The 67,093-nt window shown below is 28.1% G+C and overlaps 1 protein-coding gene across 7 annotated transcripts; it reads left to right on the plus strand.

The window, feature by feature from the left end:
* The first annotated feature begins 34,452 nt into the window (after positions 1-34,452).
* Positions 34,453-60,608, plus strand: LOC107439989 (5'-nucleotidase). 7 transcript variants are annotated; one of them, XR_011636955.2, is made up of 16 exons: positions 34,467-34,600; positions 34,772-34,832; positions 36,523-36,734; positions 38,447-38,533; positions 41,297-41,436; positions 41,835-41,960; positions 44,187-44,312; positions 49,184-49,349; positions 50,800-50,895; positions 52,227-52,394; positions 53,691-53,863; positions 54,062-54,139; positions 54,243-54,370; positions 55,484-55,691; positions 59,187-59,359; positions 59,712-60,608. XR_011636955.2 is itself a non-coding variant. In XM_071182061.2 (15 exons), exons 5-15 carry the CDS (start codon positions 41,317-41,319, stop codon positions 59,271-59,273), a joined length of 1,476 nt encoding a protein of 491 aa, XP_071038162.1. In that variant the 5' UTR covers positions 34,453-34,600; positions 34,772-34,832; positions 36,523-36,734; positions 38,447-38,533; positions 41,258-41,316; the 3' UTR covers positions 59,274-60,608. The 7 variants fall into 7 exon arrangements, 4 of the variants coding, with proteins under 4 accessions (XP_071038162.1, XP_042896714.1, XP_042896715.1 ...); XM_071182061.2 differs by having other exon boundaries at positions 34,453-34,600; positions 41,258-41,436; positions 59,187-60,608; XM_043040780.3 differs by having other exon boundaries at positions 34,453-34,600; positions 59,187-60,608.
* The last annotated feature ends 6,485 nt before the right edge of the window (positions 60,609-67,093 follow it).

Genomic DNA, 67,093 nt, shown 5'->3' on the forward strand with positions numbered 1-67,093 from the left:
TTTTCTGCTCTAGAAGAATCGTTTGAGTTAACGCGCGAACGTAAGTTTTCTATTTTGGTCGTAGAACAACCAAAACAAAACTGTCTTTGTTGACAAAGCGTAAAACGAGGTCAAAATCTCTGGCGAGCGACGCGCTGTCTGCGGAGGTCTTTCCCCGGGAGTGACGTCAAAAGAAAGAGGCGGGGCTTGGATCGATTCCAACCGGTTCGAACGAGTTGAGGGCGCGAATAAAGCAATACAGGATGTGTGTGGAGTTTACGCTTTTCAACAATGGGGTCGAACTTTAGTGGAGTTCACTCGTTTTATTTTTGTTTTATTTTCTAGGAAGTTACTTTTTCTTCAGGAAATACAATACTCATTGTTAGTTAGCCGCCTTCAGTCTTTCTAACTGTATAAAATCATAAAATCTGTTTCGTTTCTTTTTCTAAATAAACTAGCTTTTAGCGTTAGTTATAAAAACTACATGATTTTAGTATTAAGAACTTCCATTATTATTAATATTTTTCCTATATTATAATATATTTCTTACTATTATCAGTATTTTATTTTATTATTTATTATAATTTTATGAAACATTTGCAGTATAGTGGTAAGTCAGACATTTTCCAAAGGTGACATTTTTACATCAAACTATATCTTATTTTTTGTTTACAAATTGGTATTTCACAAATTTCTTTAAGATCTACTAGATGAACTCACTAGATATTGCTTACATAAAAATCGCGATGTTTTTTTTTTCTAACTAAAAATGCCAATCTTCTAAGAAATTTAAAGGCGTAACTTATTATATTACTTCAAAACCTTTAATTTATAATATCTTCAAGAAAATTCGCAACATTTGACCTTATCAAAAAAAATTATAATTTTTGAAATTTGCTTTTTTGTTTCAAAGCTTTATTTAGTTTCTATGTAGCATAAAATAAATACATCTAAGTACTTGAGGATAATTTTTACAAATGTCAGGGGGAAAATTGCAATTTACGATCTGAGATTAGCAATCAATTAAAGTGTCTATGATGAATTGAATTGTCGAAAAAGGAGAAAAAAAACTCCCAAACATAAAAATATACCAGGTAGATATTTTCTGACCAGAAGACAAATTCCTTAAATAGTGCTGAAATGTCACCGGTTACCGGTGACATTTCAGTGATAGGTCCAACATAACGACATACACATAAAAATTAAGAATTTTCCAGGGTGGTGTCACCTTGACGACACTATGACTAAAATTTGTTATTTCCTGGTCAGAAACTAAATAAAAATTAACCGAAACAAGCTTGATTATTTATAAAGACAATCATTGAAAATTTGATTTGAATTCATTGAAAATTCGGGAATATTAAGAGAGCCTTAATTTAAATTTTTTTAGAGTTTCTAGGATTTTTTTTTTTTTTTTAAATAGACGGGGATGGGAAAGGCAACATAAGTTGAGCGTTTTTCGCACGAATTCCTAGTTTCAAAATTTTGAAGGAAAATTACCTAAAAATCAAATGTTTAGTTTATTATTTTTCTTGCTAAAAAAAAATATTACAATATTTTTTGTTTAACAGGACTCAGGTCCCACGCTAAGGATTTCAAATTATTGGCCAGTAAATTAAACAAATATCAGAAGTATTCGCTACTTTTCGAAAGTCTTCGCCAAAGGCAAATCTTAATTTTTTATAAAGATTTTTTTATTTCCAGTGGAAAAAAATCATTCGCCAAAACAAAATTTTATTCGCCAAATTTACTATTTTATAGCATTTGGCGAGATGGCGAATGTTTAGCACTGGCCCTTTAGGAATTATTTATGATTAGTTTTAAAATATGATTGGAAAAATTTTTTTAGCGTCATGAACTTTAACTCGTGGGTCACTAGACAAAGAAGAACGCAATTCTAATGACCCAGAAACAATTTCGATTACAAATACAAAGAACATTTTCACTAAAAAGAAACACCTCTATGCTATAAAAATAAAATATTTTTATATAATTTAGTTATAGAAACACGTAAAAACAAATAGTTCTAAATATTTAATTCACTCACAGTGAAACTACTGTAGTTGCTACTTTTCTTTGCTAATTTGTAGAGTAGTATCTTACTTTATTAAAAAGTAGTGTAGTGTGATACAAAAATAAATTAATTATTTAATTAAATTTAAAAAAATATTAAACTATTAAATAGCAAAAAAATTGTGATCGCTTTATTACAATCACTGGCTGCCCACTGGTCAAATGACTTTTTTTTCTGATTTGACTCTGATAAAATCCACAACATTTCAAATCATCGGTTTCAAAAACTGTCTGAATTGATGTTTGTCGTCGGATTGGTTTTCAAATCCTGGCTATACACGCGTTTTAAGACGTCACAGAATACTTTTCCTTCTTCGGTATTCATATCTATATTATATAAAACGCTAATACGTATGTATCAATAAAACCGATGATATTTCTTTTCTCGCGTTGGCAACAGTTTTCATTTTTAACTGATAGGCTTCGGCGCGCAAGAGTACGTAGTGAGCATCATATGGCTAATCTATATTATGTAAAACGCTAATACGTTTTAATTGATAGGCTTCGGAGTGCAAGAGCACGTAGTGAGCATATCATATGTCTAATCGGGTGAATTCTCACCGAATTATCAAAAAAATTCTCACAAAATTATCGAAGCCGATGCTTTGCATCCGGCGTTCAGTACTATTTCATATTGTTTTACAACACATGGTTTGAGCCCTCTGGTGGGAAAGACTTTAAAACAAAACTTGCAACAGTTACTTTTCTCAACAACTGAAATTTAGAATAGTGTGATTAAGAAAAATATGTGAACTATTTGCAATTTCAAATTAATATTGAAATGCACAGGTTTAGAATTTTCTACAGTGAAAAGTTTTCGGAACTTCAGTGTTCAAAAAAGTATACAAAAGCTAGACGTTAAGTACGTATCCAATGAGCGAGCATCAGATTGCGAAGCAATCCGAAATGAACTACGAAAGCAGTTCCGGGGGTTGGCGAGGGCCAGTGAGCAGGGGGAGAAGCCTCCTAGTTTATATTAAAATCACCGTCAAGAATGTAATTATAAGTTAATAATAAAAAGAATACGAAAATACTTTAAATTATTGTTATGTAAATACGTTAAAAATGACTGATGGTGAAAATAAAAAGAAAAAATGAAATCTAAAAGAATTATCGAACAGCAGCGGTCGCCATAGCAACGTATACAATGACGCCGCATACGCAGTGTTTACTATTACTCTTGAACAGATTTGAAAAGCGTGATGACGTCTGAATAAAGTGCGCACGCCATCAAACCCAAAACAGCACCCATTTTGCCAACGGGTTAAAAAATTTTTTTTAAGTAAAACAGTAGTTTAAAGTGATTTCTGGCAACTACTTTTAACCGTTTGTGAAGTAACAATTTTTTGTATTTGATAGATGCAAACCTTCACGGGACAGTCAATGGATGCAATAAAAATGACCCAATAGCTGTAGCTGGGCGTTAATAGAATTTACGTGTTTGAAATCACGTATAACTAACGTATATTTAAAGTAGCCAATCCGAAAAATTGAAAATTTATCACTTTTGTCAAACGTACTTTTGCGGCGCATTTTCATTGTACTTAATTTCTTAGAGGAAACAAAAGAGCATTAAACAATTAAAAAATTGCAAGCATTTGATAATTTCGCATTTTTTAAATGAAATATTCGAAGTAGAAAAAATCTTAAAAAGTTGAAGGTCAAATGAGCGAATTCTTAAAAAAAATGTTTTGGAATAACATACTGGCTCATGTAGAAATTTTTTTTAATTATTCCCTTACATTTAACATAAGCCAATTTCTTATTCAAAACCATTTTGAACATAAGTGTAAATTAAGTTCCTCTACTTAAAGTAGTGAAGTAGTTACTAAATTCCAAAGTAGTTTGTAGTCACTACTACTACATTTTTAAAAAAAGTTGTTGCAGTAAACTATATTTGTTGCAAAATAGTTGCAGTTGTAATAAACCACAAAAATTATGAAGTTTTTTCAATCACTGCTTTAGATAAGTTTCTAGAAACAGTGTTCTTCATTCTCGTATTTATGATAACTTCTTCATTCTTCAATTGGTACTCATAAAAATTTCACAGCTTACAGAATTTTGTTTTTAAATTTATATTTATGTTACCGTTAAAGTATGAAATCCGTTATTTTATGGAATACCTAGTTATTCCATGAAATAACTAATCGTATCCGTTAAAGTGTAAAACTCTCTTGTATTTCATGGTTTAACTAGTTATTTCATAGAATAGCGATCTGCAACCCGTTAAAGTGTAAAATAATCTATATCATATATCTCATTCTGACGCATCTGTGGGGTTTCCCAGTGCCTGAAGTTGACAGAGGAAAAGGTGATGCCAAATCTGTTTTAGCTATCAACATAAAAATAACCGAAGAAGGATTTTTCCAATTGGGCACAAGAAATGGCCGCATAAAACAATTATATTCCCGATCCCAGTTCAGTGTCTGCGAACAAAAATTAATTAAAATCGAAGAAGTACCGGATGTAGAAATATCGCTCCGGTCGGTTGCTACAGTTCAAAGTTTAGGTACTGGTCAGGGATTTAAAAAATGTTCGTGTAAAACCCAGTGTGTCAACAAAAAAAAATGTTTTTGTTTTAGAAATAATGTTCTTTGTAATTCCCAGTGTCATTTTAGTAATCCTTGTTGTAACAAATGATTTTATGGTACGTTTTCATAAATACCATTTTCACGCTGCATAAATTAGATAAATTGCTTCTTTTTCATTTTAATTGTCTATCATTAGTTTATTTATAGAATACCTAGTTATTTCCTTTTAGATAAATTGTTTATTTTACACTTTAACTGTCTCTCATTAGTTAATTTATAGAATACCTAGTTATTTCATAGAATAACTAGTTGCAGTGTCAAATTAATACCATATTACACACTTTAACGGACACGATCAGTTATTTCATGGAATAACTAGTTATTCTATGAAATAACTGCATTATATACTTTAACGGTAATATTTATACTTTTTGATTACGGTAAGTGATAAAACCACTTTTAGAATATTTTTTTATTCAATATACCGTCCAGTGGAAGCGATAACAAGTCGATTACGGCTGTTAAATCTTGAAGCTAATCGGATAAATTATCGTGTCTAAGAGTAGGAAGAAGTATTACATTATTAATGCAACGAAATTTAAGTATGAGCTAAAACATACTTTGTTTTACTATTAGCTTGTCGTTGTATATTAAAAATTTTCAGTTTTTATCCTTCTCTTTACATCTATCATTATCAATTTTGAAAAGAAAATTAATAATGATTTATTTATTAGGTCTAATTCAAACGAATTAAAGTGTATTTGCAACTAAAGTTGTGCAAAATTAATAAATTATAATGACGTGAAAGAATAGTTTTTGCAAAAATAAATAATATCAAAGAAACATATTATGCCAGACATAAAACTGTATCAGATTTCAACTTTAATTTTGCAACCATTAATCAAACAGAATAGAAAGAACACGACTTTTGTTTCCGAATTGTTCAGATAGGCTATGTTACAAAAACTGTTGGAGATAGTCCAAAAATGTGCAGGCTTAAAATGTACGAGTGTCCTCATGAAAGAGGTCATTTATACATGCAATATAAAAATTGTGCGTTCTAATTACTTAATCGTGCTGCATTAAGAGCCGATCTGTGATTTTATCCTTGTTTGATTATATGATTTTATCTCCTTTTAATTTTTTGTAATAGCTTTGAAATTAAATATAATAAAAACTACTATTTTATAGAAATTATACAAACAAATAATTGCACCGCTTTTATGATAATGAAAATAATTATCTACACTATTTATATTAACTTAAACTAAAGGGCTTAAAAGTTAATATCATTATAAACCACTCTTCTTTTTAAAAATAACATTCTTGTTTCTTAACATTGTTTTGAAGTAGATTCTTAAAATTTTAGAATGCACAACGACACAATACATAAAATATTCCATTATTTACTCTACATAGAAATGGTGGTGTTTTTCATCAAGCTTGCTCTTCGAATAAACAACTTAAAAATGTAACTCATCTGTGCTTAGTCCAAAGCACTTTATATTTTTTACTTACTAAATAAGATTGCAAATTTTTATTAGATGTTCCAGTTGTGTAGATTGCCACTAATATAATTAATTATACTGCGATTAGTAGTATATCTATTAAAAAAAGTAAATGAACATTGAATATGTTTTGATGAAATGATCAGAGAAAAAGTATTTTAGTGTGAAAGTTTGTAATTAAGTTCAGAATTATAAACACTAATTAAGCAGTTAATCTTAAACTGGCTCTTACAATAATAAAAAGTGCTATGTATTGAAAATGTACTGTGAAATTCGATCATCTAAATTTTCTTTGTCTGGCTATTCAATATTTTGTGATACATGCTGGTCCATACGGTGGCGATATAAGTAGTAAGTCAATACCATAAAAATTAAAAGCTACTCTATAATTTTTATATGATTGCAATATAATTCAATTATCGTTAATTATATTTTGAAAAATGTACCCGTTAAGGGGAGATTGTAGGGCATGTATCAATAAAGCTAAAACTAACCTTTTTCTATGTACCTTTTCGAAGAAACTTCTCACGATATCGCTATGGAATTTTTGGGGGATATTTGAGATTATACCAGTTGTATGTTGAGATAATGTTTTAGTGTTAACAGGAATACTTTTTGAGTTATGGAAGACTTTTGTTCAAAAATGATGAAACTTTTTAAAAAATTCACCGTTTTCAATTTTTTTTTAAAAATTTCTGCCAAAGATATGTATTAATCGTTACCACAGTGTAAATATGTATGTGTAAATATTCATTCTGTAATAAATCTTGTTTAGATGTTGAGAAAAGGTGCATCGAAAAAGATCAGTTTTAGCATTATTGATATATGGCCTAATCACTCCCCTTAAAGTTTCACATATGTATCATGAAATTGCATAATCAATTAATGATACAATTTGTATCATTCCTTACTCCCCCCTCCATCTTTTTGAAAAAAGAAATGAGAATTTGTTTTGGAAGCAAGAATTGTGAAAATGCATTTATCACATTTTGTTCCGAACAGGGTCAATGAAAACCCTTGAGGCACTCTCCTGACTATATGACAGCCAGCTAATTACTTTTTACCATAGAGGTTCGCAAAAGTTGATTAAAGTTTACCAGATGCTAGTATAATAACAGTTTAATCTATTTAAATGTGCATAAAATCAACCATTAAATGCTCATTTGAGTTGAAATGGTACTATGGATCGAGTACTAGCTTCTAGCATAGATTTGGACCAAAATTCTGTTTATGTACAGATGGTTTGTATACTACTCCCAAGTAAGCATTAAAGACATATATCCCCATTGGCAGACGAATCTTGTTCCTGATGCTGTTGGAACTATGGATGATTCAGCAGTTTTTCCTGTCTTATAACATAATTTGGGGTTAGTTTCTCTCAAAATGTTCTCCACTGTACCACACAAATAAGCGGTATAGTTTGTCTACGGTAAGAACTCCTCCTGCCACAAAATCTCAGGTCGTCTGTTGCTCTGGAAACAAGAATAACCCATTTCAGGGAGGGTAGATTCTTTTCATTCTAGGGCTAGCACAGTTGACAGAATAAAAAAATTCTCTTTCTCTGGCCGATACGAGCCAAAAACTGTCCTAAACAATGATCCCACACACCTTCTGGAAATAGTTAAACCTCGTTACCATAGTCACCGCCACGAGGACAGACGAATGGCCAGGGGAGTTTTTACTTTAGACAAACTATGATTTCCCTTCAAAGCATTCTCCGAGGAAACAAGTATTTACCAATACTGGATTCAAAAACCTATAATAGGTGCCGGCACCAAAGATTTGAACCCCAGCAATATTCTTCAGGAAAGGATTTAGTCAATTTCAATAAGAGCATGGGAAGTCCAATAAGGAATTAGATTGTCTACAATCCATTACTTGGATTGGCGGTCAACGACGGCAGTTAAAAATACACGTTTACATTCTACATAAAATATTTGAAAACATTTCTTTGTCTTTCGTAATTTAGTTGTCATCGTGTAATAAAAATATTGTGCTTCTTCTCTTATGATGAGAACAATTAAAATAATATATTAAAATCCTTACATGAAATGGCAAAGAAAACAATCAAGTACTAGAAAGTTCAGAAATATTTGATAATGCCGCGAGTAGGTGTAAGATAGGGAAAGAATAGCTTGCATCATGCGACCTTCAAAAATGGCGTCTCTATTTTTACATTTAGCTTTAGGCTCTGTTATACCTATATCTTACCGTTAATAAGAATGTGTATTGTGATAAGTTTTTTTTTTTATATCTTCAGTTCCTTAAACCTTCTTACCTATATTGTGTGTAAATGAGCAATCATGTCCGACTTAACAGTACTCTCTATTTCTATTCCGTGTCATCTGCCGTTTTAACTAAATCAGTAACTAACTTATTCTTACTGAGGTTTCTCTCAGATGTGAATATGAATTTGTACTAACTTTATAAGAAGCCCAAGTTCAAAGATCATTTAGGAGAGAATGTGAATTGAAATGAGCAAAAAAAAAAAAAAAGAAAAATCCTTTACCCCTAAGTAAAAAAATTATTTATTAGTCATTTTTACACAAAAAAATAGATGAGCAAGCAAAACTTATATAAATAAATAAAAACTTTTAATAAATATATAATTTTTTGATAATTATTCAATAATTTTTATAATTTAACTTGACCTTGCTTGCAAAATAGCATTGTTGACAAACCTCTAGTTCCCGGCAAGGTTGTGGTGTTCTATTCTGAAACTTAGTCTGTACCCAAAAGCAGTCAAAATGACTGGATTGTAAATGAATAAATAATGTGTAGAAAAATTTGTTAAAAATTAATTTTTAATATTTTTTATATTATTTACAGTTATATGACAAGTTTTTAGTAAATATTAACACTAAAAAAATTATATGTTGTAGAAAATTCTAAGAAATTGTGTCATCATACACATCATTGTTTTACTAATTGAAATTAAAAGCAGTCAAAATGACTTCCTTAGGCAATCTAGTGATAAATTTTAAATATTCAGTAGGGGTAAAAAAGCAACTCTAAAACAAGGTTTGCATACGTGTGGTTGAAATAATAAGAGAAAAAATCGTTGTCATGTCCAAGAATACTTTAGGTCTTTATAGATTATACACATACGTATAGACTATATACTAGAATACTCTAGGTATGACTCTAAAATTCTATTTTTTTTTTAAGGAGAAAAATAATGTTTAAAAAAAAACGAAGGTGATACCGGTTATTAATTTTTCTCTTTAAAAAGTTACAAAAGTAAACGAAAAAAAAAATAGATAAAAACAAACAAAAAAAGAGATATTCGGTGATAATTTAAAAAAAGTAATATTAAAAAAAAATTATAATTCTTAAACTGTTTTCCATTGAAGTCAATAAATAAATAACAATACCACGGTGGTTAATCGAATAAATTATTTTTGTCTGAGCATAATACAGAAAAAAAAGTACTATAACATAACACATTTTAACGTAGTCACAAAATAGAATAGTGTCAATACATATGCGCAACAGCTGTAACTATGTTATAGTATAAAAGATTTTATCGGTCCAATTCCTAACCTAAATCAGAAAGAATAGTATAATGACGTCATAACTTTTAGAGTCGATACAAGTGCGCAACATCATGTTTTACAATAAGATATTTTATCGAGCCTAATAATTATTCCAAAACATGATAAGAAAAAGCAGTGTTATGACGCTGTAAATATTATAAGTAGTTGAGATTAGATGTCTCGATATCGATAAATATGCGCAATTAGGAGATTTAATCAATCGATATTTTTTTTAACACCATACAGAAAGTGCAGTGTTACAACGCTAAGAATAATATAGAGTAACAGATTATTAGTAAATAATACTTAATAAGGCGCATATGTATTAGCAGAGTACTCGTTTGTACACAAGTGCGTTATGAGATTTATATAGTTAAAAAGTGTTGATACATATGCGTAATATTTTATATTATACATTGTAGATTTTATGATGCCCTTGAAGGTTATCTTTTTGATCTAAATTTAAGGATATATTAAATTTCTATTTATAAAATATTGATGACAAGTTATACGTAATCAATATAACTCAGCGATTCTTAAATTGTGTTCTGCGGAACCTTGGGGTTCCGTGGAAGAGTCAAAAGGGTTCCGAAAGTTTTTAAAGTCAAATCAGTAATGATTTCAGCAATGAAAATTTTTGAAAATCAGTAATAATTTTTGAAACTTCTAATTATATTTATATCAAAATAATAAACCCTAACTTCATTAATAGTTTGGTTATTTTATGAAATCATTTGGGTAAAATTTCAGTAAAAAAAGAAATGGCAAAATTTATAATAAACTGTAATTCAAAATAAAATGACCAGAGTCAAAAATAACGAATTATGCTTCGCTGATAACTATTCTCAACGATTAGAAGAGTTATTTTTCGAAAACTATAATTCAGCTTATTTTATTTATTTTCAGCAAATGTATGCACCAAAAACAATGAATGCAAAAGTCAGAACTAAAATAGTTACTACTCTAAGTCTGCGATTTCAAGTGTTTGCTACAAAGTCTATTAATTAATTTTAAGATTATTAATAAAACGATTATTGAAAAAAAATATTTCATTCCTCACATTTTATTTTATTTTATAACAGCCGACCCAATTTTGGGTTTACGACAACTAATGTTCAACTCCGTAGCCTTGCAGTTTTGAACCAATCCAAAAGACAAGGAAACTCCTGGATCAGTACTCCCGGAGGTATGATTTGTTATGGGCATGGAGGATTTTGAGACTCGACAGATTTAACGTGCATCAGTCACCATTTACTACACGGGGAATCTTCGGTCGGCGGGGATCGAACCCGCGACCTCTTGAACATTGTCCCAGTGTCCTACCAACCAGGCTATCCCGACCCCTCCATTTCTCACATTAAATATTATCAAATTAATAAGTACTCTCTTTTTGGTTCATATGTCCACGGCTGTTATGAATTCTATTTTTATGTTTGGGATTCCGCCAAAAAATGCTCATTCATTTAGAGTTCCGTAGCTGTACAAAATTGAAAACTGTTAATGTAACTTATTTATAAACTTCCCTCAAAATTAAAGTTTAACATATTTTTACGAGACATTAATAAACCTTTCAAATATTAGTCTATCAAATTGTAGAAATAGTAGTAACATACAACTAAATTTTTTTTCTCTAAAAATTAAAAAAAAAAAAACATTATTAGAAAAAGTTTTTAAAAATAATAATCTTTATTAAATCTTCATTTATTTATAGCACAACATTAATCCTCATTCAATTCTATGCTACAACAATCCTTCTTGGATAAATTTCAAAAACATGAGAGACAATTTATTATGTGAAAAGAATCTTCCGTCTGGGAGAGAAGATGCTTGTACATTCGATCAATATTTTTCATTCCCAGAACTTTCTCCCTTCCAGACATGTACAATAAAGTAAATAAAACCTACTTAATAACCTCTGAATCTAAAACGAAATTTTATCAATGTTCGGTTAGTTTAAAAATCGATTCAATACAATGAATTTTATTTTAAGTAAACAGTTTTAGATACACTACTAACACGATAATGTATTAGTTTTTAATTAGTTTCTTACTTTGAATTTTTCATTTTTAAATTTCTATTTAAATGAACCGAACATTATTAAATATTCAAATACCACTAAAATGCAATCTTTATTGTATCTCAAATACCATTAAAATGCAATGCTAATCATTGTTCGGTTGGTTTTAAAATCGATACAATACACTAAAGATACTTTTAAGTATGCAGTTTTCGATACATTTTTAACACGATAAGATATTTGTTTTTAATTAGTTTCTTACTTTAAATTTATCATTTTTAAATTTCAATTTAAATCAACCAAACATTATTGAATATTCAAATACCACTAAAATGTAATCTTTATGTATCTTTAATACCATTAAAATGCAATGTTAATCATTGTTCGTTTAGTTTTAAAATCGATACAATACATTAAAGATGTTTTTAAGTTGACAGTTTTGGATACATTACTAATACACTATAATGTATTAGTTTTTAATTAGTTTCTTACTTTAAATTTATCATTTTTAAATTTCTATTTAAATGAACCAAATATTATTAAATATTCAAATACCACTAACATGCAATCTTTACGTCTTTAATACCACTTTAATGCAATCTTTATGTCTTTTATACCAATATAATGCAATCTTTATCAATGTACTGTTGGTTTTAAAGTCATTCAATATACACCGAAGATTCTTATAAGTAAACAGTTTGAAATACACTACGAACACAATAATGTATTTGTTTTTAAATAGTTTCTTACTTTAAATTTATCATTTTTAAATTTCTATTTAAATGAACCAAACAGTATTAAAGATTTAAATACCACTAAAATGCAATCTTTATGTAAGGGATAAGTTATTATAGCTATTCCATTGCTATGGTCTAGAAAAATTTTAAAAAGTGATAGGAAAAGTTGGAGAAAATAAAAATATATTAAGTAATTGCTACCGTCCAAAAAATGTTTTCAACGTAAAAGATATGTGCATCGATGTTTAAATTAGCAAACTGAGAACCTAAAAAAATAAAGCTGAATTCAAACTTATGACTGCTACAGAAAATATTTATTAATAGTTACAGAGATGCCAACAGCTCCGGACACGCCAAAATAATTAAAAAAAACGGTAAATAACTACAAAGAAAATTTTGCAAATATTTGACTATTTTTGCTTGCTTTTTAAAATGTATAAGCATGACATATGTACTGTAAAGTGGAGAATTATATAAGCCTACAAATTATTTAGAAATAGTGGTGGATAACAATCTACTAAATTGAATTTATTAAACCAAGAATCACAATTGATAAACTACCACTTTAAAATATGTATATATTTGCTGTCCGGAGCAAGTTGGCATCTCTGTAGTTATTTTTATTTATTTTTTCTTCCAGACCGTAGGGACCCGATATTAACTTTTTTTTTATTTCCATAATTAGTTTTCAGTAATCTCTAGTATTTGCATACAATGATGTATTTGAACTTATTTAGCATAAATTACTAACAACACGATATCATTATTATATGATTTGTAATAAAAAGGGGGGATATTTAAAAACCTTAAAATTATGATTGTTTTTCTTTGAAATAAAATAAAATATGTCCCTTTACAGAAATTTAAGGTATTTTCGATGTCGTTTTAAGGTATCAAGGTTGATTTGAGGTTTATTCGAAGTTGATTTCAAAAACAACCTTGAAAGATCAACCTCCCAAGGTGTATGATGTTGTTTTATTCACACTTGAGGTTGATGGAAACCTACTTCACAGAAACCCAGCTTAGAGAGGTTGTTTTTGAGGTGTACTGATTATTTTTTTTTACACTTCAATCAAATAATTCAAGCAAGATTTGAGGTGTGAATACTTTCACTCGATCTAAACTAAATTATTGCTAAGTTATATATGAGGTTGGTTTTGTGAGATGTAAATGAGGTTGAAATTGAGGTTCATTAATGAGATCATTTTTGGTACAAAACATAATTTCTTTTTCTACCTAAGGTGTATTTTTTTACAATCTGTAAACCTCAAAAACACATTTTTTTTGCAAGGGATATTATTCCTGTAATCATCGCTAACATCGTATGGAGTAGATACAACCACGTAATTTCGATTAGCATTAAAACGTAAATAAACTAATGAAGATATCCACAATTTCCCAGATTCTCAAGAAAATTGAGAAATCACATTTTTTAATTTGTTTTGTGAAACAGTGGTTTGCAAGAATAATTATAAAACCTTCAAAACTCTGTTTATTTAACAGACGGCGGGAGTTTTGTCAAAATACTCAGACAATAATTGATCCTAGAGTTTGTTAGCGTTAGTCATATTATGATATATTTTCCAAAGATGTTATCAATATTTCCCTCTATTTTCGACTATTAAACAATGAATAAATCCGTAAGCATAGAAGATAAATAATGATAGCCAAAAAAAAAAAAAAAAAGCTTAAATACAGAAAATAACTCTGTTTACATAATATGGTGGCCTCGTATAAGAGGAAAACTGAGTTGTTGTTGGTCTATCCGCGTTTACGTGACACAATACACGCTGCCTACCGGCATAGAGATTTTTTTTCGTGATAGGGAAGGAATGTTTTTAGGTTAAGTAAACAATGTCTGAGTTCATGTTACAAACATAGGAAAAATTGAAATATGTTAGCGTTGTTTTCAAACTAGATTAAAATATAAAATCGATTATTGCTCAATATTTTACATTACAAAGAGTCCCAGTGGACGCGAATTATTAAATAAATAATCCTAAGAAATCTAAGCGGTAAGATATTACTTGATTAAAAAAACTTCACTTGCTACCAAAAATATACAAATCGGGAAAAACAGCCGGCATGTTTCAAAAGCTCAAAAACAGGCGCCCATTTTCAAAACTTGCCAGACGTGAATGAGATTAAACAAAAGTGATTTGATATATAAAACATAAAGTTGTCAACGAAAAAATAAAAGTGAGAAACAAAACTAAAGAAACCACAGTAGCCGAGTGGGAATAGATACGGCCATTATCAAGAATTAAAAAAAAAAAATCATCTACTGCTTCAATTTAATTTCGACAATACCAAAATTATTTTCAACCCATTCACATCAACTCATCTTGATATCCTGGAATCTTGCTTCATTCATATGAATGAAACAAGAGCGACATTAGTTGACAAAATCCACATAAGTCGATCACCGTTCCTCCATAGCAAGTGGAAATGCATTTTACCCTGATCTGCCCATTTCGACCTTTGTGGTTTTTCTTGTTCGATTTCTATCCTTTTTTCCCCTCTCGGCTACTGCGGTTTTTCCAGTTTTGTTTCTCAACTTCGTTTTTCCGTCGGCAACTTTACTTTTTGCATTTCATCTCACTTTTGTTTCTTCTCATTCAAGTCTTAAAAATGGGCGTCTGTTTTGGAGCGCTTGAAATATGTCGACTGGTATTTCTAATTTGTATATTTTTGAAGCGAATGAACTTTTTAATCAAGTAGTCCTAGCGGAGCTAAATGTAGATTTAACAGCGTCATAGGAAAACCTAGAAGGAAAAAAAATGGTAGTAAAATACCTTAAATGACATTTGAAAACCTATCACTTTACCTTTCTAAGTTTTCGAATATTTAGATGTAAAAAACTTCCATGTATCCGTTGTTAAGATAAATATTATTTAAATTTTCTGTAACTTAGAATAAACTGATGCGAAGATATTTTTACTGTAGGAGGAAACATCAGAAGCAGTACATGTTAATAATTTATTATATTTAGTTCATAAACTGGCAGTTTCCCTTAAACGAAAGCGAAAGCTTTAAAAAAATATCTAACACAGTTGATGGTGTAAGTTTTAAATCCAATTATTTAATTGAAGAAAAAAAAACTTTTTTTTTTAAAATTACAATTTAGAGCTATATTTTAGTTTTAATGATTTCTTTATAATTATTGCGAGAAAGAGATGCATTTTATAAACGAAGCATTGTTAAGCCTCTCACCGTTTTCTTTGGTTTTTATTCATTTCACGCTTATTTTAGAATAAAGGTTATATGAGTTGATGCAAGAAAAAATATGTCGTCTCAAAATACTGAAATTTATAATTCTGTATAGATAAAATTGCAATTAATGTACATAAATCGAATTAAATGTTCATAATTACGCGATGTATATGATGCATATGTTTAGAACATCATTTTAAAAAACGTATGCTTAAAATGCTAGACTAAAATACTTACGTATCCAATGAAAGAGCAATACAAGCTTGAATTGCAAAGCAATCTGAGAAGATCTACAAAAACTGTTCCGTTGGGAGGCAATCGAGGGGTGAGCCCCGTAGATTTATTTTTACAAATTATTTTTCTGTGTTAAAAATTTTCTTCTTTTCGGTCATTTTATTTCTTATATATTTCAGTATTTCATGGAATACTATCAAATTTATTTCCCAAAACATATATATTTTCACATTAGAATAAGAACCATATTTTATAAAACGTTCTAACAGCTTTTCAAACTACACTATACTTATACTAATTTAATACATCTAATCTACAATGATTTAAAATTTATATTTTTAGTAAACAATATCTTTTTATGAGCCAAATGGAGGACGAAAAAACAATCAAAATTAAAGTTATACTTAACAAAATTATGCTTAAAAATGAATTAAAATCAAGAACATGACGTGAGTAATTTAAAAAAAAAATAGTACGGATAATAGCATGTTTTGTCTACTTTTTATATAACTTTTATTAGATAAAAATATTAAAAAATTTTTCAATACATATTGATTACCATAAACTGTGTTATGTGACAGAAACTAACTAAATAGTTATCGTCAATACAAGTCAAGTTTTCATTTGATCATATGGAACGTAATTTCGAAGTCCTCCTTCTATTTGATCTCCTAAGATTATGAACCATTTAAGTCAGACTTCATCCAAATCCGGATTTTTTTAAGGGGGGAAAAAAGAAGAAAGAAAGAAATCCGGATTTCTTTTCTCCTTAAAAACTCATTTTTCCTGGCATAAATAGGTTTTTTTTAAAAAAATACTATAATCTTATAAATACTAGGTTTATAAGAATATGGAAAATGTAATTTTTTTTAATTTATGCATTAGAATAAGGTATAAATTAAAAAAATATATTATTTGATTTTCGCCTCAGGAGTTAATTTTATTTTTCTGCCTTCTAAACGTTTAATAAAGTGCTTGAAGATGGAAAATGATTCTTAATAAAATGTTTCACCGTCATTTTTAAATTCCAAATAGAAATGTATACATAAATTGCTTTAAAATTAATGAAGGGAAATTCTAGAAGCCCTTAGAAATGAGTTTCTAGAATATGTATGGAAATACGTATTCATATTATGTGATTACAAAGCAGATTTTTCTTTCAATAAATTATTTCTTTGTATATATATTTTGGGAGTATAACAACTATCAACTTTATTCTAAAATTCTGTTTGGGAATACGTAGAAAAGTTATACATTGACATAAGATTCTAAACATCCCAAAATAAGTGAATTATTTCAATGAGTTTCTTTAAATGTTTAATTTAATTAATCAATTTACTTAAAATTTTTTATAGATAAAAAAAAAATGAATGAATGAATGTAAGACCAATATCTACAATGAGCAACTACATTCCTAATTTCTAAAAAGTTTCTAAAAATTTCCGTCATCAATCTTAAAGCAAATTATGTATACATTTACATTTTTGTATTTTAACTGTTTAAAAATTTTTAAAGAAAATAGTACTTTACATTTTATGATGAAAATCATTTTAGTAATTGCATCATTAAGTAGTCTATTATATATTTGGAAGATGGAAATGTAATTAGTGAAAATAATGTTAGTTAGGCTATTTCATAACTAGTAAAAAAAGTTATATTATGAAGAAAAAACCTCTTAATGGAAAAAAAAAAAAAAAACAAGAAACAATTTTCTTAGTATTCCACTTGTATAAGTGTACTAAATGCTTTACCAAAGTACCGTGATTTAGATTGCCTGAGATGCTTTAAATGTTTCCAAGAGTAATAATTTTTTCTTTTTTAAAATCAATTATAAAAAAAAATCACAAATATTCCATTTATATAAATGGCACTAGTAACATACAGTGTACAAAATAAAAATATTTCATACACTGACTTAATCTAAACGGTATGAGTAGTTAACCTTAAATATGGTGATTAATGAGTGCAGATGATATTTTTTAAGTTACGAAAATGGACACAAAAATGTATGCTCTCTGAATAAACATATTTTGACAGCGAACTTTGGTTTTTGACCCTTAAAAATGATTATTAACAGTTGCTAGAATCAGAATCATGCAATTTATTTTTTGATATTCATCTAGAGTTAATAATTTTCTCCCCCTCTTTTTTTGCAAAATTTATTAATTATAATTCATAAGTAATTAAATTTCACTACAAAATCTGAACTCATTGCCTCTATCTAACTATCATAACAAAATGGTCAGATTCTGATACTTTGAGAATATGTCCGTTACAAAGCATGGTCGGAAATAAATTTATGTTACTATTTTTTTTTTATATTTATATTGGTATTTTTAACAATTCAGGAGTCAATTCAAAAAACTTTGTAAGACACCTTTGACCCAGGACCTAGTTTGTAACAATTAAAGAATTGTAAGTACTTTAAATAGAAATATTTTTGTATTTAAATAAAACACTACATATTTAAAGTGTCTTTTATCAGATATCTTTTACCAACCTTGCTTTTTGAAAACAAAAAAATACATTTATCGTGTAAGTCTGGAATTAATTTACCACAGATAGACAGCAATTTTAAATTACTGGATAAAAACATAAATATTTTATTTACATATTTATTTGTAGTACTTATGGGATGATTTCTGTATCGTGATCTGTTGTGCCAACTATAATCGCCAAGGTGCCAAACAGATTTTAAACTTGCAAATTTTTAAAAAACAAAAAGAAAACATGTACTATATATTTCTTCATGTTTGGGGGTGGTTACATGTTATACGTTTTAAGTTACACCTTTTCTGTGTTGACTTTCTTTTACGTTTCTCACCGGCAGCTACCCGGAAGTTACCAAGACTTGGCAAAGATCACAATATGGAATTCTCCCTGTACTTACACATAATCTTGTCAACCATTTCTCTCAAATGTAAAAACAATTGCCAAAATATCTCATTTAAAAAAAAAAAAAAAAACTACCTTAAAATCAGGGTTGGGATTTTGACGTCAAAAAGTGGTTTTTGACATGACAAGGGTATAATACTGGTTTAAACCGTCAAAAATGTCAAAAACTGAAGTTTGCCAAGAAAATATATAAACTTCAAAGCTACCAACAGTTGCCATGCATTATATTGAAATTTAATTGTACTATAGGTAATCAGCAGGCTTTAAAATATTTTTCAATTAAAATTAAGGTAAAATAACAGATTTAAAATCTCACAAATTTATATTCAAATGCATGTGCAGAAAAATTTTGCACAAAAATTGTTTAAATATTTATATTTAAAAAAAAAATTTTTCTTCTTTTTGATGCTTAAGAAAATTAAAAGTTTATTACTATGCATTTTTGACATATAAGGAACATATAACTAATATTTATAAGGAACTTACAAGTTATGTTGTATAAATACAAACTTGATGTAAGATACAAGTGTATAAATTTTTTTTTTTTAATGTTATACCGAATATCTTTATTATCCAGTATGTTAATTTGAATTTAAAAGTAGTTATATTTATGAATAATGATACATATAATTCATATTGTTTATTATATTTATTTATAATTATTACACTTATCATTTTAAAACAATTTTTATCTCTTAATTTTTTTTTCTCCACTTGTATTAAGAATACAAATAATGCATATCTTGAAAGCAAGAAGTAATTATTCAACAGCTGAATATTTAGATATCCAACAAAACTATATCGTATTCAGCAAAATGAAATTCACAAGTATTTGGATAAACTAAATTTTCAGCATAGTAAATGAATAGGCTGAATATACTGTAAATCGACACTAACTACTCTGTGTATTTCACAGAAAGCACTTAAATTTGTATTGTCTTATGTTAAAAAGATTATTAAGAAGATTTAAAAGAATATTAAAAAGATTTTTCTTTAAAAGAAGATGTCTGATGTACAAAACTGCTAATGTTTATCTTTAAAAATGTCTAATTTTTAGTATAATCTATACTATACACTAAATTTGGTTATAAATAAATTTCTTAATAATATCACTGCAGATTTTCAATAACACATGAAAATGAATACATAATATTACAAAAGATGTGAGTTTTCAAAAGTACAAGATTTTGGTTACTATTCAAAATATAAGTGTTTCTTCAAAATTTTAAATTTATTTTTTCTAGAACATATTTAGAAACACTATCCTTTAAAAAATATATAAATTTTATGTATTAATTAAATTTTACATATGAATATAGGTTTTTGACATTTTCGACAGTGAGGTTTTTGACGTGACGGTTTAAACCATGGTTTAAACTGTCACATGTCAAAAACCTGCCAACCCTGCTTAAAATGGTTAACAGGATTATACGTAAATACTTTTACCTATTTCTTATATTTCAATAATTATTAATATCCAATAACTGAAATTATTAACGAAAAGCAAAATTAAATTATAATATAAGAAATATTAGATAAATCTATTATGTAAACAAATTTCAGATATTCGGAAGTAAATAAAATAGTCCACTAAATATGGAATTAAAATAATGAAATAAACAATATGGAGAAAAAAATAACACAGTTACATTGTAAAAAAATTTATTTCTTCACTTTCCTTTATCCAGAGTAAACATCATTGTGTAAACAAACACAATCAACATCCAATGCTACTTTACTTTCATCAATCATAGAGGAAAACTAAACCACAATATTATCACCTAACTTTTCCCTCTTTTTATCACAATTTTAAATATTTTTCAGCAAGTATGAATAAATAAAAGGTGGGAAAATGAATCACAAATCTCAAACATGGAAGTATTTAAATAAGTAAACAAACAAGTAATTTTTTGAGAAGTCACCAATCATTATGTCTAACTGTTCATTTACCAAAGAAATACTTGAATCATAGAATACAAAGAAATACTTAAACATTGAATCATTTCAATACTAATAATAAATAATAATATTTTTTTCTTTAAAGTTACCAACCGTACTGTTCACATATCAATGATATAAGTAAAAAATAATTTTAAAACCATTCTATGTGTCAAATTATTCACATTAATAAGTAAACAAAGTAATTTTTACTACCAATCTTAAATGTTAAACTGCTTAGTATTTAGAAATAATAACACAATTACAAAATCATTATAATCAGATTTAAGGATCAGTTAGCTTAAAAAGTCTATGCAATGCAAAAAATTTTATTTTATAAAATTGTTATAATTAGGTTAAAACAAAGACAACTTAACATTTTATTTCTCAATGAATAAATAAAAGGAATTTTTTAAAATCTGAAAAATTTAAGTTAATATCAAATTACTACAGTTGCTTATGCAATAATAATTAAAATGACACAATGTGAAGCATTTCTCTTATTATTCAGTATAACATGACAATTATAAAAAAATAGAACATTTTTAATAACTGTTATAGAATCTTTTTGAAATTAAAGAGAAAACCCTAAAATTAAATAATTTTTGAGACACAGCCTCAAGTAATAAATAAACAATTTTTTATCTCTAATGAAATTAGATCAGTAAAATTCCTCTTTAAGTTATTTTTTTATAACACATAAAAACGTAACTTAAGACAAAAGTTAACTGCTTATTAAAATAAGTCAAAATATTTAAAATTCTTACATGTTATATATGTCAAAAATTATAAGAGAAAAGAATTTTTTTTACATAATTAGACAATATATTCATACGAAAAACAGATCTTAATACAACAATTATTCATTTAAATTTTAGAATATAAATTATCATTAGAAGGAATAAACGAAGTAGTATATCAAATTAACTATTAACAAATAAACTTTTAACCAATTATCAATTATCTGCTGATAAATTCTTAACATATTGTTTGAAAATTCATAAATTTTTATAACTTAAAGTATCTATCAAAAATGGAAAACAAATCAAGAATGCATACTGTGGAATTAGTGAAAAAGAAGCATGTAGTGGTGCATGATTAATAAATGTAATTTATAATCATGCACTCAGTTAAAAATATTTTAGTTCTTAAAATTATTTTCTAAATATAAATTTCAGAAATAAATTTAAGTGTTCTAGACTAGATAGAGAGATAATTTTTCCAATTTTAGAAAAACACGTAAATATAATAATAATGACTGATTTGAATTTAGTTGTATTAGCAGCAAAATCAGCTTACCTATTCAAATTTCAGTCAAAACAGAGAATTCCTTTCAAAAATATAAAAAACATAATACGTTTAAACTGAAAACCAAAATTTTGCAAACATGTCCTCTGTGCAATGTCAAACATCACAGACATAATCCAGATCCGTCATTTTCTGTAGCAAGCAAATGTTATGTAGTATAGTCAAAGAGGATGCTTTTGTCTCCAGATGTAAGATTGTGAACGCTAAATTGGTGAGCAAAAAAAGTCTCACTGGGTTCAATAACAAAACGCAGGTACGGTGAGTTTTTTATGGAACAACAACGATGAAAACAAAAATCCATCCTTTCGATTTTCTTTCTTCCTCGATAAAAAAAATCGCCAAAATGCAGGTACTCAAGAACAAATGAAACTTAAAAAAACAACATACACTCGTCTTGCATGCACACTAATACAAATAAAAAAACTTCATATACTTTCCACATCCACTTCTAAATCATCAAATTCGTAAAAATCAGTTTTTTTGGGCCTCTTGTTTTCGAGGTCCAATTGAAGCCTTTTCACAGCTTCGTTAATTAAAATACCTTTTCTTAATAAAGTAAGTATTTCATATGGATCGTCCGAACTGGCGTCTTTAGATGTTTTAGATTTGGCTCTTAAAATGCAATATTTACAATTAGGTGAAGAATGGTCCGTGGCAATTTCCCTGTCGTTGGCTTTGTTTCTACACACAGTCCTTACCGGCGCCGAGTATGGCGCTGGTCGTCTTTGTTTGGTGTAAACTCCATGGCTGGGCTTAGATTTGAGCTGCAAATTATGTTTAATAGCGGCTACTAATTCATCCATATCGGCAGATAAAAAAGTACTCTGTGTAGAGTCTGGCACAACACAAATATCCTCTTTACTGGGCATATTGGCAGTGTGATTGTAATCCCTGAGAAATCTTACTCCACGCACAGATTTCCACTCCCTGCTCAGGTTACCGGCAGAGGAAAAAGACAACACAGCTTATCGCTTTGTTTTGGTTTGACCTAACCACTAGACGAATTGTATAAATGTTCTAAACAAAGTAGATCTCAAGAAATGCTTTGTTTTAAGTCACTGTTATTCAGTAAAAAGCAATATTTACCCTTTGAATGCGATTATCAGTTGTTATTTGTATTTAAACGAATGAAATAAGACTTTTTAAAGATAAAAAATACAGTTTGGCTGTATGCCAAAAGAAATCGGTGATTGTATTCCTCCGCGACGGATTGTGGTGGTAGAAAATATTTACGTAGTTACAGGGTTGCCATATGATGTTTCATTCTTGATTGTTTACCGTCGCCAATGAAAGTTGGAAAAAATATATTACGCCACAGGCTGCATCTTGTTGTCCTTATTTAAAGAGATAAAATCAAAGCTGTTCAGGTGTAATGTTATTGGCGCTTACTTCAACGATTACCAAGTTTCTAGTAACAATTGCCGTTTCACTTTTTTCTCCAAATAATTAGATTATTAAGTCCTGATAAGTTACAATTTACATACGTGTTTAATTTTATTTATTATATTTTAAATGCTTGTAGTCTTGATTTTAATGTTTCGTAAATAGAATTTAACGTAAGAAATGAATTTGAGAATCCAGAAAAATCTTTTAAAAAAAGTTCTGATTTTAAACTGAAATTTAAATGTGTTTTATGTGCAGACATTAAATAGTAATCTTATTTTAGGTGGGTCCTTAGAGCAGCGGTTCTCAAATTTTTTCAGCTGTGGAACCCTAAATGATTAAACTTTTTTCGGTGGAACCCAACTTTATAAATAATAATAAGGTATTTAAAAATATTATAAAATAAAATATATAAAAACAATTGCGAGCGTATTAACCTATAAAAGACTACGTTATTTCGAAAACATTTCAAGAGATAAGTGGAATTTTTTTTTAAAAATATTTTTTTCATTAATAATCTTGAATTATACTTCATACTCGACAGTTGAGCTTGATTTGGTCTTAAATTTGCTTTCGCATACATGTATACGCGAAAATGAAACAAGACACATTAGGGTTTTGTTGAAATGAAAGCAAAAAGAACTGTTATAAACGTTGAAAATTGTTATCAGGTAAACATGTTTCTTATTGACGAATTCAGTTATTTTATTTTTATTTGAAAAGAGCGATGGTAAATATTAATAAAATTTTTCATAAATGAGGGTATTTCTTATAATATGTTCAAGATGATAAAACAAAACATTTAATTATTTGTAGTTTCATTAGCATTTTGCTTTAAAAGAAAACTGAAATAATCAATAAATAATACATTGCTATTTATATCTAAATATAAATGAAGGTTTAAAAAATCATTACTGTATGGTAAATAAAAGTCCTAATTCTCGGAACCCATTTTACCTTTCCATGGATCCCTAGAGTACCGCCGAACACCAGTTGGGAACCACTGCTTCAGAGTATATATTGGAGTGGGATTATTAGAATACCTTAAGGAATTATAGGGTAATTATAGAATACCTTAGGGCAGGGATGAGCAAACTTTTTTGATCGAGGGCCAAAAATCAAGCAAAAAAATGTTTGGTGGGCCAAGTAAGATCTACAAAATTTAAGAAAGAAAAAAAAGCGATATACAAGTTTTAATTTAAATATTTAGTGGGATAAAGGAAATTGCGATTTCATTTCTAAAAGTTCCTTATATTAAGGTTCGAAGTGAGATGCGCTTATTTTAAGGAATAAGGCTAAATCCTTTTCTGTTAGTCTACTTCTGAAATAATTTTTTCTAAGGTTCATAATTGAAAACTGTTGTTCACGTATATAAGATTAAGCTAACATAGTACTGATTTTCTGGGAGTGAAATTTTAAATTTTGGAAACTAGCTTTTGGTAATGATTTGTCAAACTTAGGCATATTTAGAAACAACTGCTTCAGATGATTGTTAGATTGTCCGCTCTTTGGAGCGTAAAATGCGCAGTCTGCCAAATGTGAAGTACAATTTACCTATATTAGATTCCATAAGTCAGCTCCTCAAGAAAGACAAACGCTAGTTGGAGCCAATCTACGGCTATTCTATAAAGAACTTCTCCTTTCAACATTTTACCAATAGAAGCTGTCTGTGCTAACTATTTCCATCAATTTATGTTTTGTAGAACAAAAATAGAGAAAGTAAAAATGTCATCAGTACTTTGTTAAAAAAGGAAAAACAGAAATAATTTTAAACATAGTCGACAATAAAATGGATGTATATTGTTTATATTTGCTGCTGATCGGCAAATAAAAATTCTATCCGCGGCCCGGATAAAATCCTCCGGCGGGCCACAGTTGGCCCGCGGGCCGTAGTTTCCCCATCCCTGCCTTAGGGTATATATTACCATTCTGAGAAAAAACACGACCACGAAAATACAGTAAGAATACGAAAATACAGTGCACGAAATAAGAACAGTGGTTGAAGTATACTTGCGTTTTTGATTTTGATAACATTAGTTAATAATGCTACAGATGGGAATGCTTTTTTTTTTCAGTCGCCAAATCTAAACTAACAAAAGATCTTTACTGAGTACATGTATTCATGTGACCTGTTAATTATAAATGCATTATTTCATTTAGAAACAGCTGAACCAATAGAATTACAGAAATTTTTTTTCTGCCATCGCTTAGTTTTTTTTTATATTTCTTATAAGATTTCATTTTAAGTTCATTTTATTTTCATTTTATAAGTTTAAGATCTTTCCTGGCAGAAAGATCTCGCCGTTCCCCCACTCATTCTGTAGCGTAAAGGACCAGGTTCAAATTCCAACGCTGGGTGTATCTTTGTATTACCCTTTTCTAGCTTGTGTTGTCTGCTCCTCAGCTTGACAACGTAATATGTAATGAGCATACAAGCCTGCAAATGTATGAGTGAAAAATAAAGACATTTTTGAGCCTCAGTCATTACCATTACTCAGAAAATGCGACGTTATTTCAAGCAAGGTGTCAAGGGGAAATTACCACCTCAAATAGGGCCACAAAAACCCCTATTTAAGTTTTTTAAAAAAAAAAAATTTGAAAAATTACAATGTCAAAAAACATTTAATAAATTGTTAATTTTAAAAAATGGTTTTCATTTTATAATTTTATATTATGGTAAGTATTCTGTTAATTTTTGAAATACTTTTTTCATAAATTAAAATTTATATGTAGAAAATTTTTAAAAAATTACAATTTTAAAGAAACTTTTTCTGTGGAAAACTTGTTTAAAAAAATTTATTATTATTTCGAATTTTAATAATATGTCAATTATTTTCTCAATTTTTTAAAATTTTACTCTGAAAATAAAATTTATTTTAAGTATTAGCCATGTGTATAAAATAAAAACTGAATACTTAGATTAGTAACGTAGATTATGTGGAATAATAACACACAAAAATATTATTACTTATATTTCCATTCATTTTAGAAGACAAAATCTTTTGCGAAGTTTATATAAATTATCTTCTGTGGTGCTTCTCACTTTAAATGGGTACCTACGTGTAGACCTGAAATTCTTCCATAGATTTTAAAATTAAAGTGATGATACAAAATTTCTCTTTAAAATAGTATATTTGATCTTTGTTTTTGTTTTCCTTTTAAAGTTCTAATCCAAACACAGATTAAAGAATTATAAAAAAATCTCATATATAAATGATCTGAAGTATTCATAAATTTTTTGGTGATTATTTTTCTCAAACTTACATATATTTTTTTTTTAATTAAAAATTTATGTTGTTGGCACCAAAATTACATAGCTATAGCAATAACAGTATTTTTCTCTGAAACAGACCTATTTCCCCCCAAAACTGACTAAAATTGGTGCTGCTCGCCCAGAATTCCGTTGTTCCAAATGACCATTACGATGAGGAACAAAAGGGACAAAGGATACATGAGGAACAAAATTTTAGTTCATAATAACTGGTTCATATTAAATTTGCAATCCAAAGTGTTTAAATTATAATTCCACGTTCCTAGTGAGGGAATATTCTATTCTATTTGAACTACAATCATATAATTTTTATTAAATTTGTTTAATTCAAAATAAAGTTTCCAGAATCAAAAAAATATATAAAATTCTAGAAGCTTTACCAAAACAGCTTTTTATTGTCTACTAATTTAGCAATTATTATTTTAAGTTTTTAGTTAAGAACGTAATTAAACTGGCTCATTATTTTCGCGAATGCGTTGATTACCTAATCCAAAACAAAACCCTTGCGTTACTTATTTGGAAAGGGAAATCCCATGACCCAATTTTAAACAAGCGTATTTGGCGAAAATGTATTAGCGATAAAATACTCATCTAGTCATTTCTAGCTATGTGTAATTTTACGGTATATTTGCGCAGGCGCAAGAGAGTAGGTAAACGACCTGTCTGCTTCGCCGACATCCGATGTGACGTGTACTTAGCTACGGCGGCTTTTCTTTGTGGAGTAGAAATCAATCATTGGTGAATGTAATGTGTAATGCCTCCGGCTTCTTTTTTTATAGTTTTCTTGATATTTTTTTTAATTCAACCTTACCTCTTTCACCTTTAAACGCGAAATAGAACAGATTTAACATTAATATGCTAGTCTGTAAAATCCTTTTGGAATTGCTTCAATGAATCGAGAATGGAGATATATATATTTATTTTTAATATTTTTAACTCTTCTGCAGTCTGATTTCAAAATAAATTTTATACAGAGTAATTTGTGGAAAGCTGAATATTGATTATGAATTTAGAGTTAATGGTAAATTGGCGATTTTAATTCAAAAAAGATTTCACTATCAGGTTGTACCCCCACCCCTCCTTCAAAATTAATATAAATATCCCTCTTCAAAAAAAAAAAAAAATCGTTTATAAAAGAAATTAAATACATCCGCCATTAAAATAGGGGTAAAATGTGTACTTATTTACATGGCATATGGTGTTTTTTTATATTTTTACTTATTTATTTTTTCTAGAAAGTGGGAGTTTTAGATTAGTTAACTCGAATAAATTTTGTTATAATAAGTTTCGATTTAGATGGATTACAGGCTCCCTGACTCTAGTCAACTAATATTTTTAGAAATGGCGTTACTACGTTCCTTTCATCTCTTTCGAAACTAAAGCACTGATTACAAATGTGTTTTCTCGAGGAAATTTAGAGGCAACGGAGTTGTTCGCATTAATTTTATTTTGAAGTGGAAATGCATTCAACTTTTAAAATTTAAATTAAAAGTTTAAATATAAACTACCAATGAATTAAATTCTTGAATTTTGTACATGGAATGTTAACTTCAATACCTTACAAAGATAATTTAAGCCATGAAATCGGCAGTATGTATAAACTTCGAATTTATAGTGAAAGGACCCACTAAAGGGTCGTAAGCTAACACTAAAATATTAGCTTACGGCCCTTAATTTGAGGATGAACCCCTGTGGTTTATTCTAATGCCCGATATGCCATTTTTGACATTCATAATTGTGAACGTACCCTCAACTTTAATTGCAATTTAAGATATTAAATAATATAAACGTACCGTTAAAAATCTATAAAAATTTTAACATTGCTAAAAAGAAATATTATAATATAAACTAAAGTGACTATTTAAATTCTTAAAAAAAAAATCATCTTATAATGTATAGCATTAATATCCTCTAAAAAATTTTTTTGAGTCTTACCGAATTAATTTTAATTTTCAAACCTGCGTGGATTTTAAAAATCGCCTTAATGTGAATGAAGTTGAGTTTAACAAAAAAAGAATTTTGTATAAAAATGAAAAACGAAGAGGCAGAATTTCAAAATCAGAATTTCAAGAGCGATCGCTGCGTTTTTATTCTAAGTTCATTTAAAAAAAAGAGTAGGGGAGGTGGCTAGTGTAAACAAACGGAATATTTTTGTTATTTGCCACTCAAAAATTCCTCGCAAATGGCAAAACTGAGAACAACATTCATATATAGCAAATTGAATCGTGGTGGCTTAAGGGATAGAGCGCTTGCCTCCCAATGAGGTAACCCAGGTTCGAATCCCGCAGAATTCTGTTCCCGACTCGCACTGACCAGAGCGATGACGTAAAATTTCCCCAGTGTGGTAGACAGATTATGGGTTATAGTCCCCTTGTTGCCGGGTAAAACATGGGAAGTTCTCGTGTTTTTTCTTTCCCATGTAACGCAAATGCAGGTTAGATCACCAAGAAAACCATCGATAAATGATTGATATTTTCTCCCAATACATTATCCGGGACTTCCTTGTCTTTTGAGTTGGGATCAAAACTGCAAGACTACGGAGGTAAGTATTGGTAGTTGTAAACTCAGAATTAGATCGGCTGATCAACGCCGTTTGTAAAATTGTAAAATACTTTCGCATGTAACAAATTAAAAAAACAAACAATGGAAAAATAACTTCTTAATTTTTGCTCTAATTCAGCTTAAGACTATTTTAATTTATCGTATCGAGTTATTATATTATGAAGGAATATGAATTTTTTTAACACATTTTAATAGTCACATTTGATTTTCCTTTTCTAAATTAATCAGTAATGAGAGTTTAAACGAACGAGATTATTTTGGACAGGTCAATAATAACTGAGAATTTTAGTAGAGATAAATTTAAATAAATGCTATCATGAATTTCTTTTTTAAAGATGCTACTTTAACCCCTTGGGGACGAGGGATTCAGAAAAGCATTCGTACAAAATCAGAATCACATACCTGCCAACTTTCACTCTTTCCGAGAATGGATATTCAGAGTGGTTGTAATACAATTAACGAAAAACAATCTGACTCAAAAATATATTTATATTTTGATCCCGTTAAAATTTGCTTGCGCATGGATTATTATGCTTTTATATATTTATTGTAATTATTTATATGTAGTGGTGGTCAAACTCATTTATAATTATCATTATAATTCAAAAAGCTAATTGGAATAATATGAGTATTGCTACCACTTAAATATAAAAATAAAATCTTCGGGAAAATCCGGAAGAGTTGGCAGGTATGGAATCAGGATGTAATTAAATAAAAAACGGTAACTTAAATGTGGTCGTTGCTAATTTGACAGACTTACTTTGCTTTTACTTTAATTATTGTTAGTTTAATCATATATATAATCAATGTTAGATCAAAGTATAACTAAATAGTTTTATTTTGAACAAAGTAATGGTGAATTAAATGAATGAAACAATAATAACTCCGCCCACAAATAAACTGCTAAAGAAATACTTTGATTACCAGTTTTATCTTTTTACCCTGGTTGATACGGCTTTATGCTGGCACGTATTTGTGACGGTCGGAGCGAAAGGGTTAAAGGTTGGAGTACTTCTCAGAAAGGTACGTTTTCTTTACAAAATGGCATATAGTGGTGGTCACAAATTTATTAAATGATCAAACTTTGTCTTATTTTCATTGCCACTATTAAAGTTTTAAAAAAACCATGATACAATAGTTACATATTTACCGAGGTGAAAGTTCTAGAATTTTACAATATTTAAAATGCTGTTGTAATAAAAATTAAGGTTAGAAAGTTTCTTAAATTTTGTCATTATTTCAAAACTTCACCACACTATTATCAGGTTTCTTACATTTATTTATCCTTAAAATTATTAAACGCGTATACAATATCTATGCACACAGATGGGGACAAAATAACAATTATTTAATAAGATAATTAGATCAATCAATCAATACGATAACCAATAAGATAATTAGATCAATAGTTAATAAGATCAATCATTCAAAAGATATAACGAGAAACGTAACACATTAAAATAACATTAGAGTAAAAAAAATTTTAACCGTTTTAACTGTTAAATTGTTTAAGCTGCTTTTCAAAACTTTATCTGCTTCTCCTGTTTCGGGGATAACAAATTCAATTTTTTTTTTTTTTTTAAATAGGTAGGTTTCTTAAGAAAAAGTGCGTTGTTTGGTCAAGATGAGTATATTCTGTCACGGTTGCAGTTAACTGTTATACATCTTTTAACATCCTTTCTATGAGATAGTTCTAAAGCCCTTTACAGAACGAAAATCTGACCAACCGTTTAAAAAGTCAGAAGAAGGTGAATCATTTTTTCTTTTCTGTAAGTTTCTCCATATGGATGTTCGCTAATTACTCGAAAACGATAGCACCAATTTTGATCCATTTTTTTTTTTTCAGTTGGCAAATTTTCATAGTAAGTTTGTGAATAGTCACCACTTTTCAATGTCATGTAACTCTGATGCAATATCAAAAATAAGAAACTCATTGTTACAGCTTAAATTTCTTTATATCTTTTAAACGGCTTCATCTTCATTGATTGGCACGGAATTCTCCGGTAACAGATAGTTAATATTTTCTCATTCCTCTATATTGAGTGGTTCACATGCAATATTGAAAACTGTGTTTCATCATCGTTTCAACATTGCGCTGTCATGGAAATAGCATCGTTTCAAAATGTATAAATGCTGGATGCAGACGAATCTAGAGAAAAAGGGAAAAACCTCATTTTAACCCGCTGAACTCATAATTTAAAAGCCGAAAACCCGTACTAAAAATAAATGCGCGGACTGACATAAGTTGTCAAAAATTAAGGAAATACCATCTTTTACCATCACAAGTAATTTTGAATTTAAATGTGTTTATTCTTATTCCTCCAAACGGCCTTTTAACTACTAAAAATAGTTAAACTCAAATACTAAAATCGTTTTCTAGCCAAATATAAATATAAATGATTTTTTTTACATCTATTTTAAACAGAAATTTTTAATTCTTTAACATATTCAAAATTCATAAAGGTAATCTGAACTTTTAATGGCAAAAGAGTTAGTCACTCACTGCAGATGATTATTAAACGTAAAATTATATGCTTGTCTACTCACATTTAAGGCTTAAAAATAATTCGTCTTAAATCCTGGGCCTAAATATTAAGGAAAGAAATATTTTTAACAGCAAAAAATATTTGTCAAGACTTAAAAGTGTTAGAAAAAACTGATTAATAATCAAAAGTTAATTTTAAATACCAATTAAACGTGCCATATGAATCTAAAAACTGATTTTGACTTTTTAACGTACTCATTTAATTGGTTAAGCTGTCTTTTAGTTCTTAAACAGCGGCAAAGCTAGTTTTTTTTTCTTTTTCAAAATTATTTTTTGCTTTAAAATTTATTTACAGTTTAAGCTCTATATGTTTTTTTAACTTATAGAAATTTATAACAATCAAAGTTCGCCAGTTTTGGCAAAAAAACATTGACAAATAAAATTCATGACCTTCGCTTAGTTAATAATAGCAAATTAGTGGACAATTTGATTTTAAAAAAGTTGCTAATTCGTTTTATTATCCATCAAAAGCACCATTAAAATAATTTATTTACTATTATTTAAAATGTTAGCATATGTTGTAACGAACATTTTAATAACTAAGTTATCACGATGCTAATGGAACATGTAAGAAACAAATTATTAAATCCCCTCTCACTTAAGCAAGATAAGTTTATGAGTTATGCTAACATTTTGTCTTGATTTTTAAATGTACAATATTATACCTCGAAATACTTTAAATTCTTATGTAAAAAAGTGGATCAGCTGGTCTTCGGAGGTGGCTTGATAGTGCATAAAAATTAAAATTATTTGCATTACATTACAGTGAAGTTGAGTTACCATTACAGTTTCACCATTACAGTAATGTTGAATTACAAAAACTAAAATAAGCAGTAACACCATGAATCCGCAAATATGTATTAATCTATGAATTTTTAAGCACGGGATTGTTCAAATCTAGAGTGTTCCGTTATTACCCCTCTTAATATTTACTTTTAGAGTTCTAGTAAAAATTAAAATAAGAAAAGTAAATGTTTGAGCTCGCAAATTGATAGTTAGCGAGATCAAAGAAAAATGTTATCAAATACTGACGAAGCATTAAAGAGGAAGGTGAGTCCTCAAAATCAAAACGTGTTTGATTTCCGAGTTAAACTGAGAGAAGGTAAAAAACGATTCTGAAAAACAACTTCTTATTTAGCAATCAAACTGGTTTTGATGCTTTTAATCCTGTATTCTCAATAGCGATTTATCAGATTTCGATTTTTTTTGTATTGTTTTTATCTTTGCTTAAATTTGCTACCTCTAATATGTATACTTATTCGACTTAATTATTGACAAGAGCTCGATAAATATTACGAAACACTCATGCTTGCAAATTCTTTTTTTTTCTTCACAAAAAATTGAATTTGAACTACCTGGTGCGTATTTATTTTATGATTCATATAGCTAATTAGTCGTAAAGATCGCCTCATTTGAATATATTTGCGCAAAATATCATTGTTATTTTTTGGGTAGCATCGTTGCACACTTGCGGAGTCTTCTGAACCCATTTGTTGTTAGCTTCATTGAAAGTTAAATTGAATATCACTCACGATATATTATAAGTATAATTGGCGATCGAAATGGGCTGCAGGTGGCGTAGAGCAGAACTCCTTTCCTATGGCAACACTTCACATGCTTTCCCCATTAGCGTGTGGAAAGTCATAGAGGAGGGAAGTACGTTAGTTTCTCTCTTGATTTTCACATAGATTAAAATCTTTTAACCTGAAAAACTATATGGAACTGAAAACTACTTTAAACATAGTTCTAAAGAAAAGTATCATAGAAATTAAAAAAAATATTTTTATTAAATAAAAAGGAAAAATATTAAGAAGAAAGAAATTATCGTAGTACATTCCTATACAACTGAAAAGAGGAGGAGAGGGAAGGGAGAAGGGCTAAAGGCATGGAACCGGTCTCTCCCCAGATGGCCTATTCGAGTGTTACGATCGCGAATAATATTGGCTGGTTTGCCTTTTCAATCTTATTTTAGGCCTAAGAATAATCGGAAGTAAGCGATAAATGTTAACCTTTAGCTCCACGTGTGCTTAGTTTTATAGGACTATCCATCCATGCAGAAAATTATTAGGATTATTTTTAAGATTTAATTTTTCCATCTGATTTCAGTAGAAATATAGAAAACTTTCGGTTTATACCTCCGCTTATGTTACGTTTACTAGTGGATGTGTGGAATATAGGCTTGATATTCTAGTATGTTTTATAATTATGATTTGTATTTGAATCTATGCTTAATTTTACCATTCATAAAAGTTTTATGTAATTTATAAATTCTTAGGGTGGTGAGCCCTAAATGGATTTAAGAAAGCTAATATCGCAATGTAAATAACAAATAGTTTACCATGTTTCGATTGTTATCATGTTATCCCTATTTGACTATATTTGTGTAAAATATCGTTATTTGTTATTTTTTGAGTAGCATTGTAAAATGCTTGTGGAGTTAAATTTGCTTTCTGCTGAAATTAAACGAATAAATCTAAGGTTAAAATCAAAGGACTTGTTATATTGTAAACACTGATAGTATATCAATAATAGCTGGCACGCTCTTTAAAAGTTAGACATAAAAAGAAATCAGAATTAGTAACGAAAAAGTCTTACGATGAATATTGTCACCTGTGCTTAGCTTTACACGGTTAATCATCCACCGTCATTTTTTTAAAATTCGAGTTTTGGTCTCTCGGCTAACCCTGTCTATATATCAGTAAAATTTTGAAAACACTTTTCTGAAAATGGCAACAGTATTAATTTGTCTGATTGTTTTGTTTGTTTCCGGATGATGCTGTAATGAAAAATATGACATTTGCATACTTCCCTTATTAAAAAAAATTATCTATTGTTAGGCGCTTTCTGTCCTTCCTTTACATATTCTCTCAGTAAGTTTAATAATGACCTTCTCTAACTTCTAAATATAATTTTAAACTATTTAATAAACACGAAACTTAATAAACTATTTTTTAAGTTTCGTTTTTCAAGATTAATACTATAACTATTATTAAAATATGTTTTTCATTCATGTTCGCAATTATAATTTTATTTTATTTTAGTTTTATCTAGTCTGTGGTTCAACTCTGGGCTTATTCAAATACTGGCTTTATCAGCAACCTTGTAGGTTAACTTTGTTTTTATCTCTTTCATGGGAATAAAATCTTTTATCACCTTTCTTACCTTTGTTCAAATAAAAAATTGGAAAATTTTCCTGGCTTTATTTGTTTACTTTTATGTGTGGGTGTCTCGAAAATCATGTACGTAGATTTCTAACCTAGATAATGTTTTTAAAGGTTATTTTGATTCATTTGCGGCTTCAATCTGTTTCCCCATTTGATTCATTTAAAGTCGCTGACTCAAACTTAAAAGAAAAAATCAATATTTAATACAACATCAAAATCGAAGCTATTTTTAGCTTCTCCTTATGGTATTAAGATATTGATTTTTAATTTGAACGAATAAATTTGTTTTTAAAAAGTTCTAAATTTGTTATATTAATTATGACTTAAAAAACCTAAATTAACTCTTAATAAACGTTATAAATTATTATTTCATAAGTTTTGTTTCTATTATTTTATAAATAATTCCCATTATTATTTCTTTAAATATATTTTATCTGAATTTTAAAGATATGTTTCATTCAAGTTTATTTTTATTTTGTATATGTTATTTAATATTCCTTTATGAACCTTATGCGGTAAGTAATATTAGTCGGTTATTTAATTATATATTTTGTCATATGTATTTAATTATATAAAATATTTGTTATTTATTTATTTATTCGTTTATTTGAGATGATTTCCAGCATCTACACTGAAAAAAATTCACTTTTTGGTGACAGCTGAACAATAGCACTCATGAAAATTGAAAAAAACAAACAGAGAAGGTGATCAAGTTGTACGACATAATTCATATCTTCTCCCTGGCAAATTGTATATATTCTTTTAAACATTTTGTTACTAAAAACCCTTTGGTGTTTAATTGATAAAAGTTAGTGTGAACAAGCATCGATCTGGAGATCCCATTAATTATTCTTATTAAGCAATATTACTTAATCTATTATTATTTCATAAGTGTTTCAGTACTTTCTTTAAAATTTTATTTTTCTTCCTGTATATTATGTGTCAAGAATGGCGAACCAATGACACTTGTGCCATTTATGGCACGTGACACAATATTCTGAACACGCCATCGATCAAAAAGTTCACTATGAAGAATATTAACAATTAAATTAAAATTCACAAAAACAAAACAAAAAAATTAAACAATTGACAAAAAGAATTAGAAATTTAATGCCAAAAAAACAATAACTGTAAAAAACAAGCTAACAATAAATAATTAGTAAAAAAAAACTAATTTCTTACAACCTAATATAAGTAATTTGTCTTCTAATCTGATAACAGAAGTCACACTAATGTTACTTTAGGTCGAATTACGCGTATAACTGAGACATTGCAAAATGTTTTTTTTTTTCATAGTAAATAAAGAGTTTTGAGTTGATATGATTTAATATTATTTTCCCAATAATCAAGAAGTCAAAATTACTTGACGGCACGCCTAGGACCTCATTGAACAATTTTTTGAAAAAATGGCATGTTGGTGCATAAAGGTTCGCCACCCCTGTTGTATGTTTTACAGCATATTTAATGGTTTTATGTAGAAAATATTCCATATCTTTTTTTAAAGGTCAAGGGCTTTGATTTTTGAAATTTATCCTCAAACTATATTTATCAAACGACTTAGCTATTTATACTTTAGAATGTCTTTTATTTACTATCTATTTAAATATATTCTAATGTTTTATTTTTAGGTTACTTTATAGACTCTTTTCTTCAAATCGAGTAAGAATGTCTGTTGCCAACAAAATAATTTCTATCCTACATTTTAATGATGTTTATAATGTAGAAGAGCAACAGACTGAACCAGTAGCTGGTGCTACAAGGTTTTGTACAGCGATAAAAAGTTTTGAAAAAGAGGATCCCTTGGTTTTGTTTAGTGGAGATATACTTGCTCCATCTATCAGTAAGATTTTAATTTTTCATGTATTATTATACTGTTATATCATGTGCCAATTATGATTTTTATTTGCCTAATAGAGAATGGTTTAAAGTAATAAAGAATTGTTACATTACAAAAATTAATTTACGAGAACTCCAGTTATATGACCTCTTCGGTTTAAAGATATGTCGGAAAATCAAAATCATTGGATGCATATTTAGTATTCATATTCAAATCTAATTTTTAAACTTTTCTTTTATGGGTCTTGATTTTTCTCGTCCCCTATCTCAGACAGAGAACAAAGTTTCGACATAGGTATTATTTTATCAGCCAATTGTCTGTCCAGCCTATTAGCTTAGTTGGTTAGATCGTCATGTTAATAATGAAAATCCTATCCCCTATGGTGGGTCCTATTTCCTATGGGTCAGTATTAGGGTTCACCAGTTTTTGACATAGTTCTTTCTGGTGGTTCAATTTTGCAATAATTTGGTTACATCATTACTAATTGGTGTTAAATAATTATGTAAAAAAGTAGGTTTATGTAAGCTTTTCTTTCTAGTTGTTCAAAATACAAATGCATCTGATCTTCTCTGCTTTTCTGCTTTATGATTCACCCAAATTCTGATCTTTGTTCTATTTTAATCTAATTTCTGCTATAATAGTAAAAAATTTGGATATCATGGAAATGAAATCTAGTATTTTGCTACTGTGCGAAAATATCATATATTTTTCCTTAAGTCTCGCATAAAGGCATATTATTGTCCAGAATCATGCACTCAACTTTAAAATGCTCAAAAATGTTATATTTTGAAATTTTTTTAAATTTGAGATGAAATTGTGACAATTAAAGGGGTCACAAAAGGATTATTTAAAAGGGCAATTTGGAATCTGCATTTATAAATGACATATTAAAATATGGAGAGTTTTAAAACCATATGGAAATCTGCAACAAAAGCTGCGAAAATAGGGCAACCACCCAAACCATGTGGATTTATTCATTGTTGATTGAAATTGACATTAATTATTGTTTCTTAAAATTTTTTTTTTAAATAAGGATGTTTTGATTTTTGTTTATCATGTTGTTAAAGATGCTTGATGTTATCTGGAAAAATCTTTTTTCCAGACTTGCCGAAGTCCCGAAAAGTCCATAGTCCAGATAAGGGACTTAACACTGCATATATATTGTTCTGAACTTATATAACAATATATAGAATATGCATTTATAAAAAATTCCATAAGTAGTATTTCTTATCAAGTTTTTAAATTCAAAATAAAATGACCAAATTTGAAACTAAAGAATTGTTTCTCTGATTATTATTCTCTAGGTTTATAACAGTTCTGTTTTAAGATCCATAATTCAGCTTATTTAATTCATTTTCAGCAAATGCATATGGTAACAAATTCATGCATATTTCATTCTTCCTATTAAATATTTTTGAAATAACTAGTAGTCTTTTTTTTTTCTTTTTGGTTGCTATATTTATTTACAACAGCTAATAAACCTTTTTCATAAAATCGGGGCTCCATTAAAAGAGGCTTGGTCTTTTAGAATTTTATAGCTGAAATAGAAATTAGGAATTTATCAATTCTGTCTGTTGTCGTGCAAAAATAATTTGTTTTGATGTAATCGAATCATTATTTTTCTATTATTTATTTACATTTAATTTTCTGTCATTATCATTAAATGTAAAATGAATTATTAATCAAACATTCAATTATTTATTTTTATACCTTAGTGAGCACCTTTACTAAAGGGGAGCAGATGATACCTGTGTTAGAAGCTTGTGGTGTTCATTGTGCTTGTTATGGCAATCATGACTTTGGTATGTTTACATGTTAATTAAAAATTATTGGTGTTCAAATTTGTTTAAAATATGTTGAGAAATCATTGTAAGCAAAATTAAATTTGGTTCTATGCTCAAGTTTTGTTTTCAGTTTGTTTGCTTCTCAGCATTCTCCTTTGAGTTTTAATGTTGCATCTGTAAAATGTTCTATGCATATTAATTAAATAATATGCTAAAACTTTTTTGTTTTATTGGGATTAAAGTTTTAAACTATTTTTTTTTTCATTTAGTAAATAATATTTTCGTCAAACAAATCTAATATTTAATAAGACTTTTTTTTAATTATATTTCTTAGTTATGGTCATTTATTGTTTAATCTAATTTGTTTTTGCTACTTATAAAAAGTCCATCATGTGTTAAAATTTTAAAATTCTAAAAGCTCCAGTAATGACTATCAAGTATAGTTTGAAAAAATTATTAGCTTTTGTTCTATAAAAAATGTATTATTAAAGCGCTAAAACCATAAGATTTTTAAAATACTATCAACAAGTATAAGAATGTTTAGTAGAATAAATGTGTTTTGAAACTAATATTGAATCTCCAGCACAAATATTCAAGATATCACAAAATTTGTTTAATGTTTATGCAATAAAAGCTATTAAATTTTATTAGCATTGGTTAAGCTTTTTCATTGTATCTTAAAAGGTTGTTTTAATTTATTATTTTTGGAAAATATGTTTTAATAATTTTTGCGGAGTTCTGATGAGTTGATAAAGGTTAATATAAATTGAGTGACTGATATGGTAGCAATTAATTCGGTTTGATGATTTAAGTTGATTAACAGCAGTTTTATAACTCTCTCCTCTCGGAGAAAAACTCTTTAAAGGTTCATCAGCAGGTGATCCTTTTAACATGGATTGCAATAAATAAAGGAATTTATCTTGGTCGCCAGTATTTGCATCTTTGTCAATTTTTTCAAATTGGCACCAAAAACTAAGCCAATTTCTCAAATTTCCTTCAAAGACTGGAAGCTTAATCTTTGGATGCTGTAAATTTGTCAGAGCAGCAACTAAGTGGCTAGTAACGGACATATTGTGTTTCTCAGAAATATAAGAAAGTAATTTTTCCATTTTAGTATCAAAAAGTTCTAATTTTATCAATATTCCCTTCGGAATCATCTATTTCTTTATCAACTTCTTTAATTCTTTAAAAAACAAATGAGTGATAGCTATGATTTTTCAAGGCTACTGAAAAATGCCTAAATTCATTTTCCATTTGTGAATTAAGAAAATATTGTCGTTATATTATGCACCCATATATATATATATATATATATTTCCTTTTAATTGAATATTCATTGATAGTTTAAATCATCTTAAAATTTTTGCTACCACTTAAAATTTTCCAGGCCGTGGGAATCCTAAATTAGCCCTAAAATACATATCATTTGAATCGTAATGCATAAAAACTTTGTGAAATGTTAATTAAATATTTTACCATGATGTATAGCTAACATAGTTTTAAAACTTCATTTTACAAGAAGGCAAAGCAAAGCCAGACATAAGTATTCAGTCTACGAGTGAAACTAACTGAAAGAAACTATGAAAGCAATTCCGGAGGTTGGCCAGCACAGAAAGCAGGGATAGTCCACCCTTTTTTTCTTCTTTTATTTTTTTAAATAAACCCAATTCAAAATTTATGAATATTTAATGAATGGCAGTGATCAGATATGTATTTATTGCAGTTATAAAACCAAACCAAATGGTAAAGATAATGCAGTTTCAATTTATCTCTACCCAAACTGCAAATTTAACTTTTGTCCTAAGCAAATATAGCATTTGATTAGCCCTTGTGCTTGCTTATACATTTTTGTGTTTCATATTGTTTATGGTCTTCAAACTAGTGGTAATGTGCTTCCCTACATCATTTTCTCTTTCCCAATATCTACATATCTCCTCCCTTCATCATTTTCTCTTTCCCAATATCTACATATATCTTTCCCAATATCTACATATATCTTTCCCAATATCTACATATATCTTTCCCAATATCAATATCTCTTCCCCAGATCATTTTCTCTTCCCCATATCATTTTCTCTTTCCCAGATCATTTTCTCTTTCCAAATATCTTTATATCTCTTTCCTACATCATTTTCTCTTTCCCAATATCTATATCTCTTCCCCATATCATTTTCTCTTTCCAAATATCTATATATCTTTTTCCTACATAATTTTCTCTTTCCCGATATCTGTATCTCTTTCCCATATCATTTTCTCTTTCCAAATATCTATATATCTTTTTCCTACATAATTTTCTCTTTCCTGATATCTGTATCTCTTCCCCATATCATTTTCTCTTTCCAAATATCTATATATCTCTTCCCTACATCATTTTCTCTTTCTCAATATCTATATATTTCTTCCCTACGTCATTTTCTCTTTCTATTCCCCAATATGTTAATATTTCTTTCCCAATAACAATCTGAACAATTCTATTCATTTTGTTGGTGTAATTTAAAAAAGTAAATGTAGAATGTTCATTCACTTTTAAAGGAAACAAATATTTATCAGTTCAGCATAGTTTCCAACAAGTAATTCCTATTTCTAATAATAACGTCCGATTTCCTTTTAAACACTGAATTGCATTCGCTTAAAACATTTGTAGTTGCAGCCACTATTTGGATAAAATTCAATAACTTCCTGAAGAATCCAGAGTAATTTATACATGCTTTCACATTTTTTGCATTTTCAATTTTCCTTTAGATGTCATTTTGTAAAATCAAATTGGTGCTTTTGTCTCAGATTTTGGCGTTGACAATCTTATGGACTTTGCTCGCAGAACATCATTTCCATGGTTGATCAGTAATGTGGTAGACAATGGAACGAATTCTCCACTAGCTGATGGCAAAGTGACATGTGTTTTAGAAAGGAAAGGAATAAAGGTGGGTAATGAATTTTAATATAAATTAAAAATTCTGTGTTGGAATGAAAAATTTAAAATGCATTCTCAATTGTTTCAGAAACATAAATTATATTTGGAGTTATTGAACACGTTCAAAAAAGCTACTGCATTGGTTTTATTGAAATTTCATACATTTCTATGTAAAATTGACTAAAATTGGATGAAGGATTTTTTCATCTTTGATCACAACTGTTATATGACTGTTAAAAATTGCGTCAACTGTGTCAGAGATTTAAATTTTAATTTATTTTTAAATTCTTTATACAGGTACAAGCTAGAAAATTTTTTTTTTTGAATATTTATATTTTTTTAGCCCAAATAATACATTTTTATTGCAATGTTCTAATGGAAAATAAACTTAGTTTTCTATAATTTCAGTTTGGTATCATTGGCCTAGTTGAGGAAGAGTGGTTAGCTACTTTGGCAACAATAGATCCAGGTGATGTTACATATATAGATTTTGTAACTGAGGGTAAAAAACTTGCTAAACAATTGAGAGATAAGGTAAGGCACATAATATGCAGTAGTCTCCCCTTAATGTTATCACTGGTTTATTGTTATCAAAATCACTTAGTCTGATTTTTCTCTGTCATTTGTATATTAAAATTATTGCTTTATCTGACTATTACATCATTTAATATTATCAGTGTTTTTATTTATTTTTTGATAATTGTCTAAACTGCCAAAGATCTACATTTTAAGTTATTACATATTGGAAAAATTAGTTAACATAATGCTGCAGCACAGATGAACATAAAAGTAAAGGTTTTGGAAAAATCATCTTTTTAGAAAAAAAAATAAAATAAAAAAAAAACAATATGAAAACACAGGATACAAAGAAATAGAGCTGGTAAAAATGAACAAGTTCTGAAAGCTCTTATACTGTTGTAAGAAAATGTTCAAGAATATGATGAACGTGAACCAGTCAATGGAATGTTTATGCAACAGAAAGTTACAAATTTAAGCAGCTTAAAAAATCAAAAAGATTTCATTGTAACAAATGGTGGTTTTCAATGTTGGAGGAAATGCAGAAACATTGTATTAAAATTATTAAATTTATCTAATCTCATGTTTTGTTTATTATTATCTATATTAGTTAATATTATTAGAATCCCCCAAAGTGATTATATTAAGTGGAGTCAACTGTATTATAATTTGATGGGCATTTACAAGAAACTTTAATATCATTATACATGGTATAATTTTGATATAATGTATGAGCTTTAGTGGAATATCTGTGGTTAAAACTGAGGGTACTTCTTAGATTGTTAATTAAAAGAAATAATTAATGATTGCAAACTCTAGGAGGGGGTGAAGGGTTGCAAATTAGTAACTTTTTTTGTTACCAATAAATTTATGATTGTTTTATTATATTTGACTGTCTTTTGTTTAGTATAATATCTTTAGTTTTCATCTAAATTATTTACTTCTAATTTTTTTATTTTATCTCTTGCATTTAAAGAGCTTTTTAGTTTCTAAAGTTTTTGTTGATTTATGTAAAAATAAAACTAAATAAAAAAATGAAATAAATTGGTTCAATGTATTTTACATAATTTGTTAAACCCTAAATCATAATTTTTTTATTTTGTTTCAAAAATGTAGGCTTTTAAAGGATTGGAATTTAACTTAAATTTTTAAGATAGTTTGTCCCAATGCTTGATCCAAGAGTTCTCTTGTTTTCTGGGTTGAATTCAAAATGACTAGCTACAGAGTTGCCTTGTAATTTTGGAGTCATACCCTGATAATCTGTTACTTATGCCACTTGCCAATATCAGCAAGCATGCTTGGGAATCAAGTGAATTTTTAAGGCAGCGACTGCATTTCTTGTTTTTTTCAGTGGCACTCTCTATGGCCAAGAATAAGACTTCAGCCACACACACGTCACATCCTGTTTTACGAATCCAATCTTACTTCATTCATTCATCCACATATGATAAATTCTTACCTGAACCAGAGAACGATCTATCTCCAATTCAGTTTGATTTGTTATGGGAACTTGGAGGGCTTTGTGACCTCAACAGGTTTAATGAGCACCAGTCTCCATTTAATACACGTGGATTCTTTGGCTGGCGGGATTTAAGCTCATATTCGCACGAGCATGAGCCCAATATCCTATCAACCAAGCTATCCCTGCATTGATAGTCATAAACTAAGAATTGGGTCGGCTATTCAATGTTGTTTATATAATAAAATAGCATGAATAGAAAGCTTACAATTGTTATTTTTGCAGAGCTACCAAATACTATGCCTTTTGCGAAACATTTTATTGAGTGGTAGACAGACAATTACAAACTAAAACTTTCAGAATATAATAATTTTACAAACATTTTTAAAGCCTCATCAGCTAGAACAATTACAAACTAAAACTTTCAGAATATAATAATTTTACAAACATTTTTAAAGCCTCATCAGCTAGAACAAAGTAGCACTTCATATGAAGTTTAGAATCATTTACATGAAGTAGCATGGTAAATAACTTTAAATCAAAATAATTATACATTAAAAGAGAAACTGAACTGCCACTAGAGGAAATTTGCCGAAGCAGCTTAGTAGAAAGTTAGCAGTCCTATTTTAGTCTTTATGTTTATTACTACTATTAAAATATGTCAAACATTTATGAAATATCAAAATGCACATAAGATCATGTTAATTGTAATTCAGAACTAGGGATTCTGTTTAGCATTTTAAACATTACTTTTAGTTCATTGTCTGAATTTTTTCTTTCAATAGGCTGGTGTTGACTATGTTATCGCATTGACTCATATGAGAACTCCAAATGATTGTCGTCTTGCAGAGAATGTGGATGAAATTGATATTATCCTTGGTGGTCATGACCATGTTTATGAAATAAAAAAAGTGATTTTTTTATAGTAATCTTTAAAATTACAGAATGAAGTGAAATTTAATACTACTATCTAATTAAAAGTTAAAATTCTGTATATTTATATTATTTTAGCTTCATTTTGTTTTAAAAATTACATTTTGTGTCAGTAATATAAATACAGTTTGCATTTTTCACCTTAAACTAAGAGGGGTACAAAAAATTTGAATGAAGTAAAGAGTGTTTTTTAGAAAATTTTGTATACTGTCAAATTATAATCTAAATATAAAGAATCTTAACATTTTGCAGTTGTAAGGCTATAATTTTGGGGGTTTTCAAAATTTATAGATATTAGTTTGGAAAAAAAAAGGTGTAAAATTTTCTGCGTTAATTACATAGTTTATGCCAATTAATTTTCGGTTTATAGGCACAAAATCACACAAACTATTCAAGGAAAGTATTTGGCCCTGATGCCACAAGTTTTGCATCCCTAAATTGCTCTTGATAGGTCCTGTGTTTCAAAAGGAACAAAGATGTAATTAACCCTCTCTTTAAAGGAGAACTTCATATGCTGTGATGTATGAACCACACCAATTTCAACTTTTTAACAAATTAGTTGCAGCAAGATTATTCAAATATTGTGTTTATATATGCATGGTCAAGCATCCGCCACCTCGCCAAATGCAATAAAATCATAAATTTGACGAAAAAATTATTTTTAGCAAAAGTATTGACGAATGATTCTTTTCTACCGAAAAAAAAATATATATTCCCCTCAATTCTGAAAAAAAAAAAAAGATCAAAGGTAATTTTTCTGAACAAATCCTGGTGTTTTTTATACATGTACAGTAATTTCCATTAGATACATCGCATAACCAATTAGAATTATATTAAATGTAGATAATGTAAGTAATAAGAGAGACTATGTAAGCATGAGACAAACAAATTTACCAGAAAATGTTTTCGTGGGACAACATGTTGCCTATGGTTTATCCTTATATTATTGCTTTAATCTAAGAAGTTATCAAAAATTAACCACAACCTATTCCTATTTCTTTCCCTCAAAGATGACAAAAAAAACATATATATATGTAACATAAAAAGCTTTTATTAATCTTTTTATGTTAGTTTCTTTGCTATAAAACAACTCCTACTTTATTACTAATTAATTATTCTATTTGAAATACTTTCTCACACTTTTAAAAGCCACATCCTGTTCTTAAATCTATTTTTGGCTCAAGTATGCATTTAATTAAGGGCAGGACATTTTTCCCTTTGCTCTTGTGTGGGAAACGTTCGATCTATCTCATAAACCAATAGCAACTACTAAGATTTCCCTCTTTTTGTTTTGGGGAAGTTTTGTATGCTCGTAAGGATACTGGTAAGTCTGATGTTAATCTTACCCTTTGAGGTTCAATTCTTATTGTCCCTACATCATATTTATCTTTAGCAAAAATATCTGAAAAATCTTCTAAAATTTCCTGAAGTTGAGAATTTTTTTCATCATCATGAATTTGCATAATTCCGTCAACATGATTTTGACAATGTTGCGCACCATTATCACATTTAGTCTCAAGAACATTTGAAAACTCAAGATTATTTTCAGTTTTGCTATTTAAATCTTTATTTTTAAGTCTATTTTTTATTTTATTCTTCTTTAAATTCTCTTTGTTTACATTTTTATTTTTGTTTACTTTTATGTCCAAACTTTTATTTTCCATAATCATTTCATTTTGTTTATTTTTAATTGATTTAACATTGTTTCTTTCATTTCTACTTTCCTTATTTTTATTCTTAGCTTTATTTTCTTTATTGATATTTTTGTTGCAATCATTAACCTGGATTTCAGGAGAAATGTGTAAAGACAAGTTGCTTTTATAATCCGAAAAAACTATCAGCTTCTTCTGATTTTGCATTACAACTCGTTCAACACAATCTATCACTAATTTAAACCCATTACATTCCTTTAAACCCAGTATGGCATAAGGTAGATCAGTATTTAAAATATAAAATTCCACTGACCTAGCTATATCTCCAATTTTTAAATTTAAAGTACAAGTGTGGTTAAGTTGCAAAATACCTTTTGTTTGTTTTACATTAACAAAGTCTTTTCTTTCTTTTAGGACATTAAGTTTTTCAAAAAGCTTAGCCGGAATTATATTTAAAGTACTTCCTGTATCAATGTTTAACAGGATAGTTTTATTTGTCAAAATTGGGTTTTTGTCACTTATATTGTTTTCATTTTTATTTTGTAAATATCCAGTTACTATTAATTGACAATTTTGTTGTTGGTCACTTTCTTGTTTAGGCTGAGTTTGATTCTCAACCGTAAAAATATTAGGTTTGTTTATACAATTTTGGCCCCAATGATAAGCATTGGTTATACCAAGCTTATCACAGTATTTACATGGCTTAGGAGGCAACTCCTGGGAAGCCTGGGCGAAATGACTTGTTTGTTGTTCATTTATATGAAACTTTTCATTTCGAATTGTAGGTCTAAATTGGGATTGTTGGTTATAACTTTGACTAGGCCGGGAAAAATTTTGATTTTGTTGAGGATTATAATTTGGATTACCCGAGTTGTTAAAGAATGGCCGCCTTGGTACCCAGCCTTGATATTGTGGTCCATACCCATTAAATTTGGATTCTGGTAATTTTTGTTTAGTTTCAGTTTGGGGTAAGACCGTAGGTACATCATGAATTATTTTCGAAACAATTGTGAGCCATTCAATCGGGGTTTTGGGTTCTTTTAAAACCAAAAATGTCTTAATTTGGGGAGGCAAATCTATAGATAGACCCTCAATAATATGTTCATTACTTAAACCTATCTTTCTACCTAACTCTACCTTTTCAGTAAAATATGAGTTAAGGTCTTTAGCTTGGCCAGAAAATTTTAAATTTTGAAAATCGTTTAAGCCAAAGAGAGGTGAAAAATAATGTTCTTGAAAAATTTCAACTATTTCCTGATATGAATTACAATTAAGGCAGTTATTAATATACAATTTCAAAGCTGAACCTTTAATGAATTTTTGAAAATTTCTAACTTTCCATTCGTCATTACATTTAGCATCTAGAGTTTGTTTTTCGAAGTGTTTGAGCCAGGATGTGAATTGAACACCAATGTCAGGCTCAAAGACTAGTATGTCTGGTTTATCCTCTACATTTTGATGCATATTAAATTTGTAATTTTTGCCACTCAGTAAGGGCATTAGAATAACCAAAATAAATTTCAATAATTAAATATAACATTTAGAAGGAAAAAAATTTAAATTTATGAATAACACATATTTTGCTTTTTTAAACACCATAATTAAATAAAAATTTAAATTTTACTTCTACAATCAATATATTATACACTGTGATATATAATGCAATATAAAAAAAAGATTCCTTAAATAATAATTAAAACTATAATCATACTGAATTATAAGTGGAAAAAAAAATATGTGATAGCACTAAATTTTAATATCATTATTTAATTTAAACAAATAATATTATAAACCATTGAATAATAGCATCAATAAATGGAACTATTATCAAAATATAAATATTAATAGATAAATATACTATTACCGGAATAAATATTTGGAACAATAAACATAAAATTATATGTTCCTATTTCAATATAAGAGCGTAAATGATTCAAAAGTATTCACGTTTAAAAACTTAAACTTTTGAGAGTAAATATCAATCACATCTGTAATTAATCACCAATAAATCACTTCTAATATTTGATGAATCACGCGCACACGCGAGCGGAATCATAGCTACCACTTGAGATCACATTTTTGGTCATCTTCCGTTCAAGGAAACACAGAACACTCGAGAAAATCGCCAGAAAACGAAATCAATTCGATCATATGCTGAACCTTTATCAATCCTCAATGAGACCGACAAGCAGCAAGCAAGTAGGGCAACACAGCAAGCACTTGTTATAAATCCGGAAGAAGATAATTGTTGATGGTAACACACGGTAGGCGAAAACGAAACCAAAACAGCCAAGACATCAATTCTTTAACGGCGATTCCGGTACAACGGTGTAGAGGCAACGTCTGGATCCATGTAACATAAAAAGCTTTTATTAATCTTTTTATGTTAGTTTCTTTGCTATAAAACAACTCCTACTTTATTACTAATTAATTATTCTATTTGAAATACTTTCTCACACTTTTAAAAGCCACATCCTGTTCTTAAATCTATTTTTGGCTCAAGTATGCATTTAATTAAGGGCAGGACATTTTTCCCTTTGCTCTTGTGTGGGAAACGTTCGATCTATCTCATAAACCAATAGCAACTACTAAGATTTCCCTCTTTCCCTAAATTAAGACATTTTACGGATTTTACTTTGCAAGATTTTCCCTAACATATAACCAAGGAGCCCAACTTTTCGTGGGCACTTTCTCTCACTCTCATGACTGCTCTTGTCTAATAATCAATAAATAAATTTTGTACCCTCCTTCCCGACCTATGACCTGTTTTAATCCTTCCACTCGGCAACGACGTTATATATATATATATTTTTCCCTGTTGCTCCTTTACTCCTCCCCAACTGCAAAATGACTCTTGATTCAAATTTGCATTTTATAAAATAATTCAATTTATAATATAATTTGTCTTATGTTTTGAAGTTTTCTATGTTAAATAATTAATCATAATTTTTTTTTATTTTTAAGATTAGCCTTTGGCTAATAATTTTGAAATTTATCTAATACTTTTGATTTTTAGCTAATTTACTGGTTAGTAATTTGAAGTAGTTAGGGCGGGCCCTGTATATGCATTATAACATCATGTAACAAATTATATTTAATTGTTTTGTGAAATTTATCTTTATTCATAAAGAGATCATTTATTTAGTTAAATATATGCACATCTCTATCTATTTTAATGTATGTATTTTTAAAATTAGGTTAATGGAAAGTACATAATAAAAAGTGGAACTGATTTTAGGGAGTTTTCGAAACTTACATTAGATTTTAACTCAAAGCCAGTCCATGTTGAAATTGAAAAAGTGGAAATCACTTCCAAATTTCCAGAAGATGAAGGCTTAAAGGAACAGCTCTCTGTATATAATGGTATCTCTAATTTAATTTTTTTTAAATACAAAATGTTGCTTTTATTTCAAATGTTCTGCATACTTTTTTTGATTTTATCCACTTTCATTTAAAAAGCTTTGGTATTTTCATAGACCATAAGAGTAAAGGATCTGGTCATAAAAATTAAAAGCCATGTACTATATCAGGGTGGCCACCCACCTGGAAAACCTGGAATTATCAGGGAATTTTTTTATACTGGAAAAAACCTGGAAATATCAGGGAAATTTGGATAAAAACCTGGAAAAATCAGGGAATTTTAAAGAAAAGCTGGTAATTTTTCTTTGATTTTTTTAATTTCACTAATTTAAACAATTTGCTAATTTTCTTAATTTAAATTATTTCATCCATTATACCCACTTTTTTTTAACGGAAATGTATCGCCAAACAGTTGAAATATCATCAACTTAGCGATACTTTGCCTGCATCAAAATTTGCTCCATTATAGTTCTGTTAAACTAGAATGCCATATAAAATTCTCCCACGGTTGCTAAGCAAATGTGGAAACCTTTGACCGCTATGGGAATTTAGGAAAAATTCTGGTGGAAAAAGGGATTAGGATATTAGCTTCTGTTTTTAAATTCTGTCCTTGGGCTGAATCCATTTATGGCTCAAGTTTGTTCCAATGCTTTGGTGGTTATTTTTTTTTCTCTATTTTTGACAAAATGTTTTTGTATTTTTAACTTTATAAAATTCTTATAAATTTGTTGACAAATTGTTACAATTGTTGCATTATTGGCAATTTTTTCTATTTCATTTTAACCTCTTATAACATATTTTAATTTTTAAAAAAAGGCTCCTTTGTTGGTCAATATTTGATTTTTGATTCAAAATTTTGTACCAAAACATTAAGAAATAAATAAAAAATCTTGAAAATTGTCAAAATAAATTATTTTTTTCAAGATGATATGTTAAAAAAATAACATTTTGAATAAAATATTTTATAATATAGACACTTTTCTTGAACACATCCTATACTTTATAAGAAAAAAGAACAAAAATCTGGAAATTTTAAGATTTTTATCTGGAAAACCTGGAAATGTCAGGGAAATTTGAAATCTGATTTGAGTGGCCACCCTGTATATATATTCCTTTAATTCTTTACAGGCTATGTTATTTTTCTGCTTTCATTTATGTCTATTGTGAAAGCAAAGTTTTTTTTTATTAATAATTTCATACATTATAAATTGTTTTTGAATGAAAATTTATTTACAAATTTTCTCAAAGAATTCTATATGTTGAAATAAATGCATAACATAAACAACTCTATTTGCTGAAATAAATGCATAACATAACATTTGTAAAAATACTTATGAGAACTTATTTATTATTATGTTTTGGTATAGAATTGTTTAGTCATGCTCTTACTACTGTGAGATACCAACAAAAAAGATTTGCTTAGTAAAATAGAATTTTTTTTATTGTTTTGTAGACGTTGTTGCTGGAAAAATGGATGAAGTTTTAGGACAGTTTTCTGTTGATTTAGATGCACGTTTTTCTAGTATTAGAACCCAAGAAACCAACGCTGGTAAGAATTTATTTTCTTATATAAATTTAACCCTGTAATGCCTGGTTTGCCCGCAAGACTGCACTAGTGATAAACTTCGCCCATGATCCTCTCCGCGTTTTCTCTCGAACGTTTAATTTGAGTGGATGTAAAAAAGTGATGTTTGGGTTGTGTTTTTGTATTCTTTTATCGTAATGAAAATGTTAAAATAACAAACTGAGCTAGAGTGGTTTATTATAACCCTATATATTGTAAGAATTTTACTTAAATATCCTAAATATGCTTTATGCTTTCAAATTTATCTTTTTAATATTTGAGATTTATTGATTTATAGTGGTTATAAGATTGTACTTTTACATATTAAATGGATAGAAAAAATAGATTGAAAATTTAACGAATGAAAATTTATTATGAGGATTCGCACTTGAAAATAGTAAATAAAAATTTTGATTATATAACAAACATTAAATTTTTAGATGTTTTAGACCAGTGATTCTCAACCTTTTTTTCGTTGCGGCACACTTTTAACGATTTCGAAATTTGACGGCACACAATAAAAAAATTAGATTAAAAGTTGTTTAATTACCTATTTTACACTGTGTTAAATAGTTTGTGATAATAATTTTGAATGTGGAATAAAATAATATGCACTACAAAATCACATTTATTAAGGGATTAACTATTTCTTTTCGACCAATTTTTTATTAGTTAGTAACAGTTATTATTTTTTTGCTAGTTATAAATTGTTAGCTTGTTTTCTATAATTATTAACTGTTTTTTTTCATTTCTTGTTAACCAGTTTTTTGCTAATTATTAATTGTTAGCTTAATTTTTGTTAATTATCCTTTGTTAATTTGTTTTTTATATATTTGTTTTTTTAGTTATCCTTTGTTAGTTTTCTTACTAATTGCATAGCTTACTTAAATGATCAGCTCTTACAACATTTTTTAAAATTGTGTGTTAAACACTTCCATCTTATTTTAAGATTGTCAGAGACAATACAATCGCCGACGAAGATGCTATCACGCTGTTAAAGCGTGGGAAAATTATAAAAAGTATATATATATACACTTTTCTTTATTCTAAACTTTACTCATAATAAAAAAAAATCATTATAATTTTTATTGCATCATTTCTAATATTTGGCGGCACATTTTTAAGAATTTGGCGGCACACAAAAGTGCCGCGGCACAGTGGTTGAGAATCACTGTTTTAGACAAATGTTTTTTTCTCTTTTACACAACACATTAAAAAGATAATGGGTGTTTAGTTAATCTAAAGATTTCATTTCAATTTTAAAGTTTTATATTGGGATGCTGTGATTTTATATTAAACGTGTGAAACATTTTTAGGTAACTTGATCTGTGATGTAATGCTTTCTTCAACACATTCTGATCTAGCATTACTAAATTCTGGCACTTTAAGGGCTGATAGAATTATACCAAGAGGGAATTTTAAACTAAGGGATTTAGTAAATCTATTACCCATGATGGATCCATTGATTGTTTTAAATGCTCCTGGTGAGTTACATTTTCTTTATTATTAAGCACATTTTGATTGTTCTTTTTTTAAAAAATTACTCTTCATTCTGTTTGATTTGAAATAAATTACCTTTTTTACTTAATTTCTAACACTCTTTTAATAATTTATCTTTCATAATTTTTCATCAAAATTTTATGTAGTAGGACATTTTTTTAGGGGTTTGATGCTTGAAACATATGACTTTAAATTTGATGAAAACATTGAAACAATCATGTTTTAAACAATATGTTTTTGAAACATTTCACTATTTGAATCCATGGGTTATTATACTATAGAATTGAACATAGTTAAGCAAAAGAACAAATTCTCCTCTTCTACTTACATGTGCGTCACGGTTCATTCCAGAGCTTGGAAAGCTTATAACAAACAAAATATTACCAAAGCATCAATAAATTTTACTTTACCTGATAATGAAACATCGCAGGTTTTTATCCACAAATATTAATATCAGAACCACTGATTTGTGATTAATGGTGTTTGTTTCTTTGATATACTGCAACCGCAGTGAGTGCCACAATTACAGAAAAATTATGTGCTGTTTCTTTTTCTACAAGATGGAGGATTCCTCTATTATACGGTAGATGATATTATTAAACAATTATTCTCTATTATTCCTAAGTTACGAGCTTCCTCATAGTTGGATTGAATGCAGCTAGGACAATGACAATCTTCTCCTTCCATAACTATTTCACCCTGTGATATTTTTATGGGGTAGCATCGAAAAATATGTCATGTGATTTAATAGAATTACAGCAAAGGATCACTACTGCATTCGCTACCATTGATTGTGATATGGCAATGTGTGCCTAGAATTTGGCTGTAATACTTGATATCTGCCTCATTACCAAATGTTCACATATTGAACATTTGTGTGCATTTTTGTATCAGTGCAAATTTGATATCTTAGTAATATTTTGTCTGTTCTAAGCCTTCCAAGCCCCAAAGGAAATTGTGATACTCTATCTTTTTTTAATACACAAATTATCATACTATTTTATGATTAAAAAATTAAGAAAAAGATTTGTTTAATCTGTATATCTTGGTCATTAAAAATAACTTATGCATAATTTTGAAAAAGAAATGTTTCAATTAGACTGCACAACCTTCATGCTCTAGTAAATATATATTTTGCTCAAGAGTTTTATTTTTTAATATTTATTTATAAAAAGAGGCTTTCTGTAATGCAAATTGTAGAAATTAAATTTTGATATGTTTTTTTACTTTTAAGTAGTTAATTTGTAATATAACTTGTTCTCTCATATGAATTTTTGCAGGTGAGAATATTTATTTAGCTTTAGAAAATGGAGTTTCACAATATCCAAAATTAGAAGGTCGGTTTCCTCAAGTTTCAGGTGTTAGTTTTGCGTTTGACCCTAAGAAACCTCCAGGAAAAAGAATAGATCCTCTTTATATTAAAATAGGAGATGAATATTTAGATATGAATCAGGTATTTACTTTTTCTACAGTTAATTTTTTTATTGTATTAAAGTATTCGGTTTCTCTTTTAGAAAATTGAAAAAAAAGTTTTTTGTCTTTTATACTTCTGAAGCCTTTTTTAACGCTAATCCAACGTAAAATCGCGGTTCCTCTGTGAGTGCATATACTTATTATATATATTTAATATATGTTTATTTTTATTTTTCAGAAATACCGCCTAGCTACAAAATTATATATGCATCAAGGACGAGATGGATATGATATGCTGAAAGATTGTGAAGTTTTGGTAAGTTTTGTACATGTAGAAATATTATAAGTTGTATAGGCCTCTGGTTTTTTTATAGCATATTTTTAAATGAATAGTTACTGTTATTTTATTAATCTTATAGCTAAGTGATGAAGAGAGTCCTGAGCTACGCACAGCTGTCCAAAATCATTTTGAATCTATAAAAGTTGTCACCGGTGCAGTGCAGCATAAAACCCGGCATAGACAAAGTTTAGTTTGCTTATCAAGAAGGTAATGTATAAAATCACTAAATTGCTATTTCTGTTATTTACTTGAAAAAATGATAAAAAAGCAAAAAATTGTGGAAATATTTCTTTGTTTCATAATATGCATAATAAATGTTATTGTATTTATTACTTATTGCTTTAGACTCACAAACAAGATTTTTTTTTAGAAAGAATCTGTGAAAAAAATTTACTGAAAGTGTCATTCATTTTTAGTTAATTTTTTGTTATATCAAGTATTTATTGCTGCGCTTGTGCCAAGCATTGATTGTAAGTTTTTCCATAGATAATTTCAATATACCTTCTAATAAAGCTAAACCAAATGCAGTTGATGGTTTCAGTATTTTTCTGAGTGTGGAGTAATCAAATTAACGTCCATTGGATAAAAGATCTCCCCCCCCCCATGAAAGAAGATGAGCCTGTAGTGTATTTATCCCTACTGCAATACAATTCCAATTCACTAGAATATAGGACTTGTTAACTCAATACTATGTCGGGGTACCTTTTCATTGATGAAGGTTGACATTGTGGACAACACGCCTACCTTGACAGAAGCTTCGACTTCGATGGATGGTTCACATTGAACTTAATACAGCTCTCACAGTCAGCATTTAAAAGTATGGTGATCTCAATACAGCTCTCTCGGCTTCTGACAAAACAGCAATGAATCAACTAGTGGTATCCATTCATCTAATGCTATCACATATATAATTCCGGTGGGGGAGTACTATAGTGTATCTACCACTACAAAAATACAATTATAATTCACTAGTAGTATATAAAACACCGATACCTTATGTCGGGGTACCTTTTCATAGATGGCGGTTAACATGGTTGATAACTACTATATCCCCACAAGCCCAACAGTCCTTTCCATCAATACACAATGCTGAAACATTGATTGAGTAAACCGCTAGACTCTTCTACCTTCAAGAATGGAACATGGCCTTTTTTTCAATAGCAGTGTTGTAATCAATCATTATAATTTTATGTGAAGGCTTAAACTATCTTCTGCCAAGTATGGAGTTGTTAATTAATATTATTTACTCTGCTAACTTACAATTTATTATCAGTAAATTTGAATGTCATTTTTTTTCCAAACTGTTTTCTACATTTTTAGGCATAGTGTTGTCAAAATGTTTGAAGACAGTAGTCAGACTTCCAGCAGAGCACCTTTGAAGAGAGGATTAAGTTTAGATGCTGTTGCCAAACGAAATCTTTTTAAACTACAAGATAAATCGTCCAAAACGTCTATTGACAAAGTGGAGCATGAACAGTGTAGATTAGAACCTAAAGCTGATGGTAGAATTATAGTTTTAACTGATGTGGTAAATAATATTATTTATTAATAATGTGAGACAACTAGAATAAATACCTTCCAAAAGAATTAATTTCATAACATTGATAGTCATAATACTAGATTGTTGAGTTATAGAAAGAGCTTTTTGATTATATATATTTGTTTCTTTGAAAGTATTCAAATTTCACAGTTTAAAGCATTTGAATTGTCTCTTTTTAAATAGAGATTTGTAAATGTTTTAAAATGTAATACGATAGGATTGATATTTAATACGAATCTTTGAAAAATTACGGTTTGAAACCCTTCACCTGTTGAATCCAAACTCTATATTTTTACAAAAAAACCTTGAATAGACTTACTTCAATTTCTTTCAAGTTGAACATATTTCCGATTTAATTAATTTCTTAGAGGAAATAAAAAAGTATTAAACAATTAAAAAATTGCAAGTATTTGATAATTTCCCATTTCTTAAATTAAATATTTGTTGTTTAGAAAGGAATAATAAGTTGAAGGTTAAAGGAACAAATTCAAACAAAAATTTCTTAGAATAACAAACTGGCTCATGTAAACATGAGTAAATATTTCTTAATTATTCCCTTATATTAAATTTAAGCTAATTACTTTCACAAAACCATTTTGAACATATGTGTAAATATAAGTTCTCCAACCAAGTTCGTCTTCTTAAAGTTGTAAAGTAGTTACTACAATTCCGAAGTAGTTTATAGTCACTGTGGAGAAATTAAATATATATAAGACGCGCGCATGCGCAAAGAATTACGTAACGCTTCCACCCACGTCATCAGAAGATATGTACGAGCTAATTAATATGGTCGCTTTAATGCGGCGCTCTGTCTTTTACTATTGTTGTTGTTTATGTTAATAAAATATTGTTAATTACGATCTGCCTAATTAATTAAGAACCTCGATGGGCATCCTTTAGACAACAATAAGTAAGTTAATCAACATAGTGGCATCCCTGCTGGGACGTGTATCGAATTGATGCAAAGCGGATCGTAAAAAGAAAACATCAACTACGCAGTAAAGAAACTATAATTACGTAAGCATGGATGCTTCAAAACAATTAAGAGCGGCATCACGAACAAGTTTTACGAAAGCCTTAAATAAGTTAGAAGGATTAATACGAACTAAGACACCGGATATCATCGAAATAGAAATAAGTTTGGATACTTTAATGGAAAAATGTAAGCAGCTACGAGATACTCAAAACTCACACCATGTGGCGCCACATTCCCGGATCTTTTAATCCTGCCGATCTTGCTTCGCGAGGTTGTTCAGCTGAGCAGCTTATTGAACGTCGTTGGTGGGAGGGGCCTAACTGGTTGTATGAAAACGAACAAAATTGGCCAAAATCCTTTGAAGCCCCAGATGAGAATTTAGTCAACTCTGAACTGCGTAAATCTGTCATTGTAAATTTAAGTAAAAATGATAATGTTTATGATAATTGGTATTATAAATATTTTTCTTCATATAAGAAAATTGTAAATATGATAGCTTGGATTTTTAGATTTTATAATAATTGTAGAAATTTAGATAAGAACTGTTCTAAGTTTTTGAATGTAAATGAATTGGATAGAGCAGAGAAAAGTCTCATTCGTTTGATACAAAAGGACAGTTTTACAGGTATCAATGATAATAAGTTGAGACAATTAAGGCCATTTTTTGATAATGATGGTATTATTAGAGCTAAAACTAATTTAGTTTTTCGTGAAGATAAATCTAATTTCATTTATCCAGTTATATTACCTAGTGATCACCCAGTTGTCAAATTGTTAATTATTAATTGTCATATTGAACTTTTACATGCTGGTACTACTATGATAATGTCTCATTTAAGAGAAAAGTTTTGGATTTTGAAGAGTCGTAAAACTATACGAAATTGTATAAGACAGTGTGTAAAATGTTTAAGATTTAATACTACAAAGTGTAATGTCACGCCTGGAATTTTGCCTAAAGTTAGAGTTAATGATGCATCTGTTTTCGAAATTGTAGGTGTCGATTTAGCCGGACCACTATATCTTAAGGATGGGAAAAAGTCTTATATAGTACTTTATACGTGCGCTGTGTACCGGGCTATACATTTAGAGTTAGTAACTCTATTAACTACGGAAGCCTTTTTTCAGTCCTTAAGACGTTTTATTGCGCGCAGAGGAAGACCGTCGGTAATATATTCCGATAACGGAACAAATTTTGTTGGTGCACAAAAGATTCTTCATTTGATAGAATGGGACAAGTTAGCTTCAAAAGCTGCAGAGCATGAGATACGGTGGAGGTTTAACCCTCCTTCCGCCGCCTGGTGGGGTGGTTGGTGGGAGCGGTTAATACAAATGGTGAAGCGAATTTTACGTAAGATATTAGGACGCTCTTCCTTAAATTATGAGGAATTGATCACAATTTTGTGTGATTGTGAAAGAATAATTAATACGAGACCCCTCACCTACGTATCGGAAGACGTGGACACCGTTTCCCCTTTGACTCCAGAAATGTTTCTGCACGAAATACCTTCTTCAGGTGTTACAGACATCGATAAGGCAGATAAGGAATGTTTAAGTAAGAGAGCTAAACATCTCCAAAGAGTAAGAGAGTCTTTAAGAAATAGGTTTAGGACTGAATATTTAGGTCAGTTACGTCAACAAACTATAAGAGATTTCAAGGATAATCCTTTAGTGGTCGGTGAAATTGTTTTAGTTGAAGATGCTAATAAAAAAACGCGCTTTTTGGAATTTAGCTAGAGTATTGAAATTAATTCCAGGTCGTGATGGCAAAACAAGGCTTGCTCTCGTAAAGACAGAGAATTCTGAGTTTATGAGACCTGTCCAGAGACTTTATAGATTAGAAGTCAAAAGTTAAATGTTTTGTGAATTTTTATATGTATATGTTTTCTGTTCAAGTTACATGTATGTCATATTTGTGTGTCATTTTATAAGTTTAAGTGCATTTCATTTTATAAGTGTTTAGTAAGATTCAATTTTTGAGTGTGATTAAGATTAATTAAACTCAAAAGGTGGGAGTGTATGTGGAGAAATTAAATATATATAAGACGCGCGCATGCGCAAAGAATTACGTAACGCTTCCACCCACGTCATCAGAAGATATGTACGAGCTAATTAATATGGTCGCTTTAATGCGGCGCTCTGTCTTTTACTATTGTTGTTGTTTATGTTAATAAAATATTGTTAATTACGATCTGCCTAATTAATTAAGAACCTCGATGGGCATCCTTTAGACAACAATAAGTAAGTTAATCAACAGTCACTACATTAAGAAAAGTAGTTGTGGTTAACTACAAAAATAATGTAGTTTTTCCAAACACTGGCTTCAATTATTAAAGTTATGGCATCATGTTATATTAGAATTAATAATTTATTTTTGAAATATTTCTAGATTTTTCCAATATTGTCTGTACAATTAATAAATATAATTGAAAAAATTGATGTGCAATTTGCATTGCATGAAAATCAGAATACAATGCAAATAGAAAAGTAAAATGTAATATAAATTATAGGTTAGAGAACAACTTGAAAGGAAGAGGCAGGAATTTGTTGCCCTCACAGTTGATCCAGTTTTGGAAGAGGAAGAAGATGATGATTAAGGATTTGTCAGATTTATGCTAAAATTCTCCTTTATAACCATAGATTTATCATTTGCTTTGCTATTTTTGAGATCTATTATTATACAGTAGAGAACCGATTATCCGGAACGATCGGGACCATCGCTATTCCGGATAACTGATTTTTCCGGTTTTCTGAATCGCTACAAAAAGCCGTTTTTTTTATTGTTAAACCCAACTTAAAAAAATTATATTTGGAAATAATCTTAAAAAGAAGAAAAAACGAAGCAATACACTAATGATTATTTCCAAAATGATAGTAAGGTAAACATCTTTTCAAAAAGAAAGAAAAATCCTAAAATCTTATGAAGAAAAAAAAAAATTTTTTTTAAAAAATATGGCGGAAAATTTATCGAATTTCGTTCCGGTTTTTTGGTTTTCCGGTTTTCTGATTTCCGGATAACGGGTTCTGTACTGTAGTTATAATTTAAGCATTCTACAATTTTTAAAAAGAAAAAAAATATTGTATGTAGTATTAATATGTGCAAATATTATTAGTTGCTACCTTATTTATTATTGTCGATTACACTTTTAGTTCATATTTACAAAAAAGTTTTTTTTTTAATTAATTATCACTCTAGTTTATCTTGATTTTTCTGTTTACTACCAATCTCTTTAAAAGAAATATTGAAGTAGTTATGCTTAGCACTTAATTTTAAATGTTTTGCTAGTTTCATGTATGTCATTACTATTACGTAAAATATGTTATGATAATATTTTTAAGAGTATTGAAATGTTTAATATTGCTTTTAAGATAAAATTTAAAAAATTATTTTTTGTTTTTGAATTTTTTGAAGTATTTTAAATAAAAATAACTAGCAATCTTTATTGGTGTTAAACTTAGTTTTATTCAATTTTTTTTAAATGGAAATTTTTTAAGACATGTTTGAGTTTTTTTGAATGATAACATTCCCAAAAGTTTACGGGTTAAGGAACAACTACTTAAAGCTCTTATAATTTTCACTTGTCTATTGAAAATGTAAAAGATAATACTTAAAACTGTATTTTTATTTCAGGTAATGCATTAAATATTCAGATTTTAAAAGTTATAATTTTAATTTTTTCATTTAAGAATCAAAAGTTCTAAGCTCTCTTTATGTAGGCAAGTCACCATTTTTTTCAATAAAAATATGCAGGGCTTTTATTTTTGTTAAAAGTATGCATTACTTTCAATAATATTAAATGTTCTCATAAGACTGGTTAAGAGAAGAGAATGAGCTCTTAATTTTTGTAGTTTAATTCTTAAATAACAAATGTTTTCTAAGCACCACAAAATTTTATTTATTAAAAATAATGTACATTTTATACTTAAAAAAATATTTCTGAAAAAAATAACCTAATTTGGTGTACTAAAATTAACACTAATCCTTAGATAAAAAAAAAAAATTTAGCATTAATCTTAGAAATAAATTTATTATTTAAAGCTATTATGATCATTTTTAATTATTTCTTTTTCAGGATTTTATATTGAATTGTAATCTATACAGAGATGCAAAAATATATGATATTTTAAAATTTAAGTCTTTGACTTTTTCCCCCTTTAACTATGCTGTTAAGAAAAAATTGCTTGTTAAAGTTTTGTTCTCACGTTTCATCTGCTCATAGATTGCATTTCTTTAGATAGTTTTTAAGTTATCCTTTTCTGAAACCTGGTTAGAGTAATTTTTATTATTCCTAATTCTTCTACATTCCATTAGTTTGTTATAAAGGAATAGTTATATAAATTACATAGTTTATATAAATTTCAATTTTTTAATTAATTACTTTCAATTAATTCCAATTTTAATTTAAAGTAATTTCAAAGTAAATGCCTACAAAAAAATTGTGTTATTTCATTTTTTTTAAAAAAAATATGTATTTATATCTTTTTCTTTTATATCAAAATTAACTAGTGTTTAATGTAACATGTACATAAAATTAAAGTGTTAGAAAATTACTCATTGAATAAATACATCATTAGAGCTGCTTTATATTAGTAATTAAATTATAAAAATTATTTATGTTCATATACATAAACATGCAATTTAAAAAAGTTATTGACCATTTTAATAATATGTTAATGAGTTTTGTTATATGTTAAAGATATTTTATTTTAAATTCACCTGTACAATTGCTACAAATATCCATACTGTTTCTTTTTTTTTAAATCTACATGTTTGAAGCAGTATGTAATTTTGAATCATTAGCTGATTTAATTGATTTACATTCCTTAATAAATTTTGTAAGAGCTTTCATCTGATTCTCTAGTATTTTATTTCATAGTATTATATTTTATGGTATTTATATATTATATGCTTTCTTTTAGTAAGAACAAAAATTACTACTTTTAGATTTGTTAAGCAAAACCAACCAACAAAACGTCAATTTGTTACTCTCTTAAAATGTCAGAGTATTTTAGGTATATTTATTATATATAGCTGATGAATTATGGGAGCAGCATATTATTGAAATTTTTTTTCTAAAAAAAAGGAAAAGAAATTAAAAACTAACTGCAAGGGGGAAAAAAACCCACATAAACTGCAGAATTAATATCTGCTTACAGAGGTATTCCAATAAGAGGTTCTAAGAAGCAAGATTCTACTGTGTAATTAATTAACATTTGCTATTTCTTACTATTCATTATTTATGAATAAAAAATAGCTGAAGCAAACTTGGTTTTATACTTTTGGAATATAAAAATTTATAGTTGTCAGGTGTTTAGAGCTGTCTGAATTGCTAGTTATATAAATTGGAAAGTTGGTTATGTTCATCAAGGCATTTTATCAGAATAGTAGAGTATGTTTGAGCCTTACTTTTCTATTACTAAACTTTTTTTTAAAGTTTTCTTATAGATTAATTGGTCTGCATTTATCTAAACTTTAATATTAATTAGTGACTTTTTGTAATTATATTTCAAAGTATAAAAATGCTACTTAGTTGTACATTTAATATTCAATATTTTTAGGTATAGAATATAACAGTCGTAATATTTTCTATTTAGGGGTATTACGAAATATGCATCGAAAAAAATTTTTGATCATGTTAATTTTTGTTCAATAGTTTTTCATTTGGTGATTTGTTGCATTATAAAAATATTATGTTTATTAAATGTTATTTTTTAATGTTAATATACACTTGTTTAGTGATCTGTTATTTTAGTCTTTTTTTTATTTTAGGTTTTATTCTTTATCAGTATTTCTTTAATATACATTGCCCTTGACTTTTTTTTAAAGATGTAGTGGTAATTGTTTTGTGTATATATATTTGTAATCTTTATTAGTAATCAATTTATATGGCTTGTGATATTCCATTTTGTTTCAAAATATTCTATTTCAATATACAGTCAAACCTTGATCCATTGTTCCTGCATATTTCATATTCCCGTATGTATCATCTTGTTTTAATGATCACATCACAAATGTTATTCTTTTAATGTTCATTTTACCAACAAAATTTCTACAGACATTTAATAATATTGAAGTTATTTCATTTTAAAAAGCTAACTGTAACCATAGATTCTAATGATGAAGAAAAAAATTGTTAAATTTTGTTTTGGGAAAATTCCTCAACTGGCATGGGTGATGTTTATGCATCAGTTGATGTAAATGATGAAAGTTCTGATTTTAGAATGTTGACATTTTAACAGGAATGTTGACATTTTAAGGATTACAAAGTGATACCGATGAAGAAGGTGAAATAAAAAAATAGCCAGTGTCAACGTTTATAAAAAGTCTTGAAATCTTAGAATGAACGAGGAACTTTCTGTATTTAAACGAATATACTGAAAATGAACAGCAATAGCGAAAATACTAAAATGGCAGAAATTATTTGCACTGGGAAGAAGAAAAGTGTGCTCAAACGAAAATTTCCAAATATGCTACATTAATAAATTCTTTTTACATATGTAATTTTGTTATTTAAAAAATTTTAAACTTGTCGTAAACTTTTTAATTTTCTAGTCCATTAGCTTTTTATTTCTTATCATACATTTCCAAGTCATTTGATATTTTATGTTGACCTGCATTCATTTTCCCCTATCAATCATTCGCTATGAACGGTTCCATGAGGAAACAATAGATCTAGGTTCTACCGTATTTCTATAATAATTTGAGTTACTGATTAATATGTCTCTCAAATATTGATGTAAAATATATATTGAGTCAAAAAAGTGTAGTTTTGTGATTGTTAAATATTCTAAAATTGTTTCGGTTGAAAACAAATATTTTTTCATGTTGTATATATGGATGGAAACTGATAAATTCAGTAAAAGGGATTCCAATGTTTGTTATTTGGTATTCTTATTGCAATATAATGTGATTGTGATATATATCTTTGTTTTATTTTTGAAATTTTTTAATATTGTTTCTTGAATATTCTATACATATATAAAATTTTGATTCATAAAGATTTTCATGATTCTGTGGTATATTTTTAAGCTATTGGGATTTAACGATCCAACACTAGTTGAATATTTCAGCAAATTATAATTTAATTGAATGGAAAAGAAAATAGTGCATTTGTAAACTTTTTCAGTAGATTTTTCTGAACATTATTTGACATTTAAAAAACACGAATCTCTTATTTCTAGTTTTTCTCATTATAATAAGCTATAATGTTTTATTATTTATTGGGTATTGTCATTAAATAAGTAGTCAGAGGCTATTTAATACAAGTTATCTTATGACTTTCAAAAGTGTCTACAGTTGCTTAGGAATTTGTCCCAATGTGACACTAGTTGCACAATGCCATGCTATTTAAGGAACATTGGATGTTTGAACCCGTTACGCATGCTTACTCAGACTTTGTAATCTGTTTAAAACCAGTTTCCTTGGGAATTTTTTTAAGCATCTCAAAGATGGGGATGTCATATGGATACAGATCTGGATTATAGGATAGGTATCTCAAAGCTTTCTTTTTTAATTTTTGCCAAATTTCTTTTATTGCATTCAATTTATGTGTAGAATACAATTTACAGTACATCAATGTATGTTTAATGTTTTTTACAATATGATGACTGTCTCAAAAAATTTATCATGTTAATTAGATTTCGTAATTTTTCTGAGGTTTAAATATTGGTGATTTATGACTTTAGCTCCATAGCTTTAAAAAATCAACAAAGAATGGCTATTTGCAATCAAAACCTCTATCACACGTTGCTGTTTAAAGCAAAATGAATATATTTACAGCTGCTCAGTTGTAATTTTTTTTATAATTGCTTGCACTTCAAGTACTGACACCGATAGATTGAAAAAAACACAAATCCTTTTTGTTACATGTTACACTTGCATTTTAGGTCTTTTTTACTTAAAGATATTGTTTTGGTTTAATGGCCTCTACTTGTTATTTATTGACTACCTGATATTTATATAAACATCGCCTTTTAGTGAAAAAAAATAATGGTTACATTATTTTTCAGGTAATTTTTTTTTTAATCTTTGAAATATAAGAATAAGTTAAATTCTCTTTTGTATATTGCAAATAATGAAACTTTTTTTTAAAATCTAAACAATGAAATGTTTGAAATAAGTGAGCTTAAATTAAATTTCATTTACATGTTAAGCTATATTATGTTTATTCAACTTTAAGATAAATATTTTGCATTGTTTCATTAATTTTTGTCTACTTGATACAAATAAAATTGAATACTGTATATTTCTGATTATAAGTCGAGGATTTTTTAATCCTGAAGCTAAATGATGGGCATCATTATAGGTCCATCCTACTAAATTAAATGTACCAAAAAGCTCCCAAAAAACTGTCAGAGAAACTTTCAGAGTTAAAACTATGGTCATTAACACCTGGTGTTTTATCTTACAGGGATTTAATTTAAAAATGTATTGATTGTTTTTCCTGTTAGACAACATATAGTAATATGATTGACATTTAGAAGTATTTTTTATGTCATTCTGTAGGAATACAGATTTTTTTAAAACTTTTAGATTTTTTGAATCTATATGAACCTGCTTATAATTAGAAATATACAATATTAAAATTTTTTTAATTGTATTATAACTGTATATCTAAAATGCATTTTGATTGTATATGTATTTTCTATTTTGTCTGAATCCAAGTGATGCAACTAACTATTGCATGAATTCAATATTGTCATTATTTATTCTGTCTTAATATAAGTATTAAATGTTAACTTTTCAAAATGCTCCGTAATTTTCATGTTTTAGTGTTTCTTACATATTTTTGCTGTTACAATTTTGTTAAATGTGAGCTGGATTATATTGGGCTTGATATAATACATCCCTCCAATTTCAAATTTGTATTCCTGCCAAGAATATCTAACATTTAAAAATGTATTGATATTAATAATGCACATAGCTTTATCCTTTTAGTTTAATATAATTTTTTAGTCTTAATAAAATTTTTAGTCTAATGTAATTTTTGAGTATAATATAAAATTATAAATATCATTTTTGTTTTTAAATTGATGTATGAAGCAATAAAATACAATATAAATTTGTTTTATTATATTTTTTCTTTTTTAGTTGGAATTCTTGTATGTATCTTTTAAATTTTGTATGGCACATTTTTTTTTAATTTTGTGCCTCTTGTTGTAGATAAAAGCCACTATTATGAAGAGGAAAAAATTAATTACTTTTCATATTTTTTCTCGTGTAAATTTTGCGACTGAATTTTCATTCTTTAGGTGAATATTAATAACAAAAGCTTAGATAAGTATTTACTTTAAAATATTTAAAGCAATAATTGTTATATATAATTTGTTATATGTGTTCTCAAAATAATGAGATATTAAAAAAAAAGCAATATTTTTGTTCTTAAATCCAATTTTTCAATACTTTTGTATTTTTTACTTGGATTTTGTCCAATTCATTATTATTGCACAAAATATTCATTACACATTTGATATTATAAATAAGTGGTTAAAGTTTCAATTGCCAATATTATGAGCTTACTTTTGCCAAAACAACTATTGCTCGTCCTTTGTGTGATAATTAAATTTTTATTTTTACAATGCACGTAATTGTGCAGATTTAATGATATTGACAAATTTTTTCTATCTTACTAATTTGTTATAACTACTTGATACGATTGGAAATAGTTTGAAATATTTGTAAAGTTTCATTTTCTGCTTTTTTTTAAACTTTTTTAAATTTTCATCCAGAAAATATAGTTTTATGATGTTAATTTTTAAAAAAATTTATACTACATATTAAGTTCTCTTTATTTACCTGGTAGCTCAAATTTACCATCAGAACTTAACTCAAATAGCCTGTTGATGAATGTAGAGTCAAAAATTAGTCTTTTTTAGTGCTTTTAATTATTACATATTTTATAAAACTACTGTTGAATTCTCAAAAGTTGTTGAAGAGTAACAATATATGGTTTAAAAATATTGAATTTTTCATTATTTGGTTTTGTTAAGATAAAGTATTTTATTAAGGTATTCTTAAGTACTAACTTTTTTCTTGATGATAATTATAAATATACAGTGAAAATTTCATTGAGCGACCAAACTCTAGTAACTAGAAGGATTTATTGTTGAAAGATTTGTCATCATTAGATGGCCATAACAATTAACTCAATATTTACAAAATACCATGAATTAATAAAAAAAACAAATAAAAATTTGTTTTATTTTATGAATATTATATTATAGAAGTATGAAATACATATTTCATCTTTTTTTGCAATTTTTTATTTATTTGGGTTTTCCAAAAATAAAATGTCCATCAAATTTTTCATAAAAATTCATTTATCTTGAAATATAATTTACTTAAATAGCTGCTCTAATGTTTAAAAAAATCACTGAAATAACTACTCTAATGTTTAAAAAAATTACTTATTTCTTT

Source organism: Parasteatoda tepidariorum, chromosome 4 (genome assembly GCF_982258835.1).
Source record: "Parasteatoda tepidariorum strain Cologne lab strain chromosome 4, Ptep-v5.0, whole genome shotgun sequence".
Classification (NCBI taxonomy): Eukaryota; Metazoa; Arthropoda; class Arachnida; order Araneae; family Theridiidae; genus Parasteatoda; species Parasteatoda tepidariorum.

Bases quoted from the DNA above. Each gene is read 5' to 3' on its own strand.
- LOC107439989 (XM_043040780.3), top strand. From the start codon at position 36,560: ATGTCTGTTGCCAACAAAATAATTTCTATCCTACATTTTAATGATGTT. The intron at 49,350-50,799 runs GTATCTCTAATT...ATTGTTTTGTAG, and splicing joins ACAGCTCTCTGTATATAATG to ACGTTGTTGCTGGAAAAATG. The intron at 53,864-54,061 runs GTATTTACTTTT...TTTATTTTTCAG, and splicing joins AATATTTAGATATGAATCAG to AAATACCGCCTAGCTACAAA.